Consider the following 72,089-nt stretch of genomic DNA (forward strand, 5'->3'; position numbering starts at 1 on the left):
GCTAAGATAACCGCTTTTACTATATTCTCTGGCAACGAATTCCAGAGTTTAATTACTTGTTGAGTGAAGAAATATTTTCTCCTATTGTTGCCACCCCTCTCGGCTGGACTATAGTGATGTGCTCCCAGATACCTGTTGTTTGTAGTCGTGGCGAATATCCAGGGAACACACACTCACAGCCGAGGGAGTGGAACAAATAAACTAACCTCGTCCTTTACTCTCAAAGAATAAAGGAGGAAAAGAAGCTAAAGTTAGGATTTATTCCTGAACTGGAAGAACCACACCTTCAGATTTGCAAATTATCTTTTTCTTTATTGAATACAAATGTAAGCAAATTTTCATTCAAATAAACTCAAATTCACAATTAGTGTGTGGCTTAATAGAACTGCAATAACATATTCAACATTCAAATGTAGAACTGCATGTACACCCTTAACTTTTTCTGTTTCTTTCAACAAAATCACCTAAAAAGGCAGAAAAGAACCCTTTCAGATAAATACTTAAATTGTCTTTTAAATCAAAATCAGATATTTGTTTTAATACTCTTTCCTTGCTATTGATGTCAGAATTTTAGTCTTTATGGGTATTATGGATGTTTGTGCAAGGATCTCACTTGAACCCAGAACACTTAGGCAAGTCAGGAAAACATTGATTTTTTTTTATATTTGATGTTGTTCTGTTCTTTAGTTTTCCCTTAAAATGTTGTGGAAAAAATAATATATTTCTTTCAACACCCTTGGCAATGTCACTTAGCTGTAGTTGAATTTATTTAGGTGATGTCTTTCTTGCGTTGGAGCTCATCTGGAACCCTTCAGAGGATGACTTCCCCAGATTTCTTCTCCCTAAACCTCACTTATAAAGAAAATAAATGGAGGCAAGACCCTTGAACTCCCTCTGTTCTTGTTCAGGCTCTGGTGACTATTAACCAATTCTCAATACTGTGGCCACACTTTCTAATTGAAATAAAATAAGTTACAGGAGTACTCACTTCAAAGCCTATTTCTCACTGTTGTTTCCCTAGTCTAAAAGGATCCAGCAGGCTTCAGCACTGCATTCAAAACCATCACCCAGTAACACATTCCATATTCAAATGGTGATTCAACATTCCATCTCACAGACTTCACATAAAAACATAACTTTTCCCTTTATAGCTATCAGATCTATCTGAAAAATACAGCACACTCATACAAAACAGTGCTTAATCTGCCACCTCAAACCTTGCACTGAACTCAGAGCACTCACAAACAACACCCCCTCCCCACAGACACAGCTTAATGGCTTCTTTTTTTCAAAAATTCAATTCACCTCTCAGTCCTTCCCCTGTGTCACACTTTAAATACACACTTTTAGGCTTTCTCATGTAGTACAATTCCCACCACAAATCAAAGCCTCTCTCACCCTAAAATGGTAGGCAGATGTGTCCTCTTAGTACTTTTGCATAGACTCTCATTCCACCTACCATGACCTTAAATTCCCTTAGAACTTAACCATTCCATGCACTGCATGCAGAAACATAACTCTGTTTCACTCCAAACCAAACTAAATTTGGTTTAAACTTTCTCACAACTTTCTATTAGTACAGCTCTCTCACCCAAAACACATCAGTTTTCCCCACATGAATTCAGCAACACAATCATGAAAAAGGCAGTCTGTTTATTTAAGTACTCACTTTTAAGCTCTAATCATCTCATTCTCAGTACCAAGGCTCACCTTCACTCACTTTCAATATCAAAGTACCCTTTTTCAATGTCACATTTCACTTTAAACTCATAAAATATACCTTTATTTCTTACATTTCACACACACACCATACATTTTTTTTTCTTTTCCAGCCTTCCCTTCTCTAACAGCCCAGCAGCAGGGTTGCCAGGTGGAAAATTTTTTTCTAGCCCAATCCAGCCCAAAAACCAGCCCAAAACCCGCCCAAACACAAACCCCGCCCCTGACACCCCCACCCCCACGTCATCACCCCCGCCCCCGCCGTCACCGGCCCCGCCCCCGCTGTCACCGGCCCCGCCTCCCACGTCACCGGCCCCGCCTCCCCCGTCATCGGCCCCGCCTCCCCGTCATCGGCCCCGCCTTATACGTCATCGGCCCCGCCTCCCACGTCATCGGCCCGCCCAAAACGTCACTAACCCCGCCCAAAAAACGTCACTAACCCCGCCCCCCCGCGGCCGAAAAAGGCAAAAAGCCGCCCGAAAAACCGCACAGAAACCCAAAAAGCCGCCCAAAAAACCGCAACCCGCCGCGGGCAAAAATTTCCCGCGGCGGGTCGCGGAAAACCGCCCAATTGGGCGGTAAAACCGCCCACCTGGCAACACTGCCCAGCAGCCTCCTTGGCAACTCACCCCCACTAGAGGAACACCTGACATCACTCAACCAATCAGCTTGTCAGCTAAAGACGGTTTTTTTTCCCTCTGATCTGTTTAGAATCTCCCTCCCCCATAGAAGTAAATGTAAAACTTCCTATACAGAGAATTTCTAAGTCAATTTTAACCTGACTTGTACCCAAAACAGAAAGGAACATTTTAAAGTACCATCCCCACCTAATCATGGTTTATTTCTTGAAAAATAAAACCATATTTAAGAAACATCTCACACTTTCTTCAGCTAACTCCATTAATAATTTCCAAACTAACTTTAAACCTTTTCCAGCCAGCAGCATCCATCAAAACCCTGGAACAGCCTCCCCAGAGCCCCAGGGAAAAAAACATTTAATATATGTTACTATATATTACACTATTCGTTTTAAATGTACTACTTTGTAGCTTTATTGAGTGCACCCTAGTCCTAGTATTTTTGGAAAGAGTAAACAAGCGATTCGCGTCTACCTGTTCCATTCCACTCATTATTTTATAGACCTCTATCATATACTACTACTACTACTTAACATTTCTAAAGCGCTACTAGGGTTACACAGCGCTGTACAATTTAACATAGAAGGACAGTCCCTGCTCAAAGAGCTTACAATCTAAAGGACACGTGAACAGTCAGTCTGATATCTCCCCTCAGCCTTCATTTAACTGGACTATCTGGATAGTTCCACTGAATTTCCATACAGACTGCTTCAGAAGAATATGGACACTGCTGAGATGGTAAATAGAAAGAGTGAGAGTGGAATATCAGTAGCAGGGTTGCCAGGTAGAAATTTTTTTTCCAGCCCAATCCGGGCCAGAAACCAGCCCAAAACCCGCCCAAACACAAACCCCGCCCTGACACCCCCACCCCCGCGTCACCGGCCCCGCCCCCGCCGTCACCGGCCCCGCCTCCCACGTCATCGGGCCCGCCTCCCCGTCATCAGCCCCGCCTCCCACGTCATCGGGCCCGCCTCCCTGTCATCAGCCCCGCCTCCCCGTCATCGGCCCCGCCTCCCACATCATCGGCCCCGCCTCCCACGTCATCGGCCCCGCCCAAAACGTCACTAACCCCGCCCAAAAACGTCACTAACCCCGCCCCCCGCGGCCGAAAAAAATCAAAAAGCCGCCCAAAAAGCCGCCCGGAAGCCTAAAAAACCGCCCAAAAAACCGCAACCCGCCACGGGCAAAAATTTCCCGCGGCGGGGCGCGGAAAACCGCCCAATTGGGCGGTAAAACCGCCCACCTGGCAACACTGATCAGTAGCAAGCAACCTTTTATCCAGATAACTTTAGGAAATGCTTTCTACTGCCCTCTGCTGTCCTAACATTATCTATATAGTTATCCACTTAGCAACACTCCATGTGTGATTTGCACTCCATGGATATTCAGCCTCAGCTGCAATCCGGATATTGGTGCTGCATATCTGTGAAGTATTTAAAGGCTGTGGCTGCTACTTTAAACAAACAAACAAAAAAGCACTAGCCATGGTGTTTATAAATTGGCCTGACGGAGTGTATGAGGTTGCTTCATCTCTTTGCCTCCAATTACCAAGTGGCCTCCTGGTGAACTTTTGGAAGGCAGGTTGCTTGGATGCAAGCAGAGGAGCCCAGGTAGAGGGTTGTAGCGTGTAGCTCACCTGTGTGACATCTGGAATATTCAGAACACAAAACATATCTGAGGGCACTAATGACACCTGGGTGAAGCAGGGACAACGTATAGTGGAGATGTACCAAGAGGAGGGTACAGGTGGGTTCTGTTACACACACAGGTAATAAATGATATCCATACCTGGGTCCCCACCATATTTCTTGGCTATTTATTTTAAAGTTTTATTTATTCCACACAGTGTAGGAATAAACAATAGGTTACCAACAAACCTCTAAGACAAACTGATAAGGTATCAAGTCTCACAAACCAAATTTTTCATTATGCTCCCCACTGGTTGCATCTTATCAAGCAGGGCAGCCACCAAAAGATAGACATTTTACAACTGCGCATTCTCCCCCCACCTCCAAATTATCCCCCGGCTCCTCCCCTCCCTCCCAACAATCCCTTCCCCAATCACACCACACACATCTCATAAGCATTCACCCTCATCTAATCCCTACAAGTCTGGGCAGGCTACAGAGCTAAACACTGGTATCTCCGTCATCCATTAATCCTCAGATTATATGTATAGTGCCCAAAACTGTGAATGCAAATTTAGGTGCATGCCGAATTTGAGTGCACAATTTAATTCAGTAAAAAGCTGATAACCAGAAATGATTGGGTGCTAACAACCAATTGTTGCAATTAATTGGCTCCAATTAGGATCTGCATGCACATCTTCTTATGCGCTGTTCTATAAAGATATAAACACATATTTTAGTGTGCAACTGGAAAGGAGCGTGGCCATGGGAGGGGCATAGGCAGGTCAGGAGCATTGACTAAGGGGTCGTTTTACTAATGGGTGCTGAAAATGGCCTGCAGTAGTGTAGGTGCATGTTTTGGGTGCGTGCAGAATCGTTTTTCACAGCACCTGGAAAAAATGCCTTTTTAAAGTTTTTGCCAAAAATGGACGTGCGGCAAAATGAAAATTGCTGTGCATCCATTTTGGGTCTGAGACCTTACTGCCAGCCATTGACCTAGCAGTAAAGTGTCATGTGGTAACCGGGCTGAAATGTGCGTCAAATGCCACTTGGTGATCATTCAATACGCATGTCCGAAAATAAAAATTATTTTTTTGCTGCGCGTATCGGACACGCACCAAAAATAAAATTAACGCAATAGCCACACGGTAGCCAGGTGGTAACTCCATTTTGGCACATGTTGGGTGCATGTAGAGTGCCCAACAATTTGGGGGAACAGCACCTAACCTACATAGGAGGATTTGCACCAGATGTAAATCCTCACACCCAAAGTTGGACTCAGATCCTGGCATTACGCATTATTCTATAAATGGTGCCTAAATCGGATCTCTGTTTATAGAATCTTTTTATTTATTTATTTATTTTCAGAACTTTCTATACCACTCTAGCTGAGAGGCAGAATAAAGCAGTGTACAGGAAAGCAGGATAGCTAAGTCTGAAAGACAAGCATAGCTAAAAGAAAAAAAAATCAAACACAGATAAAAGAATAGCAGGATTGAATGGGTACCACTGGTAGTTTCAATCAAACTGTTTTCCCAAAAGCTAATCGGAAGACTCAGGTTTTCAACTCAATTTTAAAGTTCTTGAAAGAGTAGTTGCTACGGAGGGAAAGGGGGAGGGTTATTCCAGGTGTGAAGAGCAAGAAAAAAGAAAGTGCTGTAATGTGTTGATTCCAAGTGAACACACTTTGGACGAGGCAGAACTAAACTTGAACTTATTACAATTTGTGTTATATTCTGTGCATTTGTTATGTTTTGGTCACTTTATTGTTTGTAAGCCACATTGAACGAGTCTAATTTGGGCTAATGTGTGGTATAAATGTCATGAATAAATAAATAAGGAACCCTTTTACTAAGGTGCGCTGGAAAATGGCCTGCGCAGGTGTAGACGCATGTATTGGACGTGCGCAGGTCCATTTTTCTGCGTGCCTGCAAAAAAAAAAGTCTTTGTTGCAAAAAATGGACGTGCGGGAAAATAAAAATCAGCACCCGTCCATTTTGGGCCTGAGACCTTACTGCCACCCATTGACTTAGCAGTAAAGTCTCACGCATTAACCGGGTGGTAATCGTCAGCGCACGTACACTGCCAATTATTGCCCGGTTAGCGCCATGTGGTAGAAAATAGAAATTATTTTCTGCCATGCGTTTTGGACGCATGTAGAAATTAGAATTATCGCTACGGGGACACGGTAGCTGAGCAGTAGTTCTAGTTTAATGCACGTTATACATACATAAGTACCTATGCGTCTTAGTAAAAGGACCCCTAAATAAATGGAGGGTTCTGGAGGGGCAGTAAGGAATAGTGAGACAGGATAGTCAGGGATACCAAGCCTGAAGGCCTTAAAGGTGAACGTGGCAATTTTATAATTAATTCTTTGTTCGACGGGGAGCCAATGATATTGTTTCAGCAGGGGTGAAGAATGATCAGAGCGATGGGCATGACAGAGTAACCTGATGACGGTGTTCTACAGTGATCGAAGTGCTTATTTTTTTCAGCACTCAAGTGTGGGTGCCATTTCTAAGTTAGTTGCAGGCATAAGCGTCAACTGTTAGAAAATCGCCCAGGTTTGCATAAGATTTACATTACTGGTTTGGTTATTTTGTAACGGATCATGGGATAAATATGACTAAAACAAATCACAAACCAGAGTAATTTAAGTATTCAGAGAGATATATGGGTAGAAAGACCTTATATACTCAAAAACTAATATATGATAAAAAATATCATGGGTTCAACTACAGGAGAGTGCTTTGTTTGCTGACTACTTTGGAAAAGAGCTGATAAACGCCAAAAGAAGTTGTTGCTGTCGGGTGAGGTGCACACACCCGGCGGCATTGAGATAAGTGCGCCTTTATTTAATTACAAGCAATAACTAAAATGATTTAACACACAAGCTCTATTGCATACATATATATTTAAAAAATCTTTATTAGGAAGCTAGTGCATGAGTATGGCAGAGGGTACAACATTATGCAATAATGATATACTATAACAATGTTTTACTTATAAGATTTTGAAGTACTAGTTTAGTTTCCCCCTTTTGGGATTCCTTGACACGTTACACTTATGTTGAGCATATATATATATATATATATATATATATATATATATATATATATATATATATATATACTAGTAAAAAAGGCCCGTTTCTGAGAGCAATGAAATGGGCGCTAGCAAGGTATTTGTTTTCTGCAATGAATGTTTTGAAAGGGATTTTGTGGATAATTTTGTTGTGATAGTAATGAATAATTGACATTGTAGTATTATGTGCAATATGATTTTGTAACAGGGGGTGTTGGGCGTGTTGGGCGTGTTGTTGTTGGCTTGTATTAGTGTGGTGTTGTAGTCTTTTATTTTTTGTTGTTGTTGTAAATGTTGGTTTTGTGGGGGGTGGGGGGTTGGGGGATGGCGGGGTTGTTGAAGTGTGAGGGTGTAGTGGGGGAGAGAGTGAGTGGCCATCTGTCCATGTTGTGGATCAGTGTTTGTGGTTTTTTTTTTGGGGGGGGGGTTGGGGGGGCGGTGGTTGTGTGTGTGAGTGTGAGAGACAGAGATGATGTGTCACCAAGATAGATTGTGAGTGTGTGTTTGGAAGTGAAAGAGGGTGTGGCAAAGTAGTAGTGCAGGGGTGATTATCGTGTAAGAATTTTGGGGAGTGGGTTTGTTTTGCGATCTGTAACTGTGCTTCACTGTGTGTGTGTCACAGATAGCGTTTGTGTAGAGGGTGTGGCGGTCAGGGTGTTTGCGGGGGAATGTGTGTGTTTCTGTGCCCCCCCCCCCTCCGTCGCTGCCAGTGGCCCCCCTCCCTGTCTCCCTGCCATGTGCGAATGTGTGTTTGTGACAGAGAGAGTGAGTGTGTGTGAATGTGTTTGTGAGAGAGTGTGTGCTTGTGGGAATGAGAGTGTTTTGCAGGATGGGCCCCCATCCCTAGAATGGGCCCCCCTCCCTCCCTACCAGGTGGAAGTATGTGTTTGTGATTTTGAGAGAGTGAAACTGTGTGCGAGTGTCTCTGTGGGAATGTGAGTGTGTGTGAGAATGAGAGTGTGTGCCAGTGCGGGCCCCCTCCTTCCCAGGTGCAAGTGTGTGTTTGTGACAGAGAAAGAGTGTGTGGCAGTGTGTGCCAGGGTGGCCCGCCTCCCCTCCCTCCCTGCCAGTTGCAAGTGTGTGTTTGTGACTGAGAGAGAGTGATTGTGTGCGAGTGTGTGTCATATTGTCTTTATTGAAACTTGCAACAAGACAAACCAAGCATACAAACAAGCGATAAAACAAGCAATAAAACCCGCTAACTAATACATAAATAAAACCTTACTGGCCAAAACCCCCGCCCCTCAACAAACCCTCCCACTCAGGGAGGCTGAAATGAAAAACCCCTCCAATGCCTTGCCCACTGTAGTCCAGAACAATGCTCCTTCTCCCTCACTGCCAGCTGCTGGACAAAATGTACCACATCCCCTGCCACCTCCTGTACAGACAGCCACTTCCGATATAATGAAGCTTGGCAGCGTGCCTGCCACAGGAAGTAACAAAGGGCTGCAGCGATGATGTACAGTGTCTCCCTACACCACCCCTTTCCTTTTGGAAACCCTTCATAGGCCCATTCTGCATAAGATAGCTGGTGGAAGAAAGGAATCCCTAATTGGCGGGCTACTGCCTGACAGACTTGTTGATTGAACGGGCACTTGAGGAGGAACTGGTCCATTGTTTCATCCTCTGTCATGCACTCCCCCCTCGGGCACTTACGATCATTGCTGTTTCTATTTTTCATGTTAGCTCGAACATAAAGCCGGCTGTGGAAAGTCAGCCAGGCCATGTCCGCGATCTTCCGGGGGAGGCGTGATGAATTGAGGAAAGCCAGACCTTCCTCCTGTATTGGACCTGGGCAGTCCCTCAAGGCTAGACGTGTTGAAAAGTATGTCTGAATAATGCGGTGTTGTAGCTGCCTCCTGTCCTCCTTCTGGATTTCCTGTACTGTGATACCCCATCTCTTCACCAATCTCAACAGAGGTGAGATGTACTGTGGCAAGTATCCCGCCTTCCCTCGCAGGGGCATTGCCTGACCTCCCCTCACCCAATCCCTCAAGTACCGCTGAAGCCAGGAGGCCATGCAGTCTGCTCAAGCCGGCCTCCCTTCCTGCAAGACCCCTCCCAGATTTTGTTGGAAAAAGAAACAACTAAAATGTACCACAGGGTTGACCATTCCCAACCCCCCCCCTCCCTTTTGGGCAAATAGGTCACCTCCCTCCGGATAATATTCATCCTGTTCCCCCATAGCTGTTGGAAAAACAAGCTGTATACTCTGGCATGTAACGATATAGGCAGTAAACAGACCTTGGATATGAACAGGAGAAGGGGTATCAGATAGGTCTTAATGACATGCAGTTTTTCCACAAACCGCAACTTATATGATTTCCACTGGGCCACCCTTTCCTCGACTCTCCCCAGCCCCTTCTCCCAGTTGATCGTATCATAGTCCTGTCTGCCTACCCAGAGACCCAGGATCCGTACTTCATCCCTTGCTACTGGGTACTGACTGGGAAGTTTGAAAGCTGGTCTGCCCTGTCCTACCCAAATTGCGGAGCTCTTATCCTGGTTTATCTGGGCCCCCGCAGCCTGTGTGTATTCTGCCATCCAGGTCTGAACTCGCTCGGCTTCCTCCTTGCTACTGATTACTACTGTGACATCATCTGCGTAGGCGACACATCGCCATGTGTGTGAACCCAAAGAGATGCCCTCTAGTTGACTGCTAAACCCTTCACTCAACCTTCTGAGGAAAGGATCTAAGGAAAGGACGTACAGCAAGGGGCTGAGGGGACACCCCTGCCGTACCCCTGACCTCACTGCAAAGCTCTTGCCCACCCAACCATTTATCAGAGTGCTACTCCTTGCATTGCGATACAAAGTCTGGATCCACCCTATAAACTGGTCGGGTATCCCATAGCACCGAAGCACTATCCATAGGTACTCCTGGGACACCCTGTCAAAAGCCTTAGACTGATCAAGGGTCAGCAAATACTTTCCCTTTGTCCCACCTTGACTCCTTTCCACTATTTCACGGATGGTACAAACTGCTTCCACTGCCCCTTTCCCCTTCACCGAGCAAAACTGTGCTGAGGACAAGAGACCACCCACTGCCCCAGCCAGGCGGTTGTAAATAATCCTGGCCATTATTTTCCTATCTACATTCAGAAGACTTATGGGTCTCCAGTTCTCGATAAGTTCCAGATTTCCCTTCTTTGCGAGGAGAACCAAAATAGAACACTGCTGTGAAGGGGCCAAACGCCCGTTCTGCAAACAATTATTAAAAATTGCAGCTAACACTGGAATCAGGACCACACGGAATTTTTTGTAGAACTCTGGGGTCAGCCCATCGGGACCCGGAGTTGTACGTGCTGATAGCGTAGCAATAGCATCATCTACCTCTCCTGTGGTAATGGGCCTAAGCAGTTGTTCCATCTCCCCCTCCGAAACCTTTTCCAAGCCTGGGGCACTCTGCACGTATGATAGCATGAAGTTAGAAACCAAGCTCTCTTTCCCCCACAATTGGGTGTAAAACCGAATGACCCTGGCCTCGATTGAATGTTGGTTCGTCAATCGCTGCCCTGCTTCATCTCTCATAGCATAAATGACCTTGTGTCCTACTGCTACCTTGCAATTCTGGAAAGGATCCGGGGAATACCGATGCCCATATTCCCTTTCCAGAAGCAAAGCAGTGTATCGATCATATTGCAACATCCTCAACTGGGCCTGCAAAGCTTCTATCTCTCCCTTCTCCAGATGGTTGGAGACCGCGTGGTCCAATTGCTTACGAAGACGACAGCACTGTGCCTGTAACCCCTGACTCTGCTTCCTGGCTAGGGACCGGAAAAGGACCTTGACTCGCCCCTTTACCATGTCCCACCAGGCTCCCTTATCATCCATCACCTCCCATAGTGTTTCTTGGTCTGCTAAAAAACCCTCAAATATTTGTCTGTTTTCCTCTACTTCTAATAACTTTGCACTCAGTTTCCAAAATCCTGGGCCTTTCTGCGCCCCTTCGCATATTGTTAAGACTGTGGAAACTAAGACATGATCTGAATATTCTGTCCATCTATTCGGCTGCCCCTGAAACCTAGCCAACCCGCCTACAAAGAGCCAGTCAATACGGCTCTCCGTGTCTCCCCTTCTAAAAGTGAACCCCTTCCCTCCCGCCACCTCCAGTCTTGCCTGTTTTACAATTGCTGCCAGCTGGAGGCTGTCATAACCCACCTGATGCCTGGACCCCTTTCTATCTGCTTGCTGTAAGACCATATTAAAGTCTCCTCCAAATACCACCAATTTGCTTGTATATAAATACGGTTTCACCCGGAGCAACAGCTGCTTGCGTTCCCAACTAATCTGGGGCCCATAAAAGTTAATAATTCACACTGCTACCCCTCTAATGAAAACGTCTAATACGACACACCTCCCTATCTCCACCTCTATTTCCCTCGTAATCTCCACTTCTCGGGTGGCAAAAAGAATAGCCACCCCTGCGCATCTCTCTTTGGCCAGAGACCAGAATGAGGGCCCCCCTTTCCAATCTCTCTTGGCCCGGTGCAGGAGCTGCAAAGAATCCAAATGAGTCTCCTGCAACAGGATGCAGTCTACCTTGCACTGGGTCAAATCGCTAAAGGCGACAAATCTAGTTCTCTCTGCCTTTATGCTGGCTACATTCAGAGTTGCAAAGATTAGGGACAAGGCAGCCATGGTTTATTTCTTAAATTTCTTACCCCTCCTCATCTCTTCACCGCAATCCCTCTTCACAGATATTCCTGCCCCCATCATTTCTTCAGGATCCTCTATAATTTCTTCTAATTCCAAATCCTCCCACTCTGAGTCATCTTCCCCGGCTTTCTTTCTACCCTTTTTTTTCTTGGTTTCCTCTGGACCAGCCCTTTCCCCTTTCACCCCTTCCTTACCCTCCTCTATTTCCTGCATGAGGCCCTTCGTTAAACTAGTAGGATGTGATGTTAGACTTGGGGGTAACACTGCTGGCTCCTCTCTGTTAAGTCTTTCAGATGATTCATTCCTCGCTCCCCTCCCCTCCCTCCTCTTCTCCTCCAAAACCTCCCTTTGGGGTGGATTCACCTCAAGATCACCCTCTCCTTCGCCTGAAACCTGAAACACTGCATATCGATTACTCTGGCTCTTCTCCAGAATATCTGTTCTCCCCGCTTGGGCTAGCCCCCTCCCCTCCTTCCTCCGACCCCCCTTCCCTCCATGTTTCCCTACCAGGGTCCATGCTTCCCCTTCTTCTCCCCCCTTCTCCCCACCTCCTTCTTCCATCCTTTCACAAATACCCCTTCTTTGAATGTGATCCAAACCTGATGCCCTTTTCTCCCCCTTTCCCTTTCCCTTAGTGCCTGCCTCTGTATGGATAGCGGTATTTGATTTCTCCATTAATCCCTTTAATGCTTCCCGCTTCTGTCCTTGTATCCTTGTAGTTTCTGCTTGTGCCCCTTCCTCCCCCCTCCTCTCTCCCTCTACCTGATTGTGCGATGCTTGTGGGCACTTGCTAAAAGGGTGCCCCAAGCCCCCACACAGGTTACAGCGTATGGTAGTGCAGTCGCTGGTGTCATGATCTGTACTGCCACATCGAGAGCACTTTAACACTGTACACGACATGCTTAAGTGACGGAAAGATCCGCACCTGTAGCACTGTCTGGGTTGTCCTGCATAAAAGCATTGAATTCGATCCCTTCCAATGTATGCGGCTGAAGGTATATGTTGGGTGACATAGCCTGCCTGTTTTAATTTTACAAGGGCACTCCACCCCCCCCCCCCCCCCCCCCGCCCACACACGACTCTGGTCTGGTATTTTGCTTAATGGGGTCCTAATTTCGGCATACCGTCCCAACCAGTACGACAGGTCTGCAGCCGTAAGAGACTCATTACGTACCAAAATGGTAATCTGGACTGCATCCTGTCTACTGATGGGGACAGCCTTAAAATCCACCCATCTACCCTGATGCTGCACCTCTGTGTACTTTTCCCAAAACAGGTCCAAACCTCGCCCTGTTAAGAAACTAATATCATATCCAGGGATTCCCACAGGGTGTATGCATGCATACAAATCTTCAGGGATAAAGCCAAGGGAGAATACCATTCTTAAAACAACCTCTCTAGGTGGTGCTACCCCTGTGCCCACCCAACGCAGCTGGACAACATTTCGACGTTTTGGGGTAACACCGCTCCCGGGACCCCGCAACGGACCAGAAAATGGATTTCCCCTTGTCCCCATGTCTGACTCCTGCCTCCCCTCCTCCTTCCCTGTCTCTGCCCCTCCTCCCCGTACTACTGCTGCAAAGGATAAAGGGGCTGATACCAGTATGCTCCCCCCTTCCCCACTCCCTTCCCCAACATCCTCTTCTTGCCTTCCTCCCCTCCCCCTCTCTTCCCCTCCCTCCTCTCCCATGTCCACTAACCCCACTATGTTCAGTTCACTTGTGCTGTTTCTGTCTCTTCCCCCTCTGCAATATTCTACTTCCAGTCCTTTGCCAGTTGCTGCTGTTCCCAACCAGCACTCGTTCCCTTGCTCTGCAACTGTCCCACTCAGACCAGGTCTGGGATCTGTCTCCTCTTGTAGCTGACACTCTCCTACATGCACTTTCTCTGTTTCTGACACTGTCATACTCAGTCTGAGTCTTGGCTCCGCCTCCTGGTGCAGCTGACACTCTCCTTCATGTACTCTCTCTGTATCTGGCACTGTCTTACTCAGTCTGGGTCTTGGCTCTGCCTCCTGGTGCAGCTGACACTCTCCTCCATGCACTGTCTTACTGGGTCTGGGACTTGGCTCCGCCCCCTGGTGCAACTGACACTCTCCTTCATGTACTCTCTCTGTATCTGGCACTGTCTTACTCAGTCTGGGTCTTGGCTCCACCTCCTGGTGCAGCTGACACTCTCCACAATTCTCTCTCTCCTTTCTGGGACTCCTGCTTTGATGGGCATGAGTTTCTGAGAAGCTCCCTTCTGCTCTTTCTTCTTGTTTCTGAGTGGCAGAATCTATTGGGAGCCCCTGCCTGTCACTGAGCTTCCCCCATGATGTCATCAGCACTTCTGATTGAGATTGGATGGCAGCTCTTGGACAGCCCTGCTCAGAGGTCTGCCCTATCAATTCTGTCCATGAGTGACTGTGGTGTTCCCACGATGTTCCCGCCCTCTGTCCACCATATTTGCTCTCAGCTTCTTCCATCTCTTGTAGTACTCCACTACTCCATTCCTGTACTTTCCCATCCTCTTTAGTCTCTGTCTCCATCTGCAAAACCCCTTGTTTTTGCTCTACTTTCCCTCCCATTGTTCCTGGTAACTTCTGTACTTGCTCAGTGTGTAGTGATTGTTCTCCTACCTCAGCATTCAAACTGTTCTGATTCTCCAGGCTGTCTTTCTTCTCTGTCTCTCCCAGCAAACCTGAGCTCTTCTCTGTGGGTTCGGCTATGCCCTGTGCCAGCTCTCTAAGTATAATGGACGTTTTTGAATTTTTTTCAGTTTCATAGCTCTTTTGTGTTCCAAACTTGCCAGGCTCTCTTGCTGCATGCAGTGCTGGAGCCCCTCCTTATCCACAGTACCTGCCACAACTGGACTAGGAGCCTCTGTTCTACAAGGCTGGTAAGTGGATGGAGCACCTAGCTCTTGGGAATCCTGTAGGAAATAAAATACTGGTGATAACTGGGAATTATTTGTGTCAGTCTTGTCTTTTCCTCCTTCTGGCTGGTGCTGTTTCTCTTCCCCTGCTGTCCCTTCAAGCATAGCCTCTGGGGTGTCTGGAACCACGGAGTCCTGTGTGTCTCTGGGTTCTGCTTCCTGCTGGATCTGGGACTGCGTCTGGGTCTGCTGCATGCGTTCCCTGTTCAGGAAAACCTCACGAAGGGGATTATCTCTGCAGTTCTTTAGTTTTTGCAGCTGCCTTTGTTTTGCTGTAAGCCGCTTCTGGAGTGCTTCAACTCCCTTAACATACTTGTCTCGTGGGCCAGTGGAAGCCAGGTTACACATAGTTTTTGCTAGCTTCAGCCGCTTCCTCAGTACCTCTATTTCACCTTCTACTCGATTCAATTTCTTCACTGATCTAATTACCTCTTCAGGAGTCATCTGCTGGGCCTCTTTCTTCTGCCAGGCCCTAGGCCTGGATTCCTCCTCCTCCTCTTCCTCACTAACGTCCTCTTCAGACTCTCCGCTATTCTCTTCCACCACCTCTCCTCTGATACTGGATGCAGAGAACCCTGCTCTGGAACCCGGGCCCTGCCTTCTTGCCCCCTGTTCTTCACCCAGCTTAGGAATGTTATGGCCAGGACTTACAGTCAGGGTGAGCTGGCTCCTCAGCAAGCGCTGCTGGGCTCTGGTCCTTCCTCCGTCCACAGGCCTGGGCTCTCCTGGTTCTCCTGGTTGCATGCTTGGGGCTCGGGTGGAGGAAGCCTCCCCTTCATAGTGTTTCTCAGCTCCAAGTGTGCTAGGCCTTTCAGCCTGGGGCCCTCCTGCAGGGGGGCCCCCTCCCCTCTGCATTGTGCAGCAGCCACAGGGTACAGCAGCTCTCCTTTCAGCACCTCTTCACCACAGGTCTGTACTCTGCAAGTGTGTGTGTGTGTGTGTGTGTGAATGAGAGTGTGTGCCTGGGTGTCGGCCCTCCCCCCTCCTTCCTTGCCTGCCTGCCTGCCAGTGAAGGGGACTTATGTCACTCCTGCATAGCATGCTAATTGTGTCTTGTCTGTGAACTGGTGGAGTAAGGAGTTCATTTGGTCCCCCTGCGGGTGGTGGATTTTTGGCACGGAACGACACCGCCTCCGGAAAGGGGCAGAGCTTGTTTAGAAAGACAGCTACCCCCTGAGGAAGGGGCGGGATTTGTGTGTTTGTTTTTTTAAGCGAACGCCGCTGCTTTTTCTTCGCTGTCCCCCTCCTGCTCCTCTGCGGCGCCAATTAAGGCAAGGTGGTTTTGAAGTCCGCAGGAATCATTGACAGCTGATTCGTCTGCAGGAATCATTGACAGCTGATTCGTAGGCCTGTTTCGCGAGAACGCCGGCTTGGAGAATCACCACATGAAGATCTTGCAGAGTAAGGGCCGCGATGTAGAGGTGGTTTAGTGGCGGTCTTCGGCCGCGCTTTCCTCGCGGTTGGTCCCCGTGCTGGTAGCTACCCCCTCCTCAGGAAGGGGTGGAACTCGTGTGTGTTTTTTTTTCCTGAACGCCGCTGCATTTTCTTCGCTGTCCCCCTCCTGCTCCTCTGCATCGCCGATTAAAAGGCAAGGTGGTTTAGAAGTCCGTGTGAGTGTTTGGGAGTGGGAACCGAACTGTGTGCGCATCACCTGAGGCACAGCCAATCAGGAGCGCGACACGGTCGGTGTGTGTCATTGCTCCGCCCTCGACGTCATCACGTTTGACGCGTGGGCAGGGCAAACACTCATGGACGAAAAGTGGTTTCTGCCGCCTCACTTTAGAACGTTGGGAAAGTGAGTCTTCATTAGAACGTTGGAGGTGCGTTTTATATATATATATATAATCAATAACAGTTTTAGAGTAACATGTTTTTTGAATTAGATTCTTAGAGCTTGTAGCATGAGTGAAATGAATTTGATTGGAAATATAGTTTTGTAAGTATTACAGTGAGTGTGGTTTCATTGAGAATATGAGTAGATAGATTTTTGAGAAATTACTCTTTATTTATTTTTCATTCTTGATTATTGTCACGGTTTGGATTGGGAGCACAGGGTTTGCTCACATTTCATTTGGAGACTTTCAATGATTGAGAAACTTGTCCACCCTTAGCATCAGGTATTTATTTGCCTTTAGGTACTGCTCCGTTTGGGTGAGTTAATACTCTTAGAATCTCTCCTTCACATTATAATATTTTTTATTATGTATTAGTTTTTGAGTATATACGGTCTTTCTACCCATATATCTCTCTGAATACTTAAATTACTCTGGTTTGTAATTCGTTTTAGTAGTTGATATACTAGAGATTGGGTTGGGATTAATATGATTAAAATAGTGATGGAGGGGGACTTTTATGGTTGCATTCTTTGTACACTTGCTGCACCTGGTAGTAATAGACTCCCTATACCGTTCAGAAAGTAGAGAATGGAATTAGACATCAAACTTTTAGATTTATAAATCCATACGTGTCTTTGTTTGTACATGTTGAAATGCTCCAAAGATATTTGTCTGAGATATTAAAGATACTGGAGCAATCCTCGCCTCCAATTTCAAAGGCCGACTATCTTCCTGCCTTTGTTAAAAAAGGAATGGATCAGACACTGCAAAGTAAGCCAGTTTCTTTTGATTCTTCTCATTTGATGCATGCCTTTGAGGAAATAGAAGATGAGAAGCCTTCATTACCTACTTTGTGAATTTTGTTTTAGATTCTGATCAGGACTGGGTCCTTTCAGTTCCTAAATCATAATGTAATAGTGTTTTCATAAGTGGCTAAAGCTACTTAAAGAAAGTAGAAATAGTTTCTTTTGATGGGATTTCTTCTTATTGAGGGTTTATTTCAGCTTAATTTTCCCTGTAAATGTGTGATAAAATATTTATCTGTAGAGTAGTTATTCTATGAGGCCTTTTAATTGGTAGTAACAAGACAGGACCCAAGTTTGATATTCTCTCTTACCCTATACCAGTCAAGCCTTGAAGTCTTTAATTTGCTTGATGTCTCATCGTTTAGAACAATTTATTTTGAAGAAAATAGATCTACAGTTTTTTTAATGTGGTAAGTCCACAATTATGGAACACGTTGCCCTTTACATTGAGAAAGCTAAAAAAAAGCCTGGAAATTTTTTTTAAAAGCTCTAAAATCCTAACTTTTCCAGTGTGCCTTTTCAGATTTTTATTGCTGTTTTGCTGAAATATGAGTTTAATGATGATGCTGTAACCTAAGATTTTTTAAAATGTTTTATTATTATGTATGTTTTTTGTTTTCAAACCACTGAGAATGGAAGATTGTGCAGTATATAAATATTTCTAAATAAATACATAAATTATTAGAGGTAATATATTAGTCCAGCCAGACAAATCTGCCTTGATTTCCTTTATTACTAGGTCCATTGGCTGATTTACTTGAACTGTACACTCCTCCCAAAATATGTGGACTGGCAATGCTGCTGATACATTTGTTTAGAATTAATTCACATCTTTTTTAAGGATTTTATGCAGTAATATGAATGCACTGGCTGGATAAAGCCTCCATGTCCATTATTTGCTCACAACCCCCCTCCCCCCCAAAAAAAATAAATATCACACACTGACATGTTTTGTTGTAAGTCTTTTTTTTCCCTGTATTAAGCATGTGTTACTACTTAATGTGGTTTAATAAAAAGGGGCCTTAGATTATTAAAATAAAATCCTTAAAAAAGATGTGAATTAATTCTAAATAAATGTATCAGCAGCATTGCCAGTCCACATATTTTGGGAGGATTGTACAGTTCAAGTAAATCAGCCATTGGACCTAGGAGGTGCTAAATTCTCTCACCTTAATATTTTTGAAGGCTTCATGTGCTAATGGAAAAATTAGCTCAGGACCAGCAAAAAGAGGCAAGGAAAAATGTTAGAACTATATTGTAATGTAAAATAGCATTTATATTGCAATTTAACAACGTTGAATGACTTTGTGTCATCAGCCAATTTAATTATCTCACTAGTTATTCCCATCTCTACATCATTTATAAATATGCTAAAAAGCAGCAGTCCCAGCACAGACCCCTGGGGAACTGTATACCCCTAATTCCAGGGTATGCCTGTATTGTTTGAGCTAAGGGTTCTATGGAAATGGCAAATGGTATTGGTGATAATGCACATCCTTGTCATGTTTCTGGATGTACCTTAAAGATATTAATGTGAAAAACATTGATTTTTAAACAGGCCAGGGATTTCTCATATAACAAGTGTACACAGGAAAGATACCGTCCAGAAAGCCCCAACTTTTATTTATTTATTTATTCTTATATCCCACAGTTATCCAAAAACAAATTTTGGTTCAATGTGGCTTACAATTAATAGTTAGGAGAAGTTAGTGTAATATTGTGATTACAGTCAATATAGAGCATTATGATATTGGCTGCATGTGTGATTAACTATAAAATTTCGTGAAGAGATATGTTTTTAATTCTTTTCTGAACTGAAGATAGTTTGTGACACTTCTTATAGCTTTGGGGATTGAATTAATCCATTTGGAACCCTGGTAACTAAATCCAGCCATACAGATGGATTTGTAGATTATGTTTCTGCATTCGGGTAGGTGAAGTAATAGGTGACCTCTTGTTCCTGGGCTTGCATTCCTTGGTGATAGTTCGATCAAGTCTAGCATGTAATCAGGGGCCATCCCAAATAATATGTTGAATATTAGAGTGCTAGTTTTGAAAAATAGCCATGCCTTAATTGGTAGCAAGTGTAGCATAGCAAGCAGTGGGGGGTTACTCTTTCGTATTTTGATTTTTTTGAAGATAAGTCTTGCTGCCGTATTTTGAACAGTCTGCAGTGATTTTAGCATATTTTCTTTTCATCCTTCATATGCTGCTTTGAAGTAATCTAGTTGGGAAAATATAAATGATTGTACTATAAAACGGAATGGTTTTCTGGGAAAATAATCTCTAATTCTCAGTTTCCATAGTATTTTGAAACTCTTTGATCTTACTGCTGAAATCTGACTTTCAAGAGACAGGTGTTTGTCTAGAGTAATGCCTAATATTTTTAGTTGTGTCTCAATTGGGTATGTAGTTTGGTCGATTGTGAAGTTTGGGTAGGATGTGGGATTATGCGTGCTAGATAGAACCAAGAATTAGGTTTTGTATCTGTTTAGTTTCAGTTTGAAAATTGTGGCCCAGTTTTCCATGAGGTTGAGGCATTGTTTAACCTTGTCCGACATCTCTGTGATATTGTTATTAAAAGGTACATAAATAGTGACATCAGCAGTGTATATAAATGGATTAAATCCCATGTTTTCCAATTTATTGCTAAGTGGAGCCATCATAATATTAAATAGTATTGTGGCACCCCATATTCAGGGATCCAAGGGAGCTTAAAATTGGTTGGACATTTTTACTTGATATGATCTAGTCCTTAAGAAGCCTTTGAACCAAGCTGCCACTGCTCCACTAATTCCCAGGTTGTCGAGCAGGGTCATTAGTGTTGTGTAGTCTACTACATCAAAAGCACTCGACATATCAAATTGTAGTAGTAGGATTTATTTATTTATTTGTTACATTTGTATCCCACATTTTCCCACCTATTTGCAGGCTCAATGTGGCTTACGTGGAGGGGCATAATCGAACGTCTATCTCCATGGGCGTCTATGTCCGAAAACGGGTACGTGAAGAGGAGGGACAGACCGTATTTTTGAAAAAATGGACGTCTTTTTTTTGTTTCGAAAATACGTTTTCTACGAACCAAATGCCATGGATTTGTTCGTTTCTGAGCTGGGCGGGGTTTTTTTTTAGCGATAATGGAAACTAAAAACGCCCAGCTCAAAAACGTCCTAACCCGAGCCATTTGGTCATGGGAGGGGCCAGGATTCTTAGTACACTGGCCCCCCTGACATGCCAGGACACCAACTGGGCACCCTAGAGGTCAGTGCGGTGGACTTCAGAAACAGCTCCCACATGCATAGCTCCCTTACCACGGGTGCTGAGCCCCCAACCCCCAACCCCGTCCCCCAAAACCCACTACCCACAAATATACCACATTACCATAGCTCTTAGGGGTAAAGGGGGCACCTACATGTGGGTACAGTGGGTTTTGGAGGCCTCCCATTTACCAGCACAAGTGTTACAGGTAGGGGGGATGGACCTGAGTCCGCCTGCCTGAAGTGCACTGCGGTACCCACTAAGTGCTCCAGGGACCTGCATACACGCAGGCCTCTAGGACTTGTTGCTGCTATATAACATTGGCACACCAGTTGACACCTGAAGACTAATCTCTGCGAAAATGTCCTTTATTGGAATAAGCACGCTTACTCACAGTTAACTGCAGATCAGAGGTTGTGCCCCACTGGCAACGAGTCTCCCTGGTACTGAGATGAGCAGTAGGTCAGAGCTGGCAGAATGCTGTACAATGCCCTCTTTCAGCCACATTCAAGGTAAGAACTAAGTTCTGTAACGTGGCTAACACGTGAAAGGATCTAAAACTGGCTTACAAAAATGGCCACTACCTCATGGACTACCAGAAACAAAACAGGGCACACTCTGACCCAGTAAGCAGAGGGAAAAGCACCATGGGAGTAGAGCCTACCAACTACCAACATCGTGAGCATTTGCCACAAGCTAGTGGAATCACGGAGCCCAATACCCTACACCCACCACAATGCATTGCTGATGTGACTCTACAGTGCGCATAACAGAAAAGGTGTCACACTCACCCGAGAGCCACATCAGAACCAGGGAAAGGCTGTCAGAGGATAGAACACATTCTGCTGTCATGGAGGTGGGTACAGCATTTGAGGCTGGCATACAGGCTGGGAAAAAAAATTTGTAAAGTGGGTTTTTTTTGTGGGAGGGGGTTAGTGACCACTGGGGGAGTCAGGGGAGGTGATCCCCGATTCCCTCCGATGGTCATCTGGTCAATTGGGGCACTTTTTTGGGACTTGGACCTGAAAAAAAAGGGTCCAAATAAAGCGGACCAAATTCTCGTCAAAAACGCCCTTCTTGTTTTGATTATCAGCTAAAGATGCCCATCTCTCCTCGGCCGATAACCACGCCCCAGTCCAGCCTTCACCACGCCTCCAACACGCCCCCATCCACTTTGTTCGTTCCTGCGACGGAGTGCAGTTGAAGATGACCAAAATCGGCTTTCGATTATACCGATTTGTTCGCCCACGGGAGAAAGACGCCCATCTCCAGATTTGGGTCAAAATATGGGCGTCCTTCTGTTTCGAAAATAAACTGGATAGTACCGTAAGGCGTTTGCCAAGACCGGTAGAGAAACAAATGCAGGTGATATTATGGTCGAATAAAGGTGCGTTTGTTCCAAACACAATGGGGGGGGGGGGGGGTCAAGAAAGGGAAGGTTAAATAGTTAGAAAAAGGGCCAATCAGTTACCAATTCTTGAGTCTCTTTTTACCATTTTATAAATGATACACCGTATGCAGACTGAGATTGACTCTCACAGATCATGTAATTAGTTTTGTGAATGAATAATTCAGTGGAAGCAATCCTACATGTAGAAGATTGGCTCACAAAGCTGATAGGACCACTATGAATTTATTAACAACTCTGTGATAATCGACAAAATGTTATTACCTGAAATTTGTTGGTAATGGGTGATTAATCTATTTAAAAAAGACATAGGGATGATAGACTGATTTGGAGATGTTTGATTGCTAACACATTTATAACATTGGCGAGATAGTGAAAGAAATTACTTTTATCAAAGATTCCACTTTAAAAAAAAAAGAAATGTCACTAGCTATTCTATTTTACATGAAAGTATATCTGCAAATATGTCTATTGTTGCCTGCTGTTTGTACAACTGGTATGAGGTAAATTAATTTGTTTTTCATATTTCTTTTTCATGGGAATACTGTCTTAGTATTCATCCTATTAGAATGAAAGATGTCATTTGAACAAGTTTGAGCCTTTCTTTTGATAATTAATTGCTGATAGTTGCCATATTTTAAGACCTAAAAGATAAGAATATTGAGAGGTGCCTTGCTGAGCCAGACCAATGGTTCATGAAATGAAATAAGCAAAACATCCTGTCTCCAACTGTGGCCAGAATGGGCCACTTGGAAGAACACAGCAAAAAAATGAAGTGGAAGCATCTCCGTGTATTTTGCTAATATTTGTTTAAGGACCTGTCCTTTAGAAACCTTGCCCAAACTCTTTTTTTTTATTAAACTTACATATAATATTATTTTAGAAGCATCCCCAAATCTAAATGACAGCTTTTAAATGTCTAGAGACACCCAAATGTTTAAATGGCATTTTAAAATAAGGGCCATTCAGATGTGGGGAAGCTCACCACGTCAAAATGGCAAGGGTCTATGGGGAAAGCAGGTAAGAGCAGTGCTCCTGGTTGACCTGGAAGACAGACAGGCATTCCCTATTTCATACAGAAAATCCAGGTTTGTGTGGGGAAGCACAGGTGTTGGTTTTACACCTGCCCTGAGGCACATCTAAGTACCTGATGTATAGGAAGCTCTACACTAATGTTCCAAATGATGCCATTCCCCCCCCCCCCCCACCACCACCATCAAGCCCTCACTCCCATGCCAGCTTCCCCCACCCATAACACTTGATCCTTAATAGCAACTGTCTGCCCTGATAGTACCTGACCTCCCCAAACAGCATTGGATCCCCCACAGAGCACCTGATCCCTCCAACTACCACATGACTCCTTGACTGAGCACCTATCTGAGAACCTGACTTCCAAAACAGCACTTGAACCCACAACAGAACATCCAACTTCCCTGACAACGGTCCTGCTTTGAGGCGCCCCTTGAGAAGGATGCCTCCATGTGTGGGCAACAGCCAACATACAACAGCCTCCACCATGTTCCCTGTGGGGCAGGCCCTTTACAAGTTACCATCCCCCCCCCCCCCCCCCCCCAGCAGACTTTCCTACCTTCTATCAACCTGAACCAGACCCTAGTTTATGAAGGATTCCTGGTATCTAGTGAGGTGAGAATGATGCCCATTCGCTTCTGTCTCATGTTCCCCGGTCAACAATATAGTCCCCAAGACCTCTCATGGTAGTATGTCAACATTGCATTTGGAGGGGGGGGTAGACTTCTATATATGGGCAAATTTTATATTACCATACATTACTATAATTAGATGTCTTGGCAGCCATATAACTGAGATAAAGACATGAAACAGGGGTTAGTGGAGACTGTTCCCAGTCCACTAGACACCAGGGACCCCCGGTAAGTGTGGGGACTGGGTCAAGAGGGATTAAGATGAGGGGTGCAATTTTTGAAAGACTTGGTCTCAGTGGGAGGGGGAACTTAGAGGAGGCCGCCACATTTTTGTTACTTGCCCACATGTGGTGTGATCTCACCCTCTAGGAGGTGCTGCATAAAGGAACATTGTTGAGAGGGTCAGGTGTTGTTTGCGATGTCAGGTGCTGCCTGGGAGGGGGACAGTTGCTGTCAGGGGAGGTAGTTCCTGGGGGGAGGTGCTGCTGGGGGGCCGGGGAAGCTGAAATCAGGGTCAGGGATCAAGGACATTTGCAGAAGGAGCAACAATTTTAGAAAACATCTGCTATATCAATGTAAGTGTGTGTGTGTGTGTGGGGGGGGGGGGGGGGGTAGAGGTATATTTTCTTTCCTCACATGCAGCTTTCTAAAATCACTGCTCTCTCTGGATGCAGAAAGGCTGGGATGTACAGCCTTACTCCTATTTTACAAGAGGCTTTACATTTTGCAGAACCTTTTGCAAAATAGTATATCATGACTTGGATGTGTGAATTCTCCTTTCCACATCCTTTCTACAATCTACCTCTATACTTCTAGCCTTTATTACATTGTCTTTCCATAGTTTAATGATTCAAAACTATTTAAGTGGGCAGGAGTGGTCCTATTTATATGGTCACATTGGCTGAATATTGGCACTTACCAGGCCAAGTGTTGACTTCTCCCTGAAATGTCCCCAAAATAGCCATTTTCAGCTTTGATGCTAACCCTAAATTTTCAGCAGCACTATCTGATTAATTGCCACTGAATATAACTGGTTAGCCCTGTACAAGTGATTTAACCAGCTAGGAGCTATTTCTGGATTGTTAAATTGCTTTGAATATTGACCCCCCTCCCCCAATTGTAAAGAACTTTTCTTGCAGCAAACCATAACCTTTTAAAGTATGTTGGGAACCTCCACTCTTCCTACCTTCAAAGGCTTCTCCCCCAGGACCCCATGACTCCATCAGCTGACTTTCCTCCTCAACCAGGCTATCATGAGAACTATGCAAGTGGTGTGGCACACATAGTGCAAGGGAGACAGCAACCCCCAAATCTCTCCCCATCCTTGGTCTCCTCTATGGTGACCATGGCACAGTTGGCAGGGCGGGGACACTAGGGGCATGTTGCATGGGGCACAATTCAGGCTCTGGTCATTCCTGTTGTTATTTATTTATTTCCTTTCCTGGGAGACCTTCTGTTCCATGAGATAGCCTGCTTTCTCGGCTGAATATTAGCACTTAGTGGCTAGCATGACGTAGATGATCAGTGCTGATATTCAGTATCTGGATGGCTATGTTTGGTGGCCAAATATGGCCCTATCAATAGGTGGAATATCTTTGGACGGTTTGAACTTAAATGACCAGCGCTGAATATTGGCTTGGCCGGTTAAGTTCAAACTGGTAAAAATAAACTGGATATTTAGTGCTGGTCACTGGAAATGGTCTGGTATGGAATATCTGGGCTCAGCACCAATCATGGGAGTTAAGCGGGCTAACTCATGTGGTCTGAATATAGGGCCCTATGTTTCTAGATGTTTAAACTACAAGGTAGAGGCGACAAAAGGAAGCAAGGGAATTCAGAAAGTCACCTCCAGAAAAAACATGATGGCAGTGGGGAAGATAATGATAATATAGAAAATCATCTAAACAACTCAGTTAACACATGGAAAGCAATGAGTACAAATGCTCGTTGTCTAAGTAAAAAGGTTCAAGATTTGCAAGCCTTGATGTTTGAGGCAGACATGGATATTGTTGCTTACAGAGATATGATTCAATGATTCCCATGGATGAGATGCAACCATACCAGGCTATAATCTTTTTAGGAAGGATAGGGAGGGCCAAAGAGGTGGAGGAGTGGCACTTTGAATAACAATATCAGAGTGGCTGAAATGCAGGGAACCTGATGAAAAGAAGAAGCAATATGGATCATCCTGCAAACAGAAGATGCAACCTGTATCTACAAATGGTATTTAAAGACCTCCAGTACAAATGGAAAAGTTGGACAAGAATCTGATCAAACATGGATCAGATCCTTGTCCAACTTGGAATGAAAGGGGAGATTCTGTGACTGGAAGATTTCAACTTGCCTGATGTGGACTGTAATGCTCAATTGGTAGAATTGGAAAGAAGCAGCAAGATCATAGGTGCCTGTCAAAGTGCTTTACTTAGACAAATGATGATGGAACCCATGAGGGAAAGGGTGACTCTGGATCTAGTGATCACAAAGGGAGGAAGTGCTTCCAACGTCCGGATGGGTGCCCACCTAGGCAATAGTGATTATCACACAATATGGTTTGATAGAAGAGCAAAAGCATAGTACAGATACACACAACTCAAAGTACCAGATTTCAGAAATGCTGATTTTTGTGAAATGGGGAACTAGCTAGAGCTGACGGCATAGGTAGGCATTGGAGAAGTGGAAGGGCAGTGATCCAAGCTGAAAGCTACTATAAATAAGGCAATAGATCTTTATACAAGGAAAGTGAACAAAACCAAGAGAAGCGGAAAGCCTGTATGATTCTCTAAACAAGTGGCCAAAAAAAATAAGGGCAAAAGAGGCTACATTCAAGAAATGCAGAAGAATGCAACAAAAGAATCATGGAAAAGATTACCAGATTAAACCCAAAAGAAGTAAAGGTGGGAAATATGGCTAGTAAAAGCATAGGCAGAAAAAAAAATGGCTAAACATGTAGAGACGTGACATGACCTCTTTTAGATATATTGGGGAAAGGAGAAAGGCTAAGAATGGAATAGTAAGACTGAATGATGCTGAGAACAACTATATGGAGAATGATGAGGATAAAGTGAATGTACTAAACAAATACTTCTTTTCGGTGTTCTCAGAAGAAAATCCTGGAGAAGAACCGCAGTTGACTGAATGCAATATCCATTCTAGAAACTGAATGGATATTGCACCATTCACAGAAGAAAGCATTTATAAACAACTTGAAAAAATGAAAGTAGAAAAACCTAAGGGGCCAGATGGGATACATCCCAGAATACTGAAGGAGCTCAGAAAAATCCTGGCAAGACCTCTTAAGGATTTATTTAATAGGTCTGTAGAGATGGGAAAGGTTACACTGAATTGGAGATGAGCAGATGTGGTCCCTCTTCACAAATGCGGGGACAGGGAAGAAGTAGGAAACTACAGTCTCACGTCGGTGGTAGAAAAATAATGGAGTCACTGCTGAAGGAAAGTGAGTTAACTTTATAGAAACCAACAGATTGCAGGATCTGAGGCAGCATAGTTTTACTAAAGGAAAATCCTGCCAAATTAATCTGATTGATTTCTTTGACTGGGTGACCAAAGAACTGGATAAATGGCATGTGCTAGATGTAATCTATTTGGATTTCAGCAAAACCTTTTTTTGCAGTTCCTAACAGAAAACTTATGAATAAGCTAAGAGGGCTGAACTTAGGACACAAAGTGGTGAACTGGATTGAAAACTGGTTGACTGACAGTTGACAGAGGGTGGTGGTGAATGTAATTCATTTGGAGGAAAGGAAGGTGAGTAGTGGAATGCCTCAAGAGCTGGTACTGGGGCCAATTCTGTTTAATACTAGCTGTTGAGCCCGTGAAAACGGGCTACGTTTGGAATGGGGGGGTTCCGAGCCCCCCCCCCCCCCCCGAGGTCAGCGGCGCCCTCCTCCCCCGGAGTCGCCGCTGCCGCCCCTCCACCCGGCCCGAGCAGCACTGTGAACTTACATCACCACGCAGCAGCAGGCACATCAGCAAAGCTGCCGTCAGGGCGGGCTTCCTTCTCTGCCTGTGTCCCACCCTCGTGTGACATAACGTGGGTGAGGGCGGGACAAAGGCAGAGAAGGAAGCCCGACGGCAGCTTTGCTGATGTGCCTGCTGCTGCGTGGTGATGTAAGTTCACAGTGCTCGGGCAAGATGGCGGGGCGGCGGCGATTCCGGGGGAGGGGGGAGGGGGAGCGGTTCCGACGTCTGCAGCATGCCATATATTGACGCGGGGGCGGGGCAGAGAGGGAAGTCTCTACTGTGCATTTGCGAGTGAGTATGATCACTCACCATTTATATGTTTGATATTTGTGAGAGACATTGCTGAAGGGTTAGAAGAAAAAGTTTGCCTTTTTTGTGAATGACATGAAGATAGTCAATAGAGTAGATACCCCAGAGAAAGCAGAAACCATGAGAAGAGATCTCCCAAAAATTAGAATATTGGTGAAAAGTCTGGCAGTTAAAAATTAATGAAAAGAAGTGCAGAGAGATATACTTGAGGTGCAGAAATCAAAAGGAGATGTACACGATAGGAGGAGAGATATTGATAAGCAGAACTCAGGAAAGGGACTTTGGGGTGAAGGTGTCTAAGGATCTCAAGGTGACAAAACAGTGTGACAAGGTTGTGGCCATGGCCAGAAGGATGCAAGACTGCATAGAGAAGGGTATAACCAGCAGAAGTAAGGAAGTGTTGATGTCCTTGTACAAGTCATTGGTGATGCGCCACTTGGAGTATTATGTTCAGTTTTAGATATCGTATCTTGCTAAGCATGTAAAAAAACTTGAAGTGGTTCAGCGAAAAGCGACAAAAATGGTATGGGGTTTGCGCCATAAGACATATGAGGAGAAACTTGATGATGTATAGATGTATACCCTGGAGGAAAGGAGAGACAGGGATGATATGATACAGACATTCAAATATTTGAAAGGTATTAATAGACAAGCAAACCTTTTCCACACACGGGAAGTGTTAGAACTAGAGGACGTGAATTTAGGTTGCAAGGGGGCTGACTCAGGAATAACATCAAGAAGTACTTTTTCATGGAGAGGGTGGTGGATACCTGACATGCCCTCCCATGGGAGGTGGTGGAGATAAAAAAACAGTAACAGAATTCAAAAATACATGGGATAAACACAGAGGAATCCTATGTGGAAGGAATGGGACCGAACAAGCTTAGCAGAGACCAGATAGTAACTCCAGTAATTGGGAAGCAAAGCCACTGCTGGGCAGAATTCTATGTTTGTGCTCTAATCATGGCTGGACAGATTTGGGTGGGCTGAAGTGGGATTCCGATGACTGTTTCAGTAGTTGGAGAACAAGGCCAGTGCCCTGGAAGACGTCTAAAGTCTGTGCCCTGATCTTAACAAGGACAAATCAAGATCAAGTATACATATGTAATATTGCATCATACCTTATGCTATGAGTTTATCTTGTTGGGCAGACTGGATGGACCTTACAGGTCTTTATCTGCTGTCATCTACTATGTTACTATTTTATAGCAACAAACAACAAGAATTGATAACATGGGAGAAATGATTACAGAAGTAGTCAACAGATGGCAGATAAAACTCTAATTCTGTGGAAGATTGAGAATTTGGAAAATTCACGTGGAGGGGCATAATCGAATGAAACCGTCTATCTCCATGGGCGTTTATCTCCAAGAACGGGTCCGTGAAGGGGCGGACCGAACCGTATTTTCGAAAAAAATAGACGTCCATGTTTTATTCGACAATTTGTGAGCTGGGCGTTTTTGTTTTTCAGTGATAATGGAAAATGAAAGCGCCCAGCTCAAAAACGAATAAATCCAAGGCGTTTGTTCATGGGAGGGGCCAGGATTCATAGTGCACTGGTCCCCCTCACATGCCAGGACACCAACCGAGCACCCTAGGGGGCACTTTTACAAAAACAAAAAAAAAGGTAAAAGAGCTCCCAGGTGCATAGCACCCTTCCCTTGTATGTTGAGCCCCCCCAAATCCCCTTCAAAACCCACTGCCCACAAGTCTACACCATTACTATAGCCCTAAGGGGTGAAGGGGGGCACCTACATGTGGGTACAGTGGGTTTGGTGGGGTTGGGCGACTAAGCATTATGCAGCACAATTGTAACAGGTAGGGGGGATGGGCCTGGGTCCACCTGCCTGAAGTCCACTGCACCCCCTAACAACTGCTCCAGGGACCTGCATACTGCTGCCAGGGAGATGGGTATGACATTTGAGGGTGAAAATAAAAGTTGTGAAACATCATTTTTTTGTGGTGGGAGGGGGTTAGTGACCACTGGGGGAGTCAGGGGAGGTCATCCCCGATTCCCTCTGGGGGTAATCTGGTCATTTAGGGCACTTTTTGGGGCCTTCTTCGTGAAAAAACAGGGTCCAGGAAAAGTGCCCTAAATTCTAGCTACAAATGCATACTTTTTTTCCATTATTGGCGAAAAGCACCCATCTCTGTTTGGGTAATAACCATGCCCCAGTCCCGCCTTCACCACGCCTCCAACACGCCCCCGTCAACTTTTTACGCTTCCGCGATGGAGTGCAGTTAAAAACGTCCAAGTTCGGCTTTCGATTATACCGCGTTATTCGTTTTTGTGAGATAAACGTCCATCTCCTGATTTAGGTCGGAACTTGGGCGTTTTTCTCGTTCGATTATAAGCAGGATAGGATCTTAAATTTAAGATTTTTTTTAATTTTCCGGTGTCCAAAGTAATGGGATCTAAAGAACTTTTTTTAATAAGTTTCTGACATCAATATTGAAATTTACTGAGACTAATATGCCTTCTGTTCAAAAAAATATATTATTTGACCTTTTACAAAAGCAGAGACAGAAATGGTAGAGGCCCAGATGTTTATGGGCTTCTAGAGACAGTAGATTATAGAGATCATAGGCATTTTTTTTTATTATGTTTGTACCCTGCACTTTCTCACTCATGACAGGCTCAATGTGGCAATGGAGGGTTAAGTGACTTGCTCAGAGTCACAAGGAGCTACCTGTGCCTGAAGTGGGAATTGAACTCAGTTCCTCAGGACCAAAGTCCACCACCCTAACCACTAGGACACTCCTATACCCTACTAGTCTCTCTGATATTTCTTCAGGATAAAGAATCTATTTTGAGACCATATTACAGATTGAGAAATGTCTTCTTTAAGGGTGAAAGAGATTGTGTTTCCTGATATCTCCAGATGGATACAACTTGGATAAAAGAAGTTCTTATCTTTTCAGTTATTGATTTGGATGCTAGTTTTCAGTTGCATTTTCCATGAAAATGTTTTGTTTTCCTACAGTCACAATTACAATTTTTTCTAGAAGGGAGAGGTATTTCTAAGCCACTTCCCACTTTTTCCTAATTATTGGCCCTATTAAATTGCATAGCTCAAGTACTTACTCTACTTTGTTTATGAATACTGCAGCAATATTCAAATTGCCATGGGTTATATAGGAATGGGATGCAAAACATGCAAATGCATGTTTTACATCTGATTACTAGGCACGCACCATAGTGTCCCTCCTCAGGTTACTGCCCCTCCCCCAAAGGCCATAGAAGCTCCTCAAGCTCAAGGCACCCTAACTGAGGCCCTGCCCACTCCCCACATGGTGCAGCCCTCATCCCCGCACCCCTACATTCCCTGGACAACAAAAGCTTCAACAGGTAGCCTTAAAGGGGCTACCTGTTGAAGCTTTTGTGGTCCAGGGAATCTTTGGGCAGTTGCTTCTGCACAGTCCAGTGCCTTCTGAAAAATGGTGCCCCTAGAGTTAGTTTCCTTAGGAGTCATGCTTCTTTATATGACTTGTGCTTTGTGCAGGGTGGGGGTGGAGGGAGTGCACATTGTGGGGGGTGGGAATGTGAGGGTCTTGCACCTTCTGGGGGATGGAGGGTTAGTAGGGCCTAAGGTGGCAGGGTCATATGCTGGGGGGGGGGGGGGCTGTATAGCCTGGGGGGGGGGGCAGTAAGCCTGCTTTATGGGCCTGGGAGACTAAGACACTGCAAGTTGCTGAATCTGGTGGTAAATTAAGGTGTGGTATAGGGCGATCTTTTACCACAACTTTATAACTTCCCTCCTTGTCCTCTAAGAGAGCAAACATTCCCTATTAACTTGTATTACATTACCCATGACTTTGTAAATCTCTATCATAACTCTTTTCAATTATCCAGCCTGCGGAGCCATAACCTGCTGTATCTTTCTTCAACAGGGAGCCATTCCATCCCTTTTACAATTTTTGTTTCTTTCTCTGCACTTTTTTTGGGTATTGCTACATCTTGTTTGAGATGAACTCAAGGTGTGGCCACATAATAGGAGCCACTATTATATTCTAAATTATATTTACTATTTCTTTTCAAATAATGCCTAATATTCTATTCGCTTTTTTGGCAACTGTATTGCACTGAGCTGAGAACTTCAATGTATTTCACAAGGGCTCCAAGGACTTTTCACTATATGATAACTCCTAATATGGAACCCAGCATAGTAATACCTGTAAGTTGGGAAATAAAGGAGGTAGAAAAGACTCAAAATTATTATTTTCTTGCATTGCATTTTAAAAAGTGAATAAAAAATGAAGATAAAAAAAGAAAAACTCAAAAGAGGAATATATTGTCCAATCAATAAAGGACCCTGATGAGCCTTGTTATTTTACCTCCCTCCTTTTTCATGTCATATTGCTTGTCTAAGTCTGACTTCATTTCTTTCTCCAGGGCTCTTAATTATTGATTGCTTAGAGATGTGTATTGTCTAAGCTTCTTTCTCTGTGCTCCAGCTCCTCAACATTTTCCAAATAATCCAATGCCATGGTGTCAGGTTCCTCCACTTTCCCCGTCCCAACTGTCAGCTTAGAGTCCGGCTATTAATGATTTTATTCTTTAGAGGCTCCTCTATTATATTGTAGGAATGGGCTGTCACTCACTGATAACAGTGCACACAATCCCCCAAATTTTATATAGGTCACCCAAAGTAAGGCGCACAATTTTGGACACAGATCGCAGATACGAGCATAAAGTAATTGACTTTAAGAAGTGTTAATTGGCTCTAATTACTGCTTTCGTGTGCATCTGCTCTGCACCTTTATTCTATAACCTGCTTGCATAATTCATCTTGGGGTCCTTTTACTAAGCAGCGGTAAAAAGTGGCCTGCGGTAGTGTGTGTACGTGTTTTTGGTGTGCGCTGGGCCACTTTTTTTTACTGTGGCTAGGGAAAAAAGGCTTTTGTTTAATGGGGACAGTAAATGGCCGTGTGCTAAAATTAAAAGTAGCACACGGCTCTTTACTGCCTGAGCCCTTACTGCCATCCATTGAGCTAGTGGTAAGGGCTCACACGCTGCATACTATTGTACTCATGCAGCGCACACCAATGTAGCCGTGCTGCTTTTTACTGCCAGGAATACCCCCCGCGGTAGAAAATAGAAAAATATTTTCTACTACAGGACACAGAGCGTGCCAACTTCAACATTACCGCCGGGTGGGTGCGCTAACTGGGTGGTAGTGTTGATTTGGCGTGCACTACACCTGTAGTAGCCCTACCACTGCTTTGTGAAAGGGGCCCCCCTTGTGCCCAACTCCAAAGGGATGCGGTCAAGGTAGAGTCAAGGGGTATCATGGGCTTTCCAAGAATTTAGGCACGGAATTATAGAATACTTCCGTTTCCTTGCCTAACTTACAGTAATTAGGTGCAAGCATTTACACCAGCCTTTGGCAGATGTAAATGCTCACAGCTAAAGTTAGGCGTGAAAATGACTTAAAGTAGTATTCTATGAAGACAGTTCTGCATCACCTTGGGGCCTAGCTTTGGTTGCCGTTTACTGAGTCTACCCCTATGTACAAAAAGGATGCATTCTTCTTAAAGACTATGTACTAAACGAAAGAGGGCACAAACCTTTCTGATAGTGTGCACTTATGCAGGCATACGTGATGGTTTACGTATGAACACACTCTCAGGAAAGAGTGTGCATTCTTTCACATTCTTTAAGAAGAGTACAATCTCTTTGCACATAGTATGAGCTCTTTAAGTAGAATGCAAACTTGTAACAACATTCATTCTGGAATGAAAAGCACCTGGAAACAAATGACACAAAATGTTCTGCCTTCCCATCCCTATTATTTTGCATATAGTCTTAGTCCTCTCAGAAGAGGTCATAACTTCTGTACAATCTTTGTTAACTTATCTGGCCCGTAATCCCCTGCTAGTTTTTTTTTTTTTTTTCAGTCTTTACTCTGGTCTATTTGGCTTTGGAGTTCTGTTCCACCCCCATGGCTGGAATTAAACATATACCTAGCTCTGTACCAATCTCTAGGAGTTCTTAGGATGCTGATTCAGTAACAGTTTTGTTAAATTTAATACAGGAGACACGACTTCACAACTGTACAATATCACATCCCCCCCCCCCCCCCCAACTTTAATGCATTTTGATTTGCATTGAGGGATACAGAGGTAAAATATTTTCAGATTTTTTTTTTTCAGTTTTTAGGAAACTTTTCTTTTAGGTCCATTACACATTTGAGTATGTTAATACCTTATGCAATTATTCCTACAGAAGTAATTTTTGATAAGCTACATTATTACAGGTTACAAATACACTGTAGCATGCATTTACCTTGCAGTCGTTCTTTGATAGCTGCTTGTAGAGCATGTGTTCAAAGACGCTGCATATTTGCGTATCTGCCTTTTCTGAGAATGGTGGAGTGAGGGTAAAACAACTTTGAAAATCAATCTACATGTGTCATTTTAGTTTCCTGACCTTCCCCGGGAAAGTGCTTCTTTCATGCTGGGGAAGCACATGTGCAATGTTTGGCGCTCTGAAAGGGACAATTTTCAATCAGGCAAGTCTATTCAGGAAATATCCATTCACCTGGGTAAACCCTTCAAATAGTGGTCTCTGTGTTATATTATATAGTATTGTCAGCTCCGCCCCCTGAGAGCCAAACTCACCCTACCCTAACCTTAGTTCTTGTAGTCAGTAGCCAATACCTCAAGCATGATTACTCTCAGGGAACAGACTGCTCCCCAGGAACACGCCCAAACCCGCCGCTGCACCTCAAATTCTCCAAGTACCTTTTTTAAAAAAAACTTTTCCCCACCGGGTTACAGTATATTGTACATAAGTACATAAGTAATGCCACACTGGGAAAAGACCAAGGGTCCATCGAGCCTAGCATCCTGGCGACAGCGGCCAATCCAGGCCAAGGGCACCTGGCAAGCTTCCCAAACGTACAAACATTCTATACATGTTATTCCTGGAATTGTGGATTTTTCCCAAGTCCATTTAGTAGTAGTTTATGGACTTGTCCTTTAGGAAACCGTCTAATCCCTTTTTAAACTCTGCCAAGCTAACCGGCTTCACCACGTTCTCTGGCAACGAATTCCAGAGTTTAATTATGTGTTGGGTGAAGAAACATTTTCTCCAATTTGTTTTAAATTTACTACACTGTAGTTTCATCGCATGCCCCCTAGTCCTAGTATTTTTGGAAAGCATGAACAGACGCTTCACATCCACCTGTTCCACTCCACTCATTATTTTATATACCTCTATCATGTCTCTCCTCAGCCATCTCTTCTCCAAGCTGAAAAGCCCTAGCTTCCTTAGTCTTTCTTCATAGGGAAGTCGTCCCATCCCCGCTATCATTTTAGTCACCCTTTGCTGCACCTTACATCTCCAAGTAAAGCAGTCGGGCAATAGTGTTCCCACTATTAATGTACAGTCCGATCCCATCATCTGTATCTTTTCAGAGATAGGTGTCCGTTTAAAAGGTGAAAGACTTATTCTGGTAGCACATTGATCTGACTCAGCCTATTGTGCAATCCATGCAGAGATACATGGTTCCATTAAAAAAATATTTTAGTCCATATAAAATAGGAAGGAAGGGGGGGGGGGTGGATAGGTAGGAAAGGGAAAGCTTTACAGATTTTCTTTATCACAGACTGTTCTATTTTCAGTTGCAACCATATCAGCACTCATCTAAGTAGCTTTTCTCCGAAACATTAGCTTAGGCTAGAAGGTGTCGGATTAGATATGCATTACTCCATTATCTAGGTATGGCTCTACATCAAATGACTCCATGGAGATGGCGCTCATGAGTGCAAAGGGAAATAAAGGAGATCTCTTTTCAGTTTTTGAGCAGTGCTTTTAACATTAAGAAAAATCAATAGTAACTGGGTTGACTTCCTTCTGTAGGGAATACTGCTGTTTGCCATTATGTATCTAATGCATATCATTATCAAAGTAATCACATGATTATGTCTCTCTCTCTCTCTGCCTTGGTGCTTGCTTGGCTAAATGAAAAAACAGAGCTATTTGTGAATCAGCGTTTTGTGTGTATGTTGGTGTCCTTAAAAGGAGCGGAAATTTGACTGCTGTTTAACATTTCTTTATCAGCTATGTGAACTGTTCAGAACCTCTGCATCCAAATGCGCTTTCCCATTATTCTTGTGCATGAATTCATGTAATCACTAATCAGAAGGAACTTTAACTGTGACCAAATCTTTTATTTCATCATTCTCCTTGATGCTACTTGTGTCAGTCAGATGTGACCTCCCGTTTAACTTACAGTGTCGAGGTAGAAATTGAGACATCCAGGTCAGGATACTCACAATTCCTCTGTTTTTTTTTTTTTGTTTTTTTTTAAGGAAAGGACACTGGCAAATACATGTGTATTTGTCAGCACATGCGGGCAGACATTCAAAGTGATTTAAATGGACAGGAGCATGCTGCTGAATATCCCCACAGCCTATCCAACTAAAAAGTGGGCAGGACAGGGGCAGCCTAATTTAGGACAGCTCAAAAGCTGTCCTAAATTCGGCTGCTTAGCTACGTGGGTGCTGGCACTAAATATGAGCTGTCACCTGCATAATATTTTCTTAAAGGTTCCCTCAATCCTCTTCCCACCCCATGATAATGCCCCCTACTACTACTTATCATTTCTATAGCGCTACAAGGCATACGCAGCGCTGTACACCATACACAGAAAGACAGTCCCTGCTCAAAGAGCTTACAATCTAGATAAAACAGCTAAACAGACAGGTAAACAGACAGAACAATAAGGGTAAGGGAATAAAGAGGTGAGGATAAAAAGACAGGGCAGGTGAGTGATGGCTAGGAGTCAAAAGCAGTGGTAAAGAGCCCCCTCCTTTCTTTGCCCCTTCCCAAGCTCACAGACAAGAAGCCTCACTCCCAGAATGCCCCAACCGTCCAGATCGGTCCCCCAGGTCTACCTGTATCCCTGATGGTCCAGTTGTGGCTGCAAGAGGTTGCAGCAGCCATTTTGGAATGACACTGCAAGGGGCAGGAGTGAGGGGGCTACACTCATATCCCCGATGACTACCGCCGGACCAACAGGCATACAGGTAGGTCCAGAGTATATCAGGCATGTGGGCAGCTTCTGCAGAGCATAAAGCAGGAGAACCAAGAGGCTGCTCAGAATATCAAGCAGCAGCTTCTAGGGATCTAATATGATCTCCATGATTACACAGTAGCGTTGATGAGCACAATAACCACACAGCAAGCACCCAAGCCTTCAACTGGAAGCAGTGAGACCTCCAGTCCTGCAGCAAAACTCTCCACAGCAGCTGCAAGTGGAACCAGTGGTCACAGTACTCAGACAAGCTTATCACCTGTCTCACCTGCCAAGCTGCAAACATCATCCAAACACCCGAGAATGGGACTCATAGCACCCCAGGCCAGTGGGACAAACATGAGGCCAGGCCCCTCAGAGGAAGCGGATAATCCCTTGCTTGGTGCTGGGCCCAGCAGCAGATCAGCCACCTGGCCAATCAGGTGGCCAGATTTCCAAGGTGCAGCAGAGGCAGCAGGATGGACAGAGGGAGCCTTACAGGGAATGACTCTGACACACTTTCTGCTCAGGGTTGCCAGATTGAAAAAAAATTTCCCACACAAACCCCCGCCGTTATCAGCTCCACCCCCAATGTCACCAACCCCACCCCGACGTCACCAACCCTGCCCACAATATCACCAACCCCACCCACAATGTCACTAACCCCGCCCCCGATGTCACTAACCATGCCCGCCGCAACCCGCAACGGTCAAAAATTTCCCGCAGCGGGTCGCAGAAAGCCGCCCAATTGGGCGGGAAAACCGCAACCTTGGCAACACTGTTTCTGCTCCTGCAAGGCTCTGGTCATCACAATCAGTTGGGGGGATGGATGGAAGAGGTGACCTCCAGAGGGGATGGTGAAGGGGAGGGGGAGGGGGATGATGTAGGGCTGTGAGCCACCTAAATGCCATGCTGTTATGTGTGCTGGCAAGAGGGGTGTGTGTGCTGGGGGAGGTTTTGTGTGCTGGAATAGAAGGAGAGGGTGTATGCTGGGGAGAGGGGTGGTGGTGGAGGTGGTGGGGGATGTTACAGAGGTGCTACACACAAATAAATAGTGTACTTATTGTAACTGTGACCTCACCCTGGGCACGATACTTCACCCTACAATACCCTTAGAATACCTCGGGCAAAATATTGTGTATCGGACAGGGTTAAGGTACAGACATTAACACTAGCCACGTCTCCCTGTTTCTAAAACGGGGAGAGGAATGAAACTAAATTGGTTATATATTTTATTGTAACTCAGGAAAGCAAATGCCATTTACATTGATAATTCAATAAATTATTCTTTTTATTTAGGTTATGGGTATGTGTAAGGTTCAAATCCGTTTAACAAATTCAGTATTTTTTTAGTACATCAACAACTCAACAGATCAACTTCTTCAACTTTTTATCAGATAAGTATAATTTGACTTTAGCAAAATTCATTAACTAAATATGCATTTAATCTTAACATTTTGTCTAAACATTCCCCTCTTCTATAAGAATTGATTCTTTGTTATGATTTCTTTTTCAGGTCCCTCATCCATCAAGCAGGTAAGTATAGTTTGCGTTTTTTTTTCTCCCTTTTCTTCTTATAGGTATATCATGGCTCACATCACCAAATCGCAAAGACAAATTAGATAAGTATATTTTACTAATCTAACAAAATTTTCTTCTCTAATATATATAACACAACAGTACAGTATTTCTTAAATTCTCAACAACTGTAAGAGTTGATTCTTTGTTTTGTGTTTTCTTTTGCAGGAACTTCTTCAAGGAAAAATAAGGTAAGTATTATAAGTCAATATTTTTAAACAGGGCCCGGTTGATTCTGGCTGATATATTAAAGGATACTCCTCTCCAGCACTTTTGTATGAATCTCTCTCTCTTTTATTGTTGGGTACCGGTACCGTGCTGTTTTTCTTTTCAAGATGATAGCGGGTATACTGCAGGCAGGAACTGGAACTCCTCCGAAGGACCTACTACTCTAAGCTGTAACCAACTTAATAAGAAAAACCTTAAACCTTTTCTATCCAGTCCACTCATATTAATATGCAGTGGCTCATTATAATTATTCCTTTCCCTATCTAGCTATTCCCAGGGAAAATAAAATATGATTGAACATCCCTATCTAAACCCTCCCAAACCAATAAATTCCCAAAAATGTATCACAATTTAATATAAGCACTAGGATTATTAAATCCTATGTGTTGATTTTTTTCTCTCTCTGCAGCAGATCACCGCTCTTTCAGAGACAGGGATATTATAATCATGAGATTTTTTTCCCCTCTTCCTTAAATTGATGAAGCTCACAATTACTGGGGTGATTACTTAGTTAAACCTTGTCGCAAGGCAGATAACCCCTCACAGAAGTATTTTGAAACTCACACCAGTTCCTTACAAGTTCACTTCTATTAGTGCGCCCAAATATTTTATTTATCAAAGACACTTCTAACATATGAAGTTAAATTAAGATTCAGGCAACAGCTTTCCCATCCAAACCAAAATCACTTGCCTAAAGCCTCCTGACAACACGCGAGCGGCTTTTAAAATTAAGTTTTCCCACTGCAGACACACACCAATATTTTTAATTGATTACCCAAACCTTTCAAAACTCAATTTAAATGTATTTCTTGGCTGAATTGCGCAGAGACCACTTTTACAGGTCTGCACAGCCTTTAGCTTACCTCCCAACTGCCACACAAGCCGTTTAGAACTTAAGTATGTCATATATGGCACAAGCCCGGCAAGAGCCCCTGCACTAACCTAACACTTTGCAATCCCCTATAAACATACACTTTACATTAAATTATGATATTTTCAGCAATATACAGCACTTTACACATATTTGAATACATTTTCCTTACCTCATTTAGCATTTAACTGTGTTTATTTTTAAGTTTTCTTCTGTACGCGCCTGCTGCACTCCCTGGCACAAGCCAGCATCTGGCTCGTGCCATCAGCTGCTTCTCTCCCTCCTCGTGGCTTCCCCTCAGCGTGTGCCACCCAACAGCACGCCCGCCAACACATTTAGAAAATAAAAAACACCGGAGAAGTGCACCGGAGCACTTCCCCCTTCTTACTCTGTCCCACGCTGGGTTCCCGTCTCCGCTCAGAACCGGCTCTGTAACCTAAAAGAGCCGGTTCCCTTTAAGAAACGGGGATTCCCTGGCCCCGGCGTCTCGCATGCGTCTGACGTCATAACGTCAACGTCAGACACTTACACAGGGCGGCCAATCAGGCCTCTCCAGCCCTCCCAGCCTTCCCCTTCATCCTAAAAAAACAAAATGTGCCGCTGCAATCAATGCGGCCGAAGATCTCCTCAGCTGCTAGCGCGAACCCCTCCTTCCTGAATCGCCGCCCAAACTCCCTCACCACCGAACAGCTGACGCCCCTGCCGCCGCTAACGCCACCCACGCGACAGCGTACACCACACCACCCCGGAGCTCACCCTCAGAGGCATCCTAGGTAAAATAATTTAACCCTATATGGGTTACATTATGTTTACTGAAATTTTGTAGGAATGAGTCGTTGCCTGACAAGGACCCACAGCTGCTATGCTCACTGATTACCTGTTTGCAGGGGGGGGGGAGGGGAGGGAAGCTTCTCATCCTCTGGGTCTGGTAGCTGCTGCTGTAGTTGCTGTCCCTCCTCTGGCACAACCTGTCTTTTTGGAGAGCCAGGTTGTGCAACAAGCAGCAGGCCATGAAAGTTTTGGCAACTATTTCAGGGCTGTAGAGCAACTCCCCACCAGAATGGTCCAGACATTGGAAATAATTCTTGAGCTGGCCAAAGGGGGTGGACCATGAAAGTCATGAACCAGGTTTGCTGGGGGGTAGCCTCTGTTACCTGTGTGTGTGTGTGGGGGGGAGCAGAATCACAGACATGGGTGCATATTGGCTGCTATGGTGATCTGGTGGAGGTGGGGTAATGGTTGTGGGTTGTGGGGGCATCTAGAGGTAGGGAGTGTGTTGAAGGTTAGGAGGGGGAGGAGGTATGGGATATGGGGTTTGGGAATCCCTGTACTGCTTACCTAGGAGCCAACTACCGGTGATCTCCGCTTGGTCAAACCTGTGGTAGATATCTGAATGCTGGAAGATATAGGTATTGTGGGTGGAGCATGGGGACCAGGCACACACATCCGCAACCTCCACTGGACATTACACACATAGAGTGAAATGACTTTCTATTCATGTAGGTCTCCTCATGTGTCCAGTGGTGGTGGTGGTGGTGGGGGGGGGGGGGGGAATCTGAGTTTGATGTGTATGCAGTTGTTGATGCCTATGACTGAGGTGAAGTGATCTATTTCATAGAAGTGAGCTATGATGTTCTGGAGTGCCTGGGCAGTAGTGGGGAAGGTAATATAGTCTGAGGTGTGGGTGAGGAAGGCATCGAGGAACTGGGCAAGACAGTTAGAAGGGGTGGGCTAAGTGAGGCCTGCATTGACTGCTAGCATTGACTGCTAGAGCGGGGTCTAGAAAGGCAAGGGAAGCATTGATTTTCAGGTGGACTAGCACAGGATTATTCCTACGTGTTCTGGGCTGGAGGAGGTGATGTAGGTGGTTACAGAGGTGCTATATGGCAGTCCTGCCAAAGAGGAACCTTAGTAAGCCTAGCCAGTGAAGTTCAGGAAGCAGTTGCAGGGCCTGAAGACTCTCTGATAGCAGTGGCGTTCCTAGGCTGCATGACACCCGGGGCGGATCGCTGATGCGCCCCCCCCCCCCCTCCTGGGTGCAGCTTAGCCCCCCCCCCCCCCACCGGCAAAATTACACCCTCCCCCCCGGGTGCATTTTTACCTGCTTGGGGGGGGGGGGGGTGCCGCGTGCTTGTTGGCCGAGTCCGCTCGTTCCCTCCCTGCTGCTCCCTCTGCCCCGGAACAGGAAGTAACCTGTTCCGCGCAGAGGGAGCAGCAGGGAGGGAAAGAGTGGACTCGGCCAACAGGCGCGCGGCACCCCCCCAGCGGCGTGCACCTGGGGCGGACCGCTCCCACCGCCCCCCCCTTGGTTTGGCACTGTCTGATAGGGATATCTACTCCGAGGCCTTCCCTTCAATCTCTTATCCACCTCCAGAAAGGTGTGAGTCACCAAAGCATGCAGCACATCCATGATTGACATGTAGGTGTCCCACAACCTCAGGTGCAACCCACTGACCCCAGAAACACCACTGTGCACACCTCCACCTACTGCACCTTGTGAGACTCAGCACCAGCACCCTTATCAGCACACAGTCATGAGATACTCACCAGATGCCTAAAACACTCACTCTCCCACCATCAACAAACAATCGAGACACACAGCTGCAGCACTAAGCATTCACTTTCTCAGCACCATCAGTCCACACACACACACACACACACACACAGCAGGAGCCCAAAGCAGAAACAGTACTTAGTCCTCACACAAACAGCAGCAGAACAGGGCACATTGGGAATCGAAAAACAAAGCAACACTGAGAGCCAGATGCACAAAGGTCCCGTTAAGGATCCGTCTGCGTTTCCAAATCGGTAAACATTTACCGATTTAGAAACACAGAGGGATTCACAAAGAAAATCGCATGCAAATGAGCTGCTCATTGCTTTTGCGACCCAGCTCATTTGCATGCGATATGGGGGAAGCAAGTCGGTGAGCTGAGCATGCGCAGAACAGTCAATCCCTGCCTCCCGATGCGATGCTGGGAAAAATGGGAAAAACCTTTCTGTTGCTCTCCGATCTTCTGTGAAGAATTAGCAGCATCAGAGCTTGGTTCCACCCCCAGCTGTTCCTTCTGCTTCCTTCTATTGGCTGGCTGACATCCTAGAATGCCCATCTCCCTGAAGATGGACTCTCATTGGCTGACTGCTGTCCCAACTCCTCCTCCCTGCAGGACTTCCCTGATGACATCAGTTTACAGCTGTGAACTGATTGGATCCAAACTTCCTGGTGTCCCCCTCCAGTAGTGAGTGGGTGGGACATCCTAGGCTGATGCTGTCCAATTGATTTAGCTCCTCTCTGTGGAGGGGGAGACCAGGAAGTTCAGATCCAATCAGTTCACAGCTCTAAAGTGATGTCATCAGGGAAGCCCTGCAGGGAGGAGGAGTTGGGACAGCTGCCAGTCAATGAGAGTCCATCTTCAGGGAGATGGGCGTTCTAGGATGCCAGCCTGCCAATAGAAGGAAGCAGCAGGAACAGCTGAGGGTGGAACCAAGCCTGTTTCCCACAGACACTGTTTCTTTGATGGATCCTTGTCTTCCTTTCATTTTTGGTAAGTCATCATTAGTTTTATGCTTTACATTTCGGCACTGCCCCCCCCCCCCCCCCCCCAATTTCTTGCCAGTAAAATGTAATTTGAAAAAGAAACATATGGGGCAGCTTTCATACACGCAAAGAAGCTGCGTGTAAGCTGATATACTTTTTTTTTGTGTGCTCCATCTTCCCTGCCTTGTTTCTCCCCTTCTCCTACTTGCGATAATGAAGAACCGGCAGGTCCACTCCTCCCATTAAAATTTCCACGGTAAAGGTAGGGACTGCTTTTGTGCATGGGGTCGGAAACGGTAGTGCATCGCATCACATTCACATTATAATAGTAATTAGCTCATTTGCATTCCGTTTTCGTTAGCTATTACCATGACAGGAAAATGGCTTGGAGAACCCTTTTGTGCATGTCCCGGTTTACTACTTGCGAGCTAAACTGGCTACAACCAGTTTTAAAACCACGTTGCTGGCTCATTAACTTTAGTGCATCTGGCCCTGAGAGACAGAAGACAAGCAGGTAGGGATGTAGAATGGGAGGTGTGGGGGTTTGGGGACATTAAGGGTTTGGTGGGGAAAGAGGCGAGATACAGAGGAAGGGATGGGTGTGGCAGGGAGGCTAACAGGTGTGGGCAAGGACTTGAGGAGGTGAGATACAGAGGGTGCAAGTCAGGAAATATAAAGGGCAAAAGGATCAGACTGGGGTAAACAGACAATGGTTACAAAACACTCAGCAACTCTCCACTATTTCTCACAAACAACCACTTCCATCTCTCCACGCTCCAACTCAGCAAAATCACAAATAGGTCTAAAGATGGTTTAGTCTTACCCTAGACACTTTTAAAGCAGGTCTAATTCTGGGCGTTTTTCTTTCTGCCCTCAGGAAGTCGTTCTGCTATAAATGTTCATCATGTAACCTCTTCCATGTCACATCCACAAAACGCTCCCTCTGGGAACTTCTTATTTTCGACAGCTAGCAGACTTGGGCAGTTTTTTTTGTATTGGTTTATTTATATGTTTTAGACATTTTCTGCAAGAAATACGTTTATCTGCCTGTTATGCCATTTTTTGGACATTTTTTTGTTTCAAAAATGAGCCCCGTAATGAAATCCTTATGAATGATGACATCAAGCATAAATTGTCAGAAATTTTCCAGTGCGCCTAGTGGATGCACATAAAAAATGAAATTACCACCCAGGCCACGCGGTAGCCGGGCAGTAGTTCAAAACTGATGAACGTAGGATGCACGTATATGCCTATGCAACTTAGTAAAACGATCCCTCAAAGAATAGTTAAGCATGAAAATGCCAAGTATGCTAACCTAAATAAACCAAAAAAACACTCAATACAGTTGAAAGTATGTATGTTCTGATTTAAGAACCCTTGTTGCAACGTTTAGCTGCTCTGAAAGGGACAGTTTTTAAGTAAACCAATCTACCTAAGCTATATTATTTTGAAAACTGTAGAAAATAATACACCACCTTTGGAAATTAAGGGGTCAATATAATAAAATGTGTTAAACTTTATATATAAACAAGAAGAGAGGCAGGATACTGGGCTAGATGAACCACTGGTCTGACCCAGGATGGCTATTCTTATGTTTTTATGTTCCTTTCACAGTAAACATTGTCAACTCTGTTTATCAGGCTGACCTCTAGTAGTGTGTTACCATGTACAGCTAGGGGTCAGGCAACTCTGATTTCCAAGATGACAGCAGAAGATGAAGATGCCACAATACACTTCTACAAGAACACGATAATATTATTGGTCCATGGTGGGTCCAGTTTTGGGGGCAATTTGGTTAAAGGTCCCCCTGTACCAAGTGCTGAGGACAGGAATGCACTGGTCTAGGTGTCCTGGATTAGGGTTTCTAGGCCAGAGAAACCTTGGTTCAGGATTTTTTGGTTTGGAGTATCTAAGCCAAAAATGCCTTGGATTGGGGTGCCCAGGTCTGTAGCATCTTGGATTGAGGTACTCAGGCCAGACATGCCCTTCCATGGAGTACCAGGGGTGCCTTGGATCCAAGGGACACCTAAAACAGGGAAGTTATACTCTTTCAGTTTTCATGTCAGTATATGAGCCAATCTCTGTTTAGTGTTAAATATTAAACACTGAATGGAGATTATCTCAGGCACTGACAGGAAAGGAGACCAGAAAAAGACTTCTGTCTGATGCAGAAAATGTTGGTACACTCCCGTGGTGGTATGCAGAGTTTATTCTGTCTGCACACATATTTTAATGACACAGTAATTGAGAGTAATTATTTTTTAGTGCATGCATAGCCTATTTAATTATCTCCCCAGTCAGATAAAAACTGTAACAAAAATAAATAATTTTTTTGTAGTGCTGGAAATGACGGCGCGCTAGGGGTGGGAAGTACCACCGGGCTGCTGCAGTAGCCTGGCGGTACTTCCTGTATAGCGAGCGATAAGCCCACATTGGGGTTACTGCCGCTTAGTAAAAGGAGCCCTGAGAGAAATTGGCCGTTTTCTGGCTGCAGTAAAAATGGCCTTAACGTGTGGGAAAAACCTGCATAAGGACACGCCAAGGCCACTTGATACTGCAGCTTGTTAAAAGGGCCCCTATCCCCCAGATTCTATATATCACACCTAGATTTTCACACAGAAATCTAAGCATATTCAATAACAGTGCGCATCATCTAATTGTTGAACAAGCAAGTTAGCACTGTTGGATGTTAACAAGCAATTATCAGCACTAATTGGCATTAATTAGAACTTACTTGCACAACTCACTAAGTACATTCTATAACATGGCACGCATAAATTCTAATGCGCTTTGTCAAAAAGGGGGCATGGCCATGGGTGTGGAATGGGCAGGTCATGGGCATTCCAAAAATTTATGCTCATGGTTTTATATTATATATCCGCAGTGCTTCTAACTTAGATGCCAGTATTTACACCAGGTTTTATTTGGCATAATTGCTCATGACTAAGTATAGTCACACGGACGGGCCATAAGTATATTCTGTAAACCGCATAGAAATGTTACAGAATACACTTAGGCGGAAATGTTTTCCACACGGATTTTCCAGGTGCCATATATAAAATCTAGCCCTATGTGTCTTTATAAAATTGTCCCTGCAAAACAGCAAAAATTGTGTGCCTATTTGGCAGCAGGTGTAAGTATTTACATGTAAAGTATGCATGAATGTATATATTTTATAATCACATATACCAGAAAGTTCTAGGTGGAGTAAGATTTCATATCGCTTAATATGCAATTGAACTAATGCAGGGATTTTGTAGAAAATGGGCACGGCCATGAGGCAAAGGCTAACTAGTCTGTGTGACTCAGAAACTCATGATCTGATAAGACTTCCTTGCATGCAAGCAGGCATGAGAAAGGAGGAAGAATGAAAAGAAACAGGAAAATGTGGTTTAGTAATATAGGGGAAACAGATGGTGAGAAAAGAGAACAGGATGATCTCTGAGGACGATAACTTGTTAAAGCCATGTTAAGCATTGCTTTGAAAAAAGTAGCTGTATCAGAGCATTATTTTGGAGAGACAGCTTCAGATAGTACTTATGTATAGCAGAGCTGTTCTCCCATGAGAAACTATTGATTGTATCTATATTTGGTAAGTAATAAAAATTGTTTTTCTCATACGTGGCCTTGGTCTTTTATCACTCCAAATTGTGGGTGGCTGGTACATAATAATTTAGGGTGGTGGTAAAAAGACTGTTTTCAAAACAGAATCCAGGTGATTTATAGAGAAAAACAAGCGCTTACAAAATTATGCAGCACTACACAGCTGTCAAATACAAACCTTCAGCAACTGAGATATATACGGATCAAAGATTATCATCAGACCCAGAGTTTCAGTTCAATTGCTTCAGTCAAATTACTTCTGCCAGTCTGCTCTTGATCTTCTGCTATTCCATATGCTTGTATAAAGAAATAGGTTTTCAACTCTCATTTAAACTGTTTTACTTCCTGAATTTTTTTGAGCCTTAATGGTAAGCAGTTCCACGTAGTAGGGCCTACTATGTGAAAAATAGTTGCTCTATACTCAATTTTATAACCCGATGTGACAGGATGTCTAAATTTAATTGTTCTGCAGATCTTAAAATCTCAAAGGTTGACATAGATGCCGTTTTCCTGATAACATTTTAGATACCTGACCACTTAATATCTTAAATACAAAATACAAGATTTTAAAATTAATGTAATATTATATGTGTAACCATTGCAGAGCTTTCAGAACTGGAGAAATATGTTCATACTTACTGGTACCCATTAGAATTCTAGCAATAGAGTTTTGTGCAATTTGGAAACCTTTCAATTGAGTTTTAGGTATTCCAATCAAAAGGCCATTAGAGTAGTCAAAGCACATCCTTCACAATTTTCTGTATATGCAACTCCATACTTAAGCTGGAATCTACAATTACACCTAAATCTTGTAACTCATTAACAATCGGTATTACGTCTTCAACAACTTGAAACAATCCAGGTATATCAGAAGAAACAAATGGTGACAACAGCAATATCTTTGTTTTACTTACATTTAATTTCAGACAGATTGCTTTCATACAGCTGGTCACAGCAGTCAGAGTTAAACTCACTTTATCAAAAGTATTTTTATTCGTATCATCAACTGGTAACATAAACTGGATGTTGTCAGCATATTTAAACTATCATATCTCCCTTCTCTTGCCGTTCTTTCAAAGTATACATACTGAGATCTTTAAGTCTTTCCTCATACACATTATGACAAAGACCATTGACTGTTTTAGTAGCTGCCCTCTGGGCTAACTCTGGTAGCAACCTCGTGGTACTTCATATACTTTTGAGTACTTGAAGTAAGCAAGGCTGTCATTAGAGGTCGAGGCTGCTCTTTTGAAGAGCAGGCCATGCCAGACAGGAGCGTTTGCACATCAAGCCTACCCATTTTCCCCCTAGACCACTGAGGACCCGCAAAGGTAGACCTGTGGGGCCCTATGGGGTTCGGAATGAGGATCTTAGGTAGGGGAATTGGTGGAAGAGGCGTTTGTAAAGGAGAGGGGTTGAAACCTGGCCAGAATTATTTATGTGGATGATGGTCTGTATACGGCCAGGACCTGCATAAGTGTTTATATAGATCCTGGTTGAATATTGGCTGGGACACGCATAAGACCTGGTGGTTAGAACCAAAAGAATTAGCCCCGGATATTCAATGCCAGTGCCTAGACATGACCCAGCGTTAAATATCTGGTGTTAATTCTACCCAGAGCAGTCGGCACTAAAAAAAATGTTGACCACTTCAGGCGGAATCCTTTCAGCTACCTATCAAATTGAATGAAACATTGCATCCTTTCTTTTATTCAAATCTGTGATTATCATTCTGGCATTGAGAAATCCCATGTGGTAATCACTGTGAAGTCAAAGAATTTATATCTTACTCTTACAAGTCAGTTCACTAACACAAAGTGTATGTTATAGACCTATTTGCACAGAAGATATGTTCCCAGGATAGTACAATGTTGTCTGCTGATGTACTTGTCCATTTAAGCATTGTTTTTCATGTGCTTATTTCTGCATAACAAGCCAAGAGCCCCAATTTATTATTTAATAGCTTGTGATATTAATAGAATATTTCATACTTAATCAGCTGTCATATATTCTTCCTTGGCTCATGTCCCAAAACAAAATGTGATTATAAGCTTGTTCATAGCATTCCTTTGTGCATCTCTCTCTCTCTTCTTTTGCATAGTTATTATCTTCACATTTAAGTTTACATTTAATTTAAATCAGAAGATAAAGCTGCCAGTGAGCAGGTTGCTGCTGTCACATTTCTGTCTCCAGGCTGTATATTAGGCAAAACAGGAGGTATCTGTTTACTACTCCAATGTGTGGGGACATAAATTAGACAGTTGGTAGAGCTGGAAAACCAAGTGACCTTGAACAAGGGAAGGGGGGAAACGAAAAGGGACTTAATGCACCACCTTTCTGTGGTTTCAAAGCAGTTTACATAGTATATACAGGTACTTATTTTTACCTGGGGCAATGGAGGGTTAAGTGACTTGCCCAGAGTCACAAGGATCTGCAGTGGGAATTGAATCCAGTTCCCAGGATCAAAATCAAAGTCCACTGCACTAACTACTAGGCTACTCCTCCACTGAGGCTAGCTATTAAGGTGTGTTAAGACCCTAACATTTTATTTTTTTATTTTTGTTTTATTTTCCCACTCATGGCAGGCTCAATGCAGCAGGCAATGGAGGGTTAAGTGACTTGCCCAGAGTCACAAGGAGCTGCCTGTGCTGGGAATCGAACTCAGTTCCTCAGTTCCCCAGGACCAAAGTCGTCCACCCTAACCACTAGGCCACTCCTCCACTCCAAATGACATGCGCTATTTGCCACTTAATGCACGTAAAAAGGCAATAATATACACTAGATTTAATATGAAGTACTGCGGGATACATACTAATGAGATGCAAAGCGTGCAAATGCATTGAAAATAGCTCATTGCTATGTCAATTGAATAATGCAGCTGTGAACACCGCATGTTGTATTTCTAGTGGTATTTACACCTATATACCTAAGTGTATATGTATCTAAAGAAAGCACCTACTTTCCTTTATAGAATACATGTCAATCAGGTGCTCTCTGGGCACCTATATATAGGCACATAGAGGCTGATAGTCAGTCCTCGGGAGTTAGCCAGGCTAACTCATGTGGTTGGAAATAAAAGAGGATATTCAATACCAGTGGCGATCCTAGGTCAGCTGCCACCCGGGATGGATCGCCGCTGTGCACCCCCCCCCCCTGGTGCAATGACACCCCCCTCCCCGGCACATCAAGCCCCCCCCCCCCCCTCCGGATGCATTCTTGGCTGCTGGAGGGTGCAGAGAGCAGCCGCGCACCTGTCGGTTCCGCTGGCTCCCTGTTCCCTCTGCCCAGGAATGGGAAGTAACTTGTTCCAGGGCAGAGGGAGCAGGGAACCAGCGGAGCCGACAGGCGCACGGCTGCTCTCTGCACCCTCCAGCAGCGTGCACACAGGGCAGACCGCCCCCACCGCCCTGCCCTTGCTACGCCGCTGTTCAATACCGGGCCACACTAACTCAGCAGTAACCGGGTAGCGGACAGCACTACCTGATCTACTGCCGGGTAACCCCCTGCGTAAATATTTTTTTAATATTTCCACTAGCACCGGAAATGCCACATGCTAGTGGTGGAACTACTGCTGGTACCCACATTGGGCCAACGGTAGCTCCAGATTGGTACGCTTATTAAAAAGGTGAACTATGTGCAAGGAGGGCTCACCCTTTTTTGATAGTTTGCATATATGTGATGGTTCACACATGCATGATGCTTTGAGCCTACCTGCACTATCAGGAAAGAGTGTGCGTGTTTTTAAGAAGAATGCATACTCATAATAGCATTCACTGTGGAATGAAAAAAATGGAAAAAGATGACACAAAACATTTCTGGCTGCCAGCTCTTAGTTGCTAGTAGGATGAGGACTTTATCCAGGAAAGTTAGAGAAAAGAAATCATCTCTAATACCCATCTAATAAAGTCACTAAGGAGAAGATGGGTTGATGTTCAGCATCATTGCCCCAGGCAAGAGGCAGGCATTTTTCAGCACACCTTAGTAAAAGGACCCCTGTGTTGCCACCTTCAACACATCCTGCTTCTAAGGTGTTAACACAGGGGTCCTTTTACTAAGGTGCGCTGAAAAATGGCCTGCGGTAGTGAAGGCGCAGGTTTTGGGCATGCGCAGAATAATTTTTCAATGCACCTGTAAAAAAGGCCTTTTTAAAATTTTTGCCGAAAATGGACGTGTGGCAAAATGAAAATTGCCGCACGTCCATTTTGGGTCTGAGACCTTACCACCCGTCATTGACCTAGCGGTAAAGTCTCACACAGTAACAGGTGGTAATGACCTATGCGCGCCAAATGCCACTTGGCGCCCGTCCAATACGCACAGCAGAAAATAAAAATTATTTTTCAGCCACTTGTGTCGGACGTTTGTCAAAAATGAAATTACCACGAGAGCTACACAGTAGCTATGTGGTAACTCCATTTTGGCACGCGTAGATGCTTACGCGGCTTAGTAAAAGGGCCCCACAGTGCATTGGGGAAATGATTATCCTGGATGATCAACCTCTGCAGATTGTTGAGGATATTTATTTATTTGTTACATTTGTATCCCACATTTCCCCACCTATTTGCAGGCTCAATGTGGCTTACATAGTACCGTAAAGGCGTTCACCAATTCCGGTATGAACAAATACAGTAATGTTGTGGTAGAATAAGGTTTGTGTGTACGACCCATTAGGGAATTGTAGAAAGGAAGAGAATCGTACAGAGGAAGAGTTGTTATATGTCCATTACAAGCTTTGGTTTCGTTGTGTTGCAGGGTACAGGCATTTAAGTTGGATCGGTAAGGTATGCCTTTTTGAACAGGTTAGTTTTTAATGATTTCCGGAAGTTTAGGTGATCATAAGTAGTTTTCACGGCTTTTGGTAATGCGTTCCATAGTTGTGTGCTTATGTAGGCAAAGCTGGATGCATAGGTTGATTTGTATTTGAGTCCTTTGCAGCTTGGGTAGTGGAGATTTAAGTATGTTCGTGTTGATCCTGTTGTATTTCTGGTTGGTAGGTCTATGAGGTCTGTTATGTATCCCAGGGCTTCGCCGTAGATAATTTTATGAACCAGGGTGCAGATTTTGAAAGCAATACGTTCTTTAATTGGGAGCCAGTGCAGTTTTTCTTGGAGGGGTTTGGCTACAGTATCTCTTTTCCCTAATTATCAAGTGCTCTACAGAACAACCTTTAGTAGGCAGATAATGCCCCTCCCCACACCCTGTAAAATCAGTACCATGCCAAATTAAGGTACAACTGAACAAGGCAGAAGGTAGTAGTGTGCATTTTGTAGTAACATCTGAACTAATCAGAATGTTACACACACTAACCATTCCCTGATGTCATCCAGGTGGCAGATAAGGAAGGTGCAGGTTGAATAACAGTGCAATACACAAGTAGTATAGGCGGATTATGATATCTTCCCAGATGATGGATGATAGCTATTTATGTCACTATCTTTTTGGAAATAAAGGCGATGATGAAGAACTAGCCTCTAGGCTAGATAGACATAATTGTATTTCCTGGCAATTTTTATAGATGATGAGAAGAACCTAGTCAAGACAGTGAAGATGGGGGGGGGGGGGGGGGGGGGGCTTTATGACATCCAATACTGTGTGTACTTGCTGAGTCTGAGGCGCAAGGAGGGCAACTGATCAGTAACAGGGTAATTATATGTAATTCTACTGTAATTATGAATAGTTACAGTATATGTCAATTACACATGTATGCCATTAGAATAATGGCATATATGCACTTAAGTGCCCACAGATGTGCTTATATTGTGCATAATATACTAATATCTTACATAGCATGTATTTTGCTATGTAAGGCATACAGATGGGTGGAGTCTGGGGGGATAATCGGTGGGATTCACATGTGCATAACTTAGATAATACCATAAGTTATGCGTGTACCTATGGCACTTAGGTGCATATTCCTACACCCCACTACTTTATGCCTTTTTTAAATGTCTTTCTCTTTTGAAAATGAGCCCCATAATAAATTCTCATGACTAAATTATAAGCATATATTTTCATGGTTACACTTGTATTCTATAAAGGAAAGTTCATGTCTACAGTTACAGTTTCTAGTCCACTATTATCAAACATAGCTCAAAGTGGATAACAATAGGAGAACTAGACCAGACATCTAGGAGCAGACATTGAGAGAGTTTTTACTAAGGCGCGCTCACGTTTTTAGCGCGCTCAAAAATTGTGGGTGCACCAAATGTTAGAGAAGCCCACAGGAATGCATTGGCGTCTCTAACGTTTAGCGTGCCTACAATTTTAGCGCACGCTAAAAACGTGAGCATGCCTTAGTAAAAGATGCCCTGAATTAACAACAAAATTATAACTAATTCACTGTATTTAAAACATATTTCCTAAAAAGATAGGTTTCAAGCATGTTCTTAAAACTTGCAAAACTAGACAAGGCTTTAATCCCAAAAGGCTGCTGCTTGATACATAAAAGTTGTCTGAAATAATGTCCAGTAGCGAACACCTTTAAGGCTAGAAAATGTTATAAAATTAGAAAGATGTATTCTCCCATATACTGGCCTGCATATTAATATCACCATATAACCTGGTATAATTCTGTACAATATTTTAAAAACTAGACTACCTAATTTAAACATAATCTAGCCCTCAACTGGAAGCCGGGAGTCATTATATAAAATGGAGTGATATGTGAAGAAACTTTTAGTGAAAAGACTAAACAAATAGCAATATTTTGTATAGTTTGCAACCATTTTAAAAGTTTGTTCACCACCCCCAAATAAGCTATCTTGCAATAATCTAGTTTACTATAGAATAGGTTTACTATAGAACAGGTTCCTACCATATACCCTCTGGCACCTATTTATAGGCACCCAGTTATAGAATTTCCCCCTAGGAGCCAAAAAATAACAGTGCATTTCTATTGGAATGTGAATGGTGTGCATGAGTTGCATCAGAAATAAAGAATCAGCAAGGGTAGCATCTAATTTAAGTTTTTGATGCCAGGTGTAATCATACCTATTTGATACTGGAGAGGTTAGTGAAACAATGAGTAGCTCTCCGTCAGATATAATTGGCTACTGAGGTAAATACTGAAAGTCCCCCAGATGTTAGCATTGGAGAAATATGAATGAGGTCAAAGAAGTCCTGAAGTCCTTCAAGGATGGCATGGGGGAAATTAGTTCAGAAGGCCACCTCTGGGTATTGTCATCCCAAAAGCATCCTAATGTGAAGTTAGTGGGTTTTCGAAGTACCATGAGGCTGTCACTAGAAGTTGTGGCAGCCATTTTAGGGAGGCTGCCACAATGGGCAGGAGTAACATAGTAAGTAATGACAAATAAAGACCAGTCTGCTCAACTATTACACTCGTTATCAATTTATGATTAAACCAACAATGAATGTGATGTAAAATACTTGATCATGATCTTTCTTTGGCATTTCTGGGACATAGACCATAGAAGTCCACCTGGCCCTCTCTTTACATTCCAACTACTGGAGTTACTGTCAAAGCCCACTCCAGCCTATCTGTCTTGTCATTTGTGGGACACAGACTGTAAAAATCTGCCCAGAATTGCAGTTCCTGTTGAAGCCCTTTCTAGCCCACTCTAAACCGGATTGCCATATATGGGACACAGACCATATTAGTCTGCTCAGCACTGGCCCTAGTTCATCACTACCTGAGTTGCTATCTAAGCATCACTTGACACATCCACACACATGCAGCCATTTAAGTTTAGTTTTTTGGGTTTTCTTAGGTGAATGGGCATCGCTTCTGTCAATTTCTTACTTGGACCACCAGGGAAACGGGCAAGTAAACCTGCTACCATTGGGGGTGACTTGCATTTCCAGGTGTTGGGGGGGGGGAGCAGGTGGATCAGTGGGGGGGAGGGGCTTCCTTTGGTTTGGGAGGAAGGGGAACAAATATTTGAAGAGGGGTCTTCAAATCATTCAAGGGTGGGAGGGAGGGGGTCTTGCTGTGCTTCTCAATGGAGGGTGGGAGGGAGGGAGGGGGATCACAAGGGGGAGTTCTGGATGTTCCAATTGGTCAAGGCTACAAGGCGTCTTTTTAAAAAAGGACTTTCTGAGAAAATGGTCAATGGTTTAGCTCCCGAAAAAGCAAACTGTGAAATGGAGGCGCTCTGTAGAGCTAACCGTACAAGCAGGTATATACTCAGATAAGTGTCATTCTATGTTTAAAGACAACATTATAGAAGTTAAGCTATATAATAAATATTTAGAAAAACACAATAAAAAGGATTGAAATTTTTTTCAAATAAACAGGAGGTTTTTTAGACCTATGAGGAGGTTCGCCCAGCTACTGTGGTATACTACTAACTCCACAGCCTGTGCCTCTGAGGTATTTTTCCTCCCCTATTACAACATAATTAATATAAAAAGTAAAATCAACATTGCTTGCTATTATAGAATTGAGTAGCACTCAAATAAGCAAAGCAGCCAGACTAATCTTCAATCAAAAGAATAATACTGTGAAAGAAAAAACAATGTGCACTTTCAATCACATACCACATACAAAAGCTGTGACACTTGCTCCAAGAGACATTGAACAACAAAGGCTATGTTGAATTGATACCATATGAGTGAATACAATGAAAGACAATACTATATATGCTCACTTTTGTAAATGGTGCGTAGCACTTCAGTAATCTTATCACAAGACAGTGCGATCCTGCTTCTAGTCCGGAGATAAAACACTCTACGGTTAAAAGAAAACTAGGACTATAAACTTCTTAACAGCAAAATAAAGTTGTATTAAGATTGCAAAATCAAACATACCATCTAAACAATGTTGATCCCTCAGGCCGTAGTGTCTCAAACTGCTGTCAAAAAAGACCGTCAAAACATTCAAAAGGGAGCATACTCATTGAGTTATAATTAAAGGAAGGAACTGATACGTCACCAATGATGTAGCTCTTTGGAGGACGTTGCCCTGATTGTTAATGATTATGCAAATAAAAAGGAATTCATGGACCTTATCCTGAATAGTGACGATAAAAACTTCAAACATTGCATCCGATATAATTCTGTGGAATCTATACAAAGCTGGAACTGTATCTCAGAGCTGGCGCTGCCAAATCACTGTTGTGGCTTCTTACTCTTATTCGTTATTTATTTATGACATTTATATCCCACATTATCCCATACAAGTTTGACTTCAATGTGGCTTACAATAAACAGTATAGGATACATAACAAAGAATAATGCATAAGAAAGTAATTTGTTGTAAGAATCCAATTTTACAATACAGTATCATAAACATACTGGGATAGCTATGGATGTTAACGTTTAGAAAATATATTATGAATGAGAAATTGTACATTGTTATGTGCATAGAACTTTGTTCTTTGATGTCACTGTTAAAACAGCTATTGTGGCTTCTTCTCTTATTCATTATATGCATAGAACTTGTGTAAAGAGTATGTAAAAGCAATGTTCTTTGATATCACTATTGGAACAATAATCAAATGCTATCCAAACCCCAATACTGATATTAGCTTGAAAAAGGAGGGAGGGGGGGCATTATCCCATGACAGCAGTCCATAAAAAATAAAAATCTCTATAAAGCTGCACAAGTTATAAGAAATATTAGTGTCCAGCAGAGAATCATGAAAAATCTTGCCAATAGAATAACCAAGCATATGTACCATGATTCCTAAAAGAACAGCCAGATTCAAATCAATACAAATCTGTATATTATAATAACACTTTGTATAATATATTTTTCTTGCACAATTGCAGGAACCAAGTCTAATGTCTAAAGAACTATTTCTCAAAAATATGATTCTTTAAAAAATAGAGAGAAAAAGACCTCATAACGACCCAAACTCACAATCCTTGCTGATTCAAATTCTAGCACTCCATAAGTGTGGTCGGTCTATCTGTAATCAATGTTTAGTGGATCTAAAACAATTTTCAATTTTATTATACTATTCGCATCCACTAAAACGAGCAAAGAAAGTCTGTAACTTAGCTTAATTTGCAATGCACAGCTGATTTTCCGTATGGCTGAGGTCCCGACGGGGACCCGTTTCACAGCAGCTTCCTCTGGAGACTCAGCCAAAAAATGTCCTGTAAGAAAATTCACAATCAAAATTAGGAACGCCTACATTTACAGCATTCTTCATGTCTTCATGTCTATGTTATTGAACCTACTAAAGCTGTGCGTTCGTGTTCTGGCTTACAGCAACAACTTTGTTTAAAATGGTGCCTGCTATTTAAAAGGACACTGTCAAAAAACACATCAATCAAAATATCAGTAAGGTCAGCCAATCATATCAGGGCTGACATCATAATCCCAGAACTCTGTCAGTTGTTGATCAGATGAAAAATGATATTTACTAAACACTTTGTTTAAAAGTAATCGTTTTTTTAAATAAAAAATAGTTTCATTACAAAAATTCAGCCCATTGTAGTACAGTGTTAAGACCATTAGGCACTACTGTGTCCACCGCTGTTCCTGTTGTAATAATGACCTGTCTCTCTCGCCTCCTCGTATGGATTGTTCATCGTGAGCGATCACCCAATACTTAAGTGATTCAAATGGATGGTCATAGTTCTTACAGTGTGAAGCTAAAGGAGCACCTATTTTATTATGAATAATGTCGGGATGTTTTGCCGATATACAACTTATTGCAGGGACACAGTAGAGCGTATACCACATGGTCAGTGCTGCATGTAATGTTATATCGTAGGCGATATATCCTACCATCTTTGGGATTTCTGAAATCGGTGCATTCTATGGAAATGCTACAAAAAGAGCATTGATGACACTTTTTATGTCCAGTACTTTTAGGTATCGTGGAAGCATCTTTAGTTGGCATTGCTGCTGGGCTTAGAATCACCTTTAGGTTCTGATCCCTGGAATAAGCAATTCTCAGAGCTTGTGTAGAAAATACTGAGTGTGTTTTCATGATGTCCCAATTCTTTTTTAAGGATTGTCGCTACTCCCCCCCCCCCCCCGACTTATAACACAAAATGAAGGTCTCAAAGGAATTGTCAGCACCACCCAATGAAGTGATTGACAAAAGTAAATCCCTGTCATTATATTTTGCTTGAAGATATGCATTTTTTACAATGTGTTTTGGATACCCACGTTTTCTCAAACCTGTAACAAATTGTTTTGCTTGAAGTTTGTACTCATTCATCTTACTACAAATTCTTCACTGGCGCAAGAATTGTGAATAAGGCAAGCTGTTTTTCAATGTGCAAGGATGACTACTTTGGTACTGTAGAAAACTGTTTTTATCTGTGTTTTTTTTGTAGATGTTAGTGTCAAAATGACCATTAACTAAGGACACTCATACATCCAAAAATGTACATTGTGTCCTATAGTTTCTTCAGTGAATTGAATGGCAGGATCACACGTATTGGTCCAATTGATAAATTCTTTTAATTGTCCAGTATCACCGTTTTAGTGTTATTATCATATTTTATTTTCCGAGGGAGTTTTTGGACCCATGATTACATATGGACCAACCACACTTATTGAGTGCTAGAATTTGAATCAGCAAGGTGTTTGAGTTTGGGTCGTTATGAGGTCTTTTTCTCCCTATTTTTTAAAGAATCATATTTTTTTTAGAAATAGTTCTTTAGAAATTATACTTGGTTCCTGTAATTGTGCAAGAAAAATATATTATACAAATTGATACCATTGGCATATTTAGATAGGTTCTACTCAATTGATGGTATATTGATCCGGAAGGTTGTAGTTATTATAATAACACTACATATGTCATAAAATTACTTAACAGCATATATAGGGGGTTGTTTACTAAAGCTTAGCTTGAGTTATCTGCAGCAGGGCCCATAGGAATAAAATGGGCCCTGGTGCAGATAACTCGAGCTAAGCTTTAGTAAACAGGGGGATAATGTAAAGACAGCTAAGAGTCCAGTGAATGCAGATTGTTATATCATAATGATACTTCGTACATCATTAAAATATAGATGATAACATTTTTTCATACAATAAAATGTATTTATTTATTAGGATTTATTTACCACCTTTTTTGAAGGAATTCACTCAAGGCGGTGTACAGCAAGAATAAGTCAAACATGAGCAATAGACAACTAAAGCAGTAAAAATGTGAACAATACTATACTCTCTGAAACTGTGAAATCACTCATAAAAAGGCAGCTAAGTCTAATTCAGCATTTATTCCTGCTGGGAAAACAGTGAAGGACCCACCCAGTAGCAGCACACCTATGATGTGGCTCAGGGTATTCCTGCCTATGCAGAAACAGGAAGTTGCATCAGTGGGAAGGCTGTGGGGCCAACATTAGCGGTGTGTATTGGTGGCTGCTTGCTGCCGGTGAAGGTCTGCTATTTGGAAGGTATATGGAGGAGGGGGGATGGTTGAGAGGCCATATGGCATGCTGGCGAGAGAGGGCGAGACCAAATCACTTGTGGGACAAGGCGGAGTTCTTCTGCCTACCCATCTTGGGCCCAGGCCCACCCAAAATTGGGTATCTGGCTTCCCAAAGACTGCTTCATAATAATCCATCGTGACTTAGACTTCCTAGTATTATCCATTATCCTTTCCTTTAACGTTTTTTTTGTCTATTAGATTGTAAGCTCTTTGAGCAGGGACTGTCTTTCTTCTATGTTTGTGCAGCGCTGCGTACGCTTTGTAGCGCTATATAAATGCTAAATAGTAGTAGTAGTAGTAGACTGAGACTGAACAGTCCTTCTGTATGATCAGGAAGAAGAACTTTGGTCATATACACACTTTTTATTCAGTTGATCCTCATACTAGCGACTCCGGTATTTTGATATCATTTCAGCTACAGCTTATATTCATAAGGACAAGAAGTGTTGTTTATGGACTCCTAAGGATGGCACTTTTGCTGAAACACGGCCTGTCTCAAGTCCATGCCAACTTATCTTTTGAGTCTTTTGTCATTTTGTTTGTCATTTTACAATAAAGGGGAATCAGTGTTGGACTACTCAAGTCATCCTTCTAGTTATATAGAGTGGCATTTTAGGAAAGGAAATGCAGAGGAGAATTCCAATGTTCAAGTCAGGACATATGGAATTCCCACACTATTTTACAAGAGTGTCTGCAAAGATAAAGACTCATGTAAAATAGGAACTGGGATTTATATCTGAGCCCCTCCATGTTCAGAGGGAACAGTAATTTTAGAAAGTTGGACATGGGGAAAAATGTATTTCCCACCCTCTCATGCACATGGGAGCAGCTTACTAAAATCACTGCTCACTCAGCAAAGGCATTCCCCTCCCCAATGCAAATAACCCCAAGCCCCCTTCCTGACAGCATACCTAATAAAAACAATCCCCTGACATGAGAAGTCCCTCCTATTATCACCTGACTCTCTTGGCATCACCTGCCCCCCCCCCCCCCCCCCCAGACATGATCAGCCCCTCCTGGTATCACTCAACATAATTGGACCCCACAACATCTCCTGACCCTACCAACATAAGAAGTCTTCTCCCTGCATTACAGCAGCCCCCTCCCCAGAGGCCTCCACATGTCTTAATGGCCTGTGTTTTGAAATAACATTTAAACATCTCGGCTTCTCTAGACATTTAAAGGCTGCTAATTAGATTAATTAGATTAATTAGATATGTGGATGTTTTTTACATAAGTACCATAGTGGTTCAGGACAATGTCGTACCAGTAGGTGCCACATGGTTCATGTTGCATGGAGGGCATCCTAGTCCTGTCCCTCAGCACACCTTTCTGACTACAAAATTAATGCAAGCACCTCTCTAGGCCCTAACCAAATAAAGTAGATCTGCTTCAAAATGAGTGCATTATGCTGAACTGTACTCTTTCTAAACTAGAGATAAACATAACTTGAGTTTTCTAACTAGGGCTTTTATTACTTAAAGTCCTAATAAATTGTAGACTTACAATGCTTGTGATCATTATCCTTCCTGCTGTCCAGGGCTCTCTGAGACTCTGCAGCCTCTTCTTCTGGTGGTTGTGGGGCAGTGGAGGGTATGGTTCACACCTCTGACATTATTCCTTTTCAGGTTCTGGTTCCTATAGGGCAGAATCTTTACTAATTCTTTACGTTCGGGCCACTTTGGATCCCAAATAGCTGAGGAGAGCCTCCAAGTATTTTACCATGCAGGGCTGTGACAGTATTTACTAGCCTGTGTCAATGACATCCATCCCCACCAGCCCACATTCAAACTTTGCATGCCCTTTGGCTATTGAGAAACATCTTGTCCTTCAACTCTTTCCTCATCCACTTCCTCCTTTCTGTCATAAGCTTGGTTAGAGGGGCAGATGGTAGCAGAACCCCCCCACCAAAAAAAAGATGACGGGGACTTCCCCAGAGATTTCCAGGGGCTACCATTGGTCCCTAGGGCCTTGTATTGAGGAACACTGCTATAGAGGGCTCTTCCTTTTATTGTAGTATTCCAGTGGTGGTGGGATGGTAGGAACCTTTCTTCTTCCTCTGGCTGCTGTAAGGTTGCAGGTGGGAACCTTGGCTGTCGTACCTTTGTTCCTGGCTGGGGCTCCTCTCTACAGGGCTTCCTTTTCACCAGGGACTGTTATGGCTATGGGGAGGGTTTTTTTTTCTGATGCTGCTCTCTCCTTTCTGCCAGGGCTGTGGTCCTTTAAAGATACTGGTGGGGGTAGGGCTTCTCTCTGGTACAACCTAAGTGCCTTTTTGTCCTAGCCATTGCTATCTTGCAGCTATTTCAGCAGTCCCAGGTCTCTCTCTTTCTTCTGTGTTCTGCTTTCCCCTCCCTGTGGCAGCCAGTGCTCACTTCTGAGTTTGCTGGTCTAGCTTGCTGCCACAGGAGCTCTTCTGTGTGTGGTCTTCTCTGGGGGATACTGCACTACCTCTTCAGATACCCCAAATTCAAATTGTCTACAATAATAATAAGGACAAATGAGAAAAACAGGGAGAGGGAAGGTTTTTTTTTTCATTTTCAGAAGCATACTTGCATGCATGAAATTGAACTGTACACTACAGTAAGTTCTCACTCAATGTTCTCATTTAATACATTTGGAAACTGATTTTAAAATAACCCTAAATCAAAACGTAAATTGTTTCCAAACTTACAGAATGTATTTCAAAGTTAAAGTAGCACAGCAGTTGGTTCTAAGTAAACATTTTTGAAAGAGCAGTATTGTTACAAAATATGTCAGTTGATAAACTTTTCTCTGGCACTGTACCCTAGTTGACTGCATAGGAAAGTGAATCATCCAGAATCACAATCTTTAGCAAATACCAATACAGGCTAGAAATAAGTGCATTTATTTTTATCCTTTACTTATATATGAATCCTTTCTTATGATTACTGGAGAGAGAAAGAGTGAGCTAAAGTAATTTACCTGCATATTGCTCATTCTGTAAGCCTGTGTTAAGACATCTAGATGACAGAAGATCAATATTAAGTAATTTATACAGTAATATACACAGTGCAAACAGTGCACACTAATTGTACATACTGTACACAGGGAAATGAATGTCACAGAAATTACTGCAAATACAGTTTCACTTTAGAAACACACTTCGGTGGGTCCATTTGAGTGTAAATTAAGTTTGCATACAGAAATTAGATTAGATTACCATAAGGCTCTCCTCTCTCTTAACTCTTTATATTTTCTAATATTAGGGCACTGTGAGGGGGTTGATAGAACACTGCTCCTCACTCTTAAGAATAGTCCCTCAGGTAGTCTGAACCACCTTAACCCCACTAATCCTGCCAAAGGAGGAAGTGAGATGGTAGGGGTGGACCGAAAGGACAGGAACCAGGAAGTATAAAATGCAGGGCCAGAGTGGAGCTAAGGAGGCCCAGGGAAGGAAGAGGTGCAGCACCAGCATACTCACGCATTGGGCCCCTGACTCCAACTCATATGCCAAAGCCCCCTCCTCTGACGCATAGAGAGGAGACGAATTTGGGTTTTGGTCAGTAGTACTGTTCAATTTGAATCGATTCGTCAATTTGTTTTTGGCGGATCAATTCAAATTGTTTTCTTAAAAAATAGATTTTTTTTTTACTCATCACCTGTCCTGCACCGCATTTTTTCAGATTGAAAGGTCCATCAGCCCATCACGTGTGCTCCTCCTCTGCCTTCATCTAGGGGCCTGTCCCCTCTATACTGCCACCTTCACAGATTCTCCCACGGCGCCTCTCTCCATCACACCTTTGGATTGGAAAATAAACCCCAGACAAAGCGCAGGACACTGTTTTGTTTTATTTTTCTGGAGCAGCGCTAAACAGAGGATGCAGGATGTTGAGGGGCATCTGGGAGGCTAGTGTTTGCAGCAGGGTCTCAGCTCTCCAGTGTGTGGTTGCTGCCCCTGCTGTTCTCTGCGGCAGTTTTCTGGAGGTTTAGTGCCACTGGAAAAACAGACTTTTCAATTTTGGACAAAGTGCAGGTAGGGAGGCTCTGGTGCTGGGATGCATGACAGAGGGAGCAGGGTCATCGAGGGGGGGGGCAGGGGGGCAGCATTCGCTGGGCCTCCAAGGGGGGCCCAACACTGGGGTCAGGTCACCGGCGCTGCAGTCCCCGGTCTCACCTGCCTGCCCTCAGCTCTGTCCGCCTGCCGACACCCTTGTCTCCCCCCGCCGATGCCCTCGCTGCCCCCCCTGCCGACGCTGCAGTCCCCGGTCTCATCTGCCTGCCCTCGGCTTCGTCTGCCACCGGACCCCTGTATTAAAATCGGCAGCGTCTCAGCTCCGTTTGGAAAGGCAGATCTGATGTCAGAAGAAGGCGGGACACTGAGGGAACCAACCAGCGCGAAGGGAAGGGAGACGTCGGCAGCGCTTTCACTGACGCTTCTGCGACCGGAGGTAAAAGATTTAAAGGCCTCAGCGGCGCGGAGCTCAGGTAAGCAGCGAGGGTAAGCACCGCGGCGGCGCCCTCCAGAGGTCGGCGCCCTCCTGCGGTGCTTACCCCGCTTACTGTATCAGCACGGCCCTGGGGGGGGGGGACGGCCTTGCTCCAGGCCTGGCTTAGTCTCTCAGCAGCCCTGAGTGGGAGTAGGAGGCTTTGGTGCCAGGCTTCAGCAGGGTGGCTTTCAAAGAAATGGGCTTTTGCCAGGGTGATGTTCTAGTGGTAGGGTACCCTCAGATGAGTGGGGTGGGTGATATGGAGTTGTTTGGTGCTTCTCATCCAAGGGTACCCTGACACTAGAATTCCTAGCCTCTCTAGACTTCTCCTGTCACCCTGGCACAAGTCTATTTCTTTGAAACTCACCCCGGGGGCAATACAAATAAAATGTTATAATCCTAGCTTTTTTTTTGTTCTGTTAATGATTTTTTTTAAAGAAACAAATGTCATACAGCTCTTCTTGTTTCTTTGCTTTTTGGGTGAAAGAAGCAGCTTCATGGCAGGAATACTTTTAAATCTCCTCTCTGCCCTAAGAGTGGTGACTTTCTGGCCCTTTGTCCCACAGGCTCAAGGAATTGGGTTGGATTGCATGGTGTTTTTAGTTCTTGGTCTCCTGGCAATATGTTAGCTTTAGGATCACTGTTTTATGACAACATATATTTGAATTTGATGTTGTGTCTTAGTTATTTAGTCCTTTTTTGTGGTGCTGGTGGGGTATGTTTTGAACTTAATACTGAACAATAATTGTTGGAGATGGTGTAGACATTTTAGAGAAGTAGAAGCTAGTGCAGTTTAACCTTTCATCGCAAATGCTTTCTTGAATGATTAAAATGTTCAATTGCTGCTGCCTGTTTTTGTTACTCTATCTGTTATAACATTTGTATAGGCTTGGGGCTATTGGCCCCTATATTTCAGTTAAGCTGAATCGAATAAAAAAAAAATAATTCATATGAGTGAATCAAATTGAATCGAACCAAAATTTTGTTGACTGAATTGGACAGCATTTCTGCTCAGGTGCAGCAAACCTAATTGTTGCTTCCTGAGCCAGCTTCGCAATTTAAAATGGTGGCTGTGAACTCTCGCGAGACTACTGCCAGAAGTTGCCGCTGCCATTTTAAACTGTAGAGCTGGCAAGGGTAGCATTGGCTAGGGATCACTGCTGCTCAACACTTCGCAGCTCTGCTTGCCAGTGGAAAAGAACCCACGCAGGAGAATGGGATCAGGTGAAACGCTATCAGGCTTCAGCTCATCCTGTCCCCGGGGCCTTGGCTGTGCCTCTTCACGGTCAGAGGTGCCCAGCAGCGACAAGGAAGCAACTGACTGAAGTTTGCTTTGGTCACACCAGGCATTCACCCTGTGACAGAGAATTTACTCCATGCATGCCTGCAGCAGCAGCTAACTTGAAGGCAACACCTGTGACTCTTGTGGCGCAGTTTGGCCTGTGACATCAGTTGTCGGGGAGCTGGGGCACGCACACACCTCGCACTCTTGGTTGCCAGGGCAATGGGGGAGGAGGAACACCATTGGGCACACTTCCAATTCTGAGGGGATATTGAGAGTGAAGGTAGGGCACGTGGACACCAGCTTAACCTCGGAGGGTTAGAGTCTAGGGGGGGGGGGGTTTCAGGCTGAAGCATGAGCTACTCCTTGAAAAAGACTGTTAAACACTTTGTGTAGAACAGATGGCATTCATTCACATACGGTATAAATATATTACAGTAATATTTTTTTAAAATTCGGTACAATATTTGTTTTTATTTCCTTTATGAAGGGGAAAATAGGTACAATATAATTAACTAGGCCTTTCTTCTATCTCCTTTTTCACTATTTGTAACCCAACCTATGGTGGAAATAAATCATATATACTGTAAGAGATCAGTCATGAAATCCTGGAAGCAAAATAATTGTCCACAAATTTAGGGGTCAATATTCAGCATGGCTTATATATGCAGTATGACCAGACAACAAAGATAGAATTTTTTTTTAATTTTCCATTTATTGATTGGAATATGTCACCTTTTGGAATGTATATCTGCCAGAACTAGTTTTAGACATGGCTGAGGCCCACAAGAAAAAATCTCACCAATTTGTCATTCAATCTCCAGCATTGCGGTGGTAACTCTCCAGCATTGGAATAAGCTACCCTTGACGTTTCTGCTTTATGACATATGTCTAACTATTGCGACCTGGCTGAGGTAAGCCAACTGCACTGGGCAGGGCTTCCCTACCATATAAGAGAACTGGGAAGAACTGGGCACCTCCATTTTGAAGGCGGCACTGAAGAGAAGGGAATGTGCTACTCTTTCCTCCACCGCAAAGGTTCGTAGGCTGGAAGAGAGGGGCTGCTAGACCACCAGGTGGGGGGTTGGGCTTATGGCCCACTGGGCCATCAGGGCCTTATTTTTTGGGTGTGAGGGGGGTTAGGGGGCTGGAGATCTCCCATGCCCCTGTGTCAGTGGGTTTGGGGGACAGACCCCATGTAGCTGTCGTGGGGGGCTTGGGAGGGGGGCACTAGGCCACCAGGGCCTTACAGTTGGTGGGAGCCCCTGTGTTTGCCAGGTTTGGACTTTTGACAGCCCAGACCTGTCAAAAAAGTGCAGGAGGATTGTGCCTGAGTGCATGCTCATCACAATCCTCCCGCACTTTTACCTCATGATCAGAAATAATAGCATACTTAAATTTGCATGCTATTATCTCTGATCATAGGGGTGGTATAGCCCCATGCTGTTCCAGCACTATTTTTAGAGCACTGTTTGGAATAGTGCGGGGCTTCTGATCATCCACCTGTAAGTTACATGTGTAAGTGTGAGTCCCATCCATGATCTTCCTAGACTCTGCTTATCTATATGTCTACCTGTAAAATATGTGCTATGCAAGACATGCATATTTACAGAACAGTTCTTAGATGTGGGTTTGTTTGTTTTTTGCATTTAAGCACATGTATGCAGACATATGTGTATATGCCCACAATCTAATTATTTACATGCACAATTGGTGTGTAAGTGTTAGTGTCTTGTTTATAGAATTACCCCATTACTCCCACATTTGCATGTCTACACGGGCCTGCTCTTCCATACCTTCTCTGCTCTGACACTAATCTCTTATGTTTCTGAACACTGTTTTTATTTCAGTGCATATTTTCAAGTTTCAAGTTTCTTTGATCCTCATGCTCACTGATCCAAATTTAGCAATGTTATTGTGTATCCATTATTCACTATTCTCTAGTCATTTGACCGTGAGATTGCCAGGAAATGCATTTGTAACTAAATTGGACAGCCTAAAAAAGCCTAAAAATAAGATTAGAAAACTTGTGTGATTTATTCAAGAAGAGGATATGGATCCTAGGCAATTCTGAAGCAATGTATTATGTTTCTGATTGATATTTTTCCTTTTCTTCCCCCCCCCCCCACCCCGATAATGACATTCCCATACAAACCTCTAACAACAATTTTAGCTATAAAAATAGCCTTGTCCCGTATGAAAAAAAGTGAACTGGGGTCAATTTACTGAACTCCGATAAAGCAGCGGCATGTTTTAAAGGAAAATATGCCTTTTTATGCACATATATATTAGGCTGATTCATAGTGAACATTGTCAATATCATGAAAAAAAAATTTAGCTTTCAATGAAAGGGATACCTTCTTCATTTCAATTCATGTATTATATTTGTTATTACTACCTTTCATAACATGCTTATAACAAAACAGTTTACAATATATAATAAAAGCACAGAAACACCTCACTCCCAAAATACCCACTACCAAACAAGCCTTCAAAGGTTTCCTAAAACTGAGGTACTTAGTCTTCCTGTGCAATCAATGGGGCGGATCATTCATAATTTAGGTTAAGCAGAGATAAAAGCGTGCTTCCTAATATTATTATGGTTATGGATAATACAAGTGTTATTTTGGAAACTGAGAAGACTGAAAGAGGATAGGTTATCTCTATTTCTTCACCTAGTGAAAGGTAGCTTTATATTATCTCTTTTATAAAAGTTTTCCACATAAAATCCCAGTATATAAAAGGGTTTTATAAAATTACCTAGGAGGGTAGCCCTAGGTTTACAGATTCCAAGATGGTAGATGTGTGCTGATGTCTGGTTGATGTGCTGTTATCGTGGAATGGCATTTTTGAGAGGACGGGAAGGAGAAACCACAAAAGAGGAATACAGAAGTCCACTACATATAAAGGTATATATAGAGAGAGGAGTAGTGTGATCAGCAAAGCTCTTCAAAAACACCAGGAAGACGGATAAATGTAGAAGAAAACTTTATTCTTTATACTTGTGATACCCGACACACAATGATCGCAGTGAGGGTGATCTTCCTTGAGCTGCACTTCGCGTCTTTTTAAAGATAGCCAGTGCTTTAAATTTTCAAGAGCATACATTTCAACTTATTAAACAGAGTACCCCTGATGCAGGCACTTAGCTGAAACACGATGCCATGTCGGGTATCACAAGAATAAAGAATAAAGTTTTCTTCTACATATATCCATCTTCCTGGCATTTTTGAAAGGACGTCAGACTCAGAGTAGGGACATCCAAATCAGAATACAAATGGATGTCCATCTCACATATATTTTAGCCTGTACGAAAATGCATGAGATGGACATCCATGTGCTGGAAACATTCAGCATGAACATCCATTTTCCAAACTGAAAAGACCAAATTATGAATAGGGCAAAACAAGGAATGTGGGCATCTGTGTAGAAGCATAGGAACATCCATGTTAGAAAATGGCCACAGACCAACATGCAGAGTAGAGGGGTAGCCTAATGGTTAGAGTACTGGACTGAAAATCAGGGGATCAAAGTTCAAAGCTCATATCAACTGTTAATGAATTTTACTTTTAGTTGTGAGCCCTCCAGGAACAGAAAAGTACCTACTGTTCCTGAATATACACCACTTCAGTATACAGTGGTGGAAATAAGTATTTGATCCCTTGCTGATTTTGTAAGTTTGCCCACTGACAAAGACATGAGCAGCCCATAATTGAAGGGTAGGTTATTGGTAACAGTGAGAGATAGCACATCACAAATTAAATCCGGAAAATCACATTGTGGAAAGTATATGAATTTATTTGCATTCTGCAGAGGGAAATAAGTATTTGATCCCCCACCAACCAGTAAGAGATCTGGCCCCTACAGACCAGGTAGATGCTCCAAATCAACTCGTTACCTGCATGACAGACAGCTGTCGGCAATGGTCACCTGTATGAAAGACACCTGTCCACAGACTCAGTGAATCAGTCAGACTCTAACCTCTACAAAATGGCCAAGAGCAAGGAGCTGTCTAAGGATGTCAGGGACAAGATCATACACCTGCACAAGGCTGGAATGGGCTACAAAACCATCAGTAAGACGCTGGGCGAGAAGGAGACAACTGTTGGTGCCATAGTAAGAAAATGGAAGAAGTACAAAATGACTGTCAATCGACAAAGATCTGGGGCTCCACGCAAAATCTCACCTCGTGGGGTATCCTTGATCATGAGGAAGGTTAGAAATCAGCCTACAACTACAAGGGGGGAACTTGTCAATGATCTCAAGGCAGCTGGGACCACTGTCACCACGAAAACCATTGGTAACACATTACGACATAACGGATTGCAATCCTGCAGTGCCCGCAAGGTCCCCCTGCTCCGGAAGGCACATGTGACGGCCCATCTGAAGTTTGCCAGTGAACACCTGGATGATGCCGAGAGTGATTGGGAGAAGGTGCTGTGGTCAGATGAGACAAAAATTGAGCTCTTTGGCATGAACTCAACTCGCCGTGTTTGGAGGAAGAGAAATGCTGCCTATGACCCAAAGAACACCGTCCCCACTGTCAAGCATGGAGGTGGAAATGTTATGTTTTGGGGGTGTTTCTCTGCTAAGGGCACAGGACTACTTCACCGCATCAATGGGAGAATGGATGGGGCCATGTACCGTACAATTCTGAGTGACAACCTCCTTCCCTCCGCCAGGGCCTTAAAAATGGGTCGTGGCTGGGTCTTCCAGCACGACAATGACCCAAAACATACAGCCAAGGCAACAAAGGAGTGGCTCAGGAAGAAGCACATTAGGGTCATGGAGTGGCCTAGCCAGTCACCAGACCTTAATCCCATTGAAAACTTATGGAGGGAGCTGAAGCTGCGAGTTGCCAAGCGACAGCCCAGAACTCTTAATGATTTAGAGATGATCTGCAAAGAGGAGTGGACCAAAATTCCTCCTGACATGTGTGCAAACCTCATCATCAACTACAGAAGACGTCTGACCGCTGTGCTTGCCAACAAGAGTTTTGCCACCAAGTATTAGGTCTTGTTTGCCAGAGGGATTAAATACTTATTTCCCTCTGCAGAATGCAAATAAATTCATATACTTTCCACAATGTGATTTTCCGGATTTAATTTGTGATGTGCTATCTCTCACTGTTACCAATAACCTACCCTTCAATTATGGGCTGCTCATGTCTTTGTCAGTGGGCAAACTTACAAAATCAGCAAGGGATCAAATACTTATTTCCACCACTGTATAAGTATTGTCATACCCGGCAGACCGTATTTGGAATAACTTCACTCATCTAAGCACCGAAATAATAGCTCACACACTCATAAAATTCTCTTCCACCCACTGCCAACTAGACACCTGCCCCAACTATATAATGAAAAACCATCCTGCTTATAATCGAACGAGAAAAACGCCCAAGTTCCGACCTAAATCGGGAGATGGACGTTTATCTCACAAAAACGAATAATGCGGTATAATCGAAAGCCGAACTTGGACGTTTTCAACTGCACTCCATCGCGAAAGCGTACAAAGTTGATGGGGGCGTGTCGGAGGCGTGGTGAAGGCGGGACTGGGGCATGGTTATCACCCGAACAGAGATGGGCGCCTTTCGCCGATAATGGAAAAAAAGTATGCATTTGCAGCTAGAATTTAGGGCACTTTTCCTGGACCCTGTTTTTTTCATGAATAAGGCCCCCAAAAGTGCCCTAAATGACCAGATTACCCCCAGAGGGAATTGGGGATGACCTCCCCTGACTCCCCCAGTGGTCACTAACCCCCTCCCACCACAAAAAATGATGTTTCACAACTTTTTATTTTCACCCTCAAATGTCATACCCACCTCCCTGGCAGCAGTATGCAGGTCCCTGGAGCAGTTGTTAGGGGGTGCAGTGGACTTCAGGCAGGTGGACCCAGGCCCATCCCCCCCTACCTGTTACAATCGTGCTGCTTAATGCTTAGTCGTCCAACCCCCCAAACCCACTGTACCCACATGTAGGTGCCCCCCTTCACCCCTTAGGGCTATAGTAATGGTGTAGACTTGTGGACAGTTGGGTTTGAGGGGGATTTGGGGGGCTCAACACACAAGGGAAGGATGCTATGCACCTGGGAGCTCTTTTACCTTTTTTTTTTTTTTTTTTGTAAAAGTGCCCCCTAGGGTGCCCAGTTGGTGTCCTGGCATGTGAGGGGGACCAGTGCACTACGAATCATGGCCCCTACCACGAACAAATGCCTTGGATTTATTCGTTTTTGAGCTGGGCGCTTTCATTTTCCATTATTGCTGAAAAACAAAAACGCCCAGCTCACAATTTGTCGAACAAAACATGGACGTCCATTTTTTTGCGAAAATACGGTTCGGTACGCCCCTTCACGGACCCGGTCTCGGAGATAAACGCCCATGGAGATAGACATTTTCATTCGATTATGCCCCTCCAAATGTCATAAAACTCACAGACCACCTTAATTATCTATTCATAAAAGGCCTATTCCCACAGGACAGAGGAAATATCCTACTAACTCCCATCCCAAAAGACGCCAAAAAAAAAAAAAAAGCAGAAGACACCTCAAATTATAGACCAATGGCATCCATACCCCTAACAACCAAATTGACAGAAGGCATAGTCGCCAAACAACTAACAGAATACCTCACTGATTTCAACATACTGCACGAATCTCAATCTGGCTTCAGACCTCAGCACAGTACAGAAACAATACTAACCACACTCCTGACCAGATTCAAGCAGGAAATAGCAAGGGGTAAAAACATCCTCCTACTCCAATTTGACCTATCAAGAGCATTCAATATGGTCGACCACCACATACTACTGAGAATCCTCGACAAGATAGGAATTACAGGAAAAGTACTCTCCTGAATCAAGGGATTTCTGACATACAGAACATACCAAGTCAAATCAAACTCAGATATATCTCCACCTTGGAAAGCGGAATGTGGAGTACCACAAGGATCACCACTCTCACCTATATTATTCAACCTAATGATGGCACCACTGGCTAAATCTCTATTCAAACAAGGCCTCAATCCATTTCTCTATGCAGATGACATAATCATCTATATTCCCTTCAAACAGAATCCTGCAGAAATCACCAAGGAAATAATAAACAGCATGACCATCATGGAATCCTGGGCATTGGCATTCAAGTTAAAATTCAATAGAGATAAAATCCAATGTCTCATTCTCGTCCCAATACAATAATGTTCCCCCCTCAGCAATTAATGCACAGGGTTCATCCATCCCAATCTCAGACCACTTGACAATCTTA

Source organism: Microcaecilia unicolor, chromosome 2 (genome assembly GCF_901765095.1).
Source record: "Microcaecilia unicolor chromosome 2, aMicUni1.1, whole genome shotgun sequence".
NCBI classification, from domain to species: domain Eukaryota; kingdom Metazoa; phylum Chordata; class Amphibia; order Gymnophiona; family Siphonopidae; genus Microcaecilia; species Microcaecilia unicolor.